General features: G+C 35.9%; 1 protein-coding gene across 1 annotated transcript; it reads right to left on the bottom strand.

Moving 5' to 3' along the window:
- Positions 1 to 20,060: 20,060 nt before the first annotated feature.
- LOC149849128 (putative glucose-6-phosphate 1-epimerase) lies at positions 20,061 to 69,718 on the bottom strand. The gene is made up of 8 exons (XM_089998572.1): positions 69,455 to 69,718; positions 54,333 to 54,407; positions 53,759 to 53,815; positions 53,514 to 53,674; positions 40,701 to 40,835; positions 21,849 to 21,951; positions 21,670 to 21,769; positions 20,061 to 20,581 (listed from the first exon to the last, which is right to left on the bottom strand). The coding sequence occupies exons 1-8, from the start codon at positions 69,545 to 69,547 to the stop codon at positions 20,370 to 20,372; spliced, it is 936 nt and encodes a 311-aa protein (XP_089854698.1). The 5' UTR covers positions 69,548 to 69,718; the 3' UTR covers positions 20,061 to 20,369.
- Between the last annotated feature and the right edge of the window lie 2,371 nt (positions 69,719 to 72,089).

Below are 72,089 nucleotides of genomic sequence, written 5' to 3'. Positions count from 1 at the left end.
TGTCAAAAATGATAGAATGCTTATACTGTAAGGGAGACGAAAAGATGATATTGATAACAATGGTGGAATAGGAGAATGAAAATAGGGCATCAAAACAAACTCCCAAACAGGGAGCAGGGCGTAATTCAAAACAAAATTATACAGAAATTAAAACACAATAAGATAGAACATCGAACAGAATATTGAAAATAACTCAAGTAACAAAATAAAACCACAAAAAAATGTTGGAATCACTTGATTCCTGTGGCTGTAGCATTTGGTGGGTCGGTACTGCGATAAGCAGACCGACAACATCAATAATGCATCAATGGTAGATCCACAATAGGCAAATAAAGGGGAAAATCTGAAGAAGGAGAAGAAAACTTACCTGATTTGCAGAGGTTCTGAAGAAAAAGGGGGGGAAGGAGATGTTGATGAAAACTTGATGATGCCTAAGCCAGGAGGGGTGAAGACGAATGTTTGGAGAGGAGGTCGCACATGGGGGCATGCGATGAGGGTTTGGTTGGAGTTCTTCTGGAGGGGAAGAGAATGGGATGGTTTACGAAAGAGGCGCCGCCCTCTTTTCTTTACGAAGGGTTTTCAAAAACCCTAAAAACAGACTTACAACAGGGCCCCTTTCATTTTCGGGATTTTACAAAAAAAAAGGGTTTTTAACAAATTTTTGCTAAAAAAATGTTTTCATAAAACTTGATTTTCAAAAAGGTGTTTTCAAAAGGTCATTTTTGTGTTCTTCTTTTCCTATTTTCTTATTTTTTTGTTTTTTTCTTGACATTTTCTGCATTTTTTGTATTTTTTGGAATAAAATTCTAAAAACTAAAGAGTTTAAAATAATTTCAAAAAATATTTACAAAGGAAAGGTTTTCTGAGCAATTTTGGAAGAAAATGGGTTTGGACCCGAATTTTGAGAAAATATTCAAGTTTTAAACCTCAAATCGGGGAATATAACACGATGGATCCAAACGGATATCGGGCAAAGTGTCTGAGCTTTTCAAAATTTATTTTGGTAATTTTGATAATTTAATTTAAAATTGGATGACAATGCTCAGATTTGGATTCTGATATCGGATCCGGATCCGAAATTGAGTCAGATATATAAAATGAATTTAATTTCAGTAAAACTTTGGGAAATGTACTGAAATTTAGGTTTAAAAGTGACTCAATTGTTCATAAAATGATATCAGAGGCAAAAAGGGAATATTTTAAAAGATTTTAAAAATTTTGGTGTGTTTACAGGACTTCAAATCCCTTAGCCAAGGTTTGTCTTTTACATTTCATATCATCCCGCATCATTGTATGTTATTGCATGACATTTCATTGCATTGCATAGCATTGCATGTTATTGCATCTCATTTTTGAAATTCAGCACTCCTGTTTTCAAAATCATCAATCCAGATTCAATTTTAAAACTTTTCTTTCAAGATCAATTTCATAAACCTGGGTTTTGCATCGATATTTTTTATTGGTTAACCCCCAGGATTTTATTTTCTTTAGAAAAACAATCTGGATTTATTTTTAAATCAATTTTTAACTAATCTCAATTCTTAGATGAGACCCATCTAGGTGGTGTCGCTTCTGGATTCCTTCATTTATCAAAGTCCTCAAAAAATCCAGAGTCCTACCTGGATCAGGACTCTGTCTTTTCATCTTTTTGAACCTTTTCAAAACTCTATTTTGATTTTAAACTAAATATAGTCATATCTCTTATCCATTCTTTTTATTTTGGCCAAAATCTCAGAGTCCTAGTTGGATCAGGACTCTTTTGCAAGAATCCCAGTCTAATCATGACTCTACCTTTTGCTTCTATTTTTACTTCTTTTCGAGAAAACCTTTCAAAATCTTTGGTTTTGGCCAAAATTCTAGAGTTACAGCTAGATTAGGACTCTTTTTTAGAGTTTCAGTCGGACTAGGACTCTATCCCGATTTCATCCTTTACTCTTGTTCTATAATTGTTTTTGAAAACCTTCTCATCTGACTTTCAAAAGAGCTAAAATCTCATAGACTTAGTTGGATTAGGACACTTTTTCAGAGTCCTAGTCGGATCAGGACTCTACGTATTACTGTCATTTCTATCTGTTTTGAGAAAACTTTTTCAAACTCTTTCATTTTAGCCAAAATTCTAGAGTTCCACTCAGATTAGGACTCTTCTTCAAAGTTTCGGTCAGATTAGGACTCTATCTTTTGTTGGCATTTTTACTAGTTTTCAACCAAATCTTTTGAAAGAAGTCAGAAACTCAAACCTTTAGTTGACTCAGGACTCTATTCAAAGAGTCTTAGTTGGATCAGAACTCTAACCCTGACTTCAATTTTGAGAGAATCTTTCAAAAAGATCTTCATTTATCTCTTCAAAAACCAAAAATGTTATACTTTTATCACAGAGTTTCAAAATTCTGAGACTCTATCCCAGAGTCCTAATCGAATCAGGACTCTATCCTGAGTTAATTTCCTTATTTCATTTTTACTTATTTTCAAAAGTTCTTTTTAAAATCTCATCATTTGCTTTCTATAAAATCAAAAATTTTCAGAGTTCTAGTCGAATTAGGACTCTTCCTCAAAGCCCTAGTCAAATCAAAACTCTGAACCGGACCTCAATTTCTACCTTATTTTCACCTATTTTCCAAAATCCTCTCATTTGTTTTCTCAGAAAATCCAAAACTTTAAAAGTTTTAGTCGAATTAGGACATTGTACTCAGAGTCCTGGTTGGATCAGAACTCTATTCTGGTTTCATTTTTTGTTGCTATTTTCACTAGTTTTCAAAATTTCTTTTATCTGTTTTTTAGAAAATACCAAAAATCTAGAGTTTCAATCCGATCAGGACTCTGTTCCGGAGACCTAATCTGATCAGGACTCCATCCTTATTATTGTTTTTATCCTCATTCTCATCTTCTCCACCTATTTTTCAAAAATTTATTTATTTTGCAGAGTTTTAGTTGATTCAGGGTTCTATTTCAGAGTTTTGGTTGAGTTAGGACTCTAACCCCGACTGCATTTTCCAACTTATTTTCACCAGTTCTGAGAAAATCCTTTAAAAACCTCTTTGTTTGGCTTTCAAAAACCTAAATCTCAAAGTTTTAGTTGGTTCAAGACTCTGGTCCAGAGTTTCAGTCCGTCTAGGACTCTATTTTCAAAATCTCTTAATTTCATCTGTTGATTTTAACTCCATTTTAAAACCATTTTCAATCTTTATTTCAACTTTTTCAAAACCCTGATGTGGGGCCCACTCAGTTGGCGCCATATCTGGAGGAGTTCTGATCCAGTCAAGACTCTGTGTCATTTCAAAACTTTCAATTTCAATTCTGCTTTTAAACCTCTTTTGAAAATCCCTCATTCTTAAGTTTTGAAATCGTTTTTGAAAAATCAAACGGGGCCCACTCTCGGTGGCGCCACATTTGAATAAATCGAGGTTAGATTAGAGGTAGTCAATGTCCTAGTTAGGTTAGGGGTTTAGAAGAGTCTAAATTTATTTTGAAAAATCCATTTTTACTTTGGTTTTTTAACTAGTGGTTTTTAAAATTTTAAATTAGAGTTTTAAAAACTCAATGTGGGCCAACACTAGGTGGCGCCACATTTGGAGTTCTTTTAGGTTAATTAGAAGTTTAATTAGGTGTTAATTAGGTTAGTTAGGGCTAGGGTCATAATAAGAAATTCTCAAAAAACCGCCCCTCCCCTTTGACCTATCTCTCTTAATTAAGAGAATCCTAAAACAATTAGAACTCCTCCTAATTAAGGCTTAAAAAAATTCTATATAAGGAGACCAAGGGTGGGGTCGACCCCTATTCCCTTCTTTGCTATTTCTTGGAGCTTCTCTCTCCTCCCATCCAGCCTTCCTTCCTCCCTTGCCGCTGCAGCCATCCAAGGTAAGATTTCACCATCGATTTCATGTTTTTATTATTTTTTTATGCTTTTGCCATGAATCCCATCATTGGCGCCCCCTTGTTTATGAGTTTTAAGCATGGTTCATCTCCAAGAACCCTAAAATGAAATCAAAAACATGATCTAATGTTGTTCTATGGTTTATTTTTCATTTTTCATCTGTTAGAATGGTTTAGAATAGTTTTTTTTTTATGTTTTTGCCCAATAAAATATGAGATTCGCCCATTAAATGGGTCAAATCTCTCTTTTCAAAAGGAAAATCAAATCCAACCATGTGTTCCCTGGATTTTTTTTATTTTTGTATTATGTTAATGGTTATTTTATTGATTCCAACATTAAACCCAATTTTGTTGTGCTATTTCCTTATTTTTTTATTATTTTTCATGTTTAAATCATGGTTTTTAGTGTTTTATTGAATATCCATGTGTTTCAATCCTGGAGCCATAAAAATCATATTGTTTCATGCATAAATCTTTGTTTAAAAAATTTGGTTTTTTTAGGGTTGGTTCAGAATTTGTCAGTGACTCCCTATAAAAAAATCAGATAGTTTTGGGTTCGGTAACTCTGTTAAAAAAATAGAAAGTTAAACCATGACTTCTGACCAGAGAAATCACTATTGAGATTCATACACAAGTTGCAGATGCGATATTTCTGTCATCCAAGATTTAATTTATAATTCGTAAATTGCAGCAGCTTAGTCTTGATATCTAGTATTTACTGTGATGTTTCCATATTTTTATGTTTCCGTTTTTTATTTTCCCTTTGTCAGAAAGTAAAATTGGTTTCTCGGAGCTTGTTATACTTTGTTAAAACCCTAGATCGACTTGTATCGATCGTATCTCCCTAACCGAAGATCCAATTGATGATCTATAAAAAAGAAAATATTTCTATGCGTGTCTTCTATGTATTGTTAAAATTTCGTAATTTTTGAATAAGATTTGCTATATTTTCCTATACCCAAAATCATAAGTACCTGTTTTAACATGTTTTATATTCGTTATAATTAATTGTATTTTTCTGGAGCAATATCTCCCTAACCGAAGATGATTTTTCTGATTTGTAAAAAAGAAAATCTCTATTTTTCTGTCTAGTATCTCTTTGTAAATTTTTATGAATTTCTATGGTGATTTGCTCCTGATTCGAGTCTAACATTGTGATAGGTACGTGCCCATGAGCAAAATCACATATTTTAAGGTTTTATGCAATTTTTGTATTAAGATGATGTCAAAAATATATTTTTTTTATTTTAGTTTAATTTTAAAGTTATTAGAAGTGCATGTGTGAATTTTTATTAATTTTAAGATTCATTTGAGGCATGGTTTGATTAAATTGCAAAAACAGGGTGCCCGCAAACACTAGCAAAATTATGATTTTTGTGATATATCTTATTTTTTTCATAAAAGTTTATGTTTTTAGGATTTGTTTATGTTTATAATCATGCTAGGACACTTCATATTCAATTTGGTTTTGATTTGAATCTTTTTAAGCCCTAAATCCAAAATTTTACCAAAATATTTTTTGAAAACCCTGATTTCAAGGCCATAGTCTTGTTTTCAGGGTATTTTTGTTAATTTTCTCCAAATTCTAAATTTCAAAGTTATTTATTTTTATTATTTCTTCAATTTTATATCATATTTTATTATATTTATCTTAGGGAAATATGGGAAAAGGCTTATATTCAGATAAATCCAGTAATTTCCAGATATTATTAGATAAATCCAGAAAAGCTGACATATTTTCACTAACAAGTTTTCTAGTTTTGCAGGGATATTCAAGGTTGTATTTCTTTTATTTTCCTTTATTTAAATTCAATTAGTGATGTAAATTAAATGTAAATTTGGAATAAGAGTTTAAATTTCTGCTTAGAATAGGGTTGCATTGCATATAGTTTAATTTTTTAATAAATGTTAATTGTGTGATGGATGATTATTCATGCATATTCGAATTCACCATGGTCTACACGAATGGCAAGTGCACTGTCTTTTACGGAGTTGGTAAACTCGACTGAGTTCATATTTATAGCTATAGTCAGAATACGAACCAAATCTAGATTTATCATCTTCTTTTAAGTCACAATCAGCCTACACTCTTAGGCTATCTTCAAAAACCATTGCATATTTCAATCTTTTATAAATGTTTTTCTCATTTTAGAATCAAATGAGATATATATTCAATCTATATCTATGGCCATAGTCAGGGATATGAGGTGAATTTACTTCATTAAAGTTCTATAAGGCACATAAACTTCATTTTTCAAATAATTTTCTCAAAAGTTCTTCAAAAAATGTTTTCTTCAAAATTGCATTCATTCATCTAGGTTTAGATTGCATCATGAAAGTATTTCACAGGGCCACATGCCCCTTCTTTTGATTTATTTCTCAATATCACCTCAGAAAAATCAATTTTCCTTAAATTTCTCCTTATTTTCCTCAAAATCGATTTTCTCAAAAAAACCCATGGTTTTTCAAAAAGATTTCCAAATGCTTTCAAAGACTTTCGAAGTATCTTCCAAACTCAATTTTCTAAGTTATATTCCCAATTCCAAAGTTCAAATTCAGAGAAATCAACTTTCTCTAAGTTATTTTGAGTTTTCTCAGAAATCAATTTCCCTTTTCTTCAGAAAAGTTTTTCAAATGCAATTCACGATTTTCAAAGGTGTCTTTCTTCCAAATATTTTTCAATTATTCCAAAGCAAACATCATGTTTTTAAATCTAAATTTTCTGAAATTCATAGCACATGTCTGATTCTTTGTGCATTTAGGAAATAGAACAGGATTTAGACAATTGAGTAAAGCAAAGCACATGATTGATCCTTGGTTAAATTACCCCTGGTAAAGGTGCCAGGAATGATTGAAACTTGTACCGACAGGCGAGTCCCATTCTTCGGAATTATCCTGCATTTTAAAACAAAGGCGAGTTATTGTCAAAATCTTTTTCAAAGGTCAGTTTGACTTGCAAAAGTAAAATTTTGCGATGATAACAGGTTTGGCGACCGTGATGAGACTGGAAGGAATAAATTTAATGTCAATCCCCAGCGGACTATTTCCTTGTGTCTGAACAGTAAGGTGTTGCACCCTGCTGAACACAGTAGATCCAGTATGTTGTGTTGAGTAGGGTGGGCAGCAGTAGCTGCACCTACTTAGGTGCAGCAGGTTGGGTTAAGCAAAACTAGCATGAATGCTTTTAGATCTGACTGGTCATTTTGGTACATCATTGACGATTATAGCAGGCCATGAGTCTACCATGCATTGTTACAGCCTAGCTGAAGTTCATGGACTCATAATATACATAAATATACTTATCTTGATGATATATCTATAGGCGATAAAAAAAATAAACATATATATATATATGAATTTGTTTATATATATGTGTGAGAACATATATATATATATATATATATATATATGAAAAACTAAAGACTTGCATGCATATGTGCATTATTTAATGCGTGAAGTGGTACACTATTTTGAAATAATTGTGCTCTTAGAAATGTGGTAAGAAAATAAGATTTTTTATGATCTTCCTGTCATTTTATGTGATTCAATGTACATGAATGTGATATCGCATAAGTTGAAATTTTTATCATTTGTGTATGAAAAAAAAAAGTATGTATCTTTACTGAGATCTGCAAAAATGCATGATATGTTGTATGCATTTATTGTTTCACATTAAATTATGTATGTTTCGCATGTGATTGTCATGACCATAGTCTCAAATATGAATGCATGTGTTTAATAAATTGTATGGTTGTGGATATATATATGGTTCATGGATGTGCAAAAGCTCGAAAATGAGAGAAACAGATTCAGTAGAACCTCTATAGTGCCACACAAGTGCTTGGGTTTTTGTTTGTGTGTCATGCCAATACTGTGTTATAATAGTGTTTTGAGTGTGCATGTGTGTTTGCCCACAAGCTGGGTATGTAGTTGAATTGGACCAATAGGATACTCTACATACGCTTAAGATAGTAATAATGAATAAGCGCACAAACATAAACATAAATTAAGGCTCTGTTGGTTTTGTATCGGGGGTTGGTTCTAGACCTCATTGGTATTTCTATACCATGAGTACAATGGATGGGCAATCATAATATACCATAAAATAATGTACTAACTACCACAATAGAGTAGCCATTGTTCTTGCCATGAAGGCATGCTTTTTGCGTACCTTGGTGTGGTACATGGGATCTTGAAGCCCTAGCTGCCTAATAAGGTAGGTATAAAGTTGATGCCCATCTGGTCTCGGTGCTACCTTGGAGAGGGTAGATGGTACAAACTCTGGTGTGCTACCTAAACTTGCTATGAGCAGCAATAGCTCGATGAATCCTCACCCAAGAGAGTTAGGAAACTTGGTCTACCACTTTTGTCCTAGGTGGGTAGGTCCCATAACTTCTACAAAATTCAGATGCATCCTAAAATTTTAGCCTTTAGATGAGATCTCTCGGTCAATACACCCCCCCTTTAGGAGTCTGTTTCAGATAGCCATTCGAGGTATTAGAATGCTCAAGCATAATAAACCCCTGAATGGTCTCATTTGTCTCAATGTAAGCGAAATTCCCATACCCGCAGGGGGTTAATTGTGGAACATATATGATAACTATTCAGCTTTCTATTTCTCAATGCAATTGATTTTACATATTAAATTATGTGATTGCACTATAGTTAGTTTATAATATGCCTTAAGATCTGTTGTGTTTTTTATATTAATGAAATCTCCATATTTAATTTCCTATAATGCATGCTCTAATAGGTTTAGTAGTACTTTCTTATAATGCAAGCTTTTATATGTTTGGTATGTTGCTTGCGTGCTTTGGGACAAGTTCTTTACTGAGACTAGGGAAGTCTGACTGGTATTTTGCCAAAAATCTATAGGTCAAGAATGACTACACAGGAGCTCTTGTGGGATGTTGCAAATGCGGGCATGATTTACATAATCTTTGGGGATCCTGGCCATTATTTATTTAATTGAATATTTTACTCTTTATTTAAATAAACTTATTGTAATAACTCTTTTAAATCTTTATGTGATGAACCTTTGATTTTTTTATCTACTTTAATTGATGTCTTGTTTGGATGCCAACACCTTTAACTCGCCCAATATATTCACTATTTTGTTTAAATTATTTTTGTTATGCTTACTATTTCAAAAGAAAAATTACTAAAAATTTTGGGTGAAATTTTTGGTGTTACAGTTACGGTATCAAAGCCAAGTTTAAAAACCATATTCAGAAGTGTGAATCTTGGTCCATTCAGGCAATCTGACAACACTCTGTATGTAGAAATTGTATTTAGTTAAAAAAAAATAGTAAAACTTGTTTCGTGATGGCTAGATGGAAAGGGAAATCCAGATGGATGTGTTGATTGAAGCTATGCAAGATCTCATTAAGACAGTGCAGCAACAGACTGCAACCATTCGAGACTTACAATTGATAGTTTGGAGAAATACCAGCCTCAAAGTTTTGATTGAGTTAGGTACCCAACAAGGACTCAATTGTTGGTGGTGTCATCACCGCATAGAAGAGCAGATCTACCCCCACAATGAGGAGGGTTGTATCCACTATGGTGAGACAGACCACACCATTCAGGATTGCCAAATAAGGAAGGCTGCATATAGAAAGTGCATTGTGGCGGCAACTCTCGTCGATAATGGCTCAAGTCGCTCGGTGAGACTTTCTCCATTTGTTATAGTGGCAAAAGAGGTATAAGAAAATCTGCCAAAGCAAAACCACACAGGTAACGTAAGAGAGTACCTTAGGACATACTCGCAACGCTCATGAAGGGTAGCAATTTTTTTACTAGTAGTTGAAATGAGTTAGAAATAAGCTTGTAATGAATAAATTCTTTTATGATAGTATTCTTGTAAGGATGAACCCGATTTGATATCATACCATTATTGTGATCAATAAAAAAATAAAATTTAAAAATTAACACTTTAATAAATAGATTTATGATAGTTAGTATTCATTACAAGAAAATGATTAATATGGTAGATGAGTCACCACGTAAATGCCAACAAGAATACTAACGTAAATATGAATGCAAACATGAACATGAATGCCAGCAATGCCAATGAGTGGCAAGAACAAAGAGGCTTTGTCATGGAGGCTCTTAATAACCTAGCACAAATATTGAATATGCACATGCAGAATCGGTCTGGACAGGTAGCAACAGTCCAGACAAACCCAAATAATGGTTGAGAAGTTCCTAAAGTTGGACTCGCCTATATACTCGGGAAAAATTGATCTTAGGGTGGTCGAGAGTTGGCTCGAAAAGATCGAGCAAGCCTTTTGTGTTCTACCAGTGCCAGAAGATTGAAAGACTGACTTTGGCACATATTGGTTAAAGCATGATGCTTGAAAGTGGTGGGACACTATCTGAGGGGTTCGATTCGCTAGAGTGGAACAGATTCCATGGAGTGACTTCAAAGTAGCATTTTTTGAGACATACTTTTCTCTATATGCATGATAAAGGAAACAACAAGAGTTTCTGAAACTCACTTAGGGCAACATGAGTCTAGTGAAACATACCACCAAGTTTTGTAGCTTGGACCCTCACTGCCTGAACCTTTTCCTTGATGATCAAGCCAGGGATATGAAATTTATCATAGGACTCAAGGACAAATTGAGATATCGGGTACTGACCCGAGGACCTTCTATGTTCAACAATGTCATTGAAGCAACTATCACTCTAAGTGAAGAGTGGGAGAAATCAAAGAAGAACAACAATAAATTTGGCAGTAAAGGTGGAGTCCGCAGGTCACCATTCTATGGCGAAAAGGGGAAACCTCCCTCTAAGAAGCAAAAACAACAAGGAGGGAACCACCTACCACAGATGCAGAACCAGTCATGTCCAAAGTGCCACCAAACCCATCCGGGATAGCTGTGTCATCATAACATGGGCAATTGCCATTACTATGGAAAGGTTAGCCATTATGCCTGAGATTGCCGAAAAAGGATGGTGGATGCTCAGGAACAGACCACTAGAGGAAGGAAACTGTCACTGCAGCAGCAACAACAACAATAATAGCCACAGACCGCCTAAAAGAAGGTATAGGGGCAAGTGTATGCCTCCACTGTTGAACAACTAAAAAAGGGTGACTTGGTGCAAGGTACAATCTCTGTCACTGGACATACGACACTTGCCTTATTTGATTGTGGAGCAACACATTCTTTTATATCTTTTGATTTTACAAAACAACTTAGGGTACACATAGAGTAACTGAATCATGCTCTATATGTATATAATCTTATAGGCTTTAATTCAATGTGTGTGACATATGTACCCAATGTAAACATTAAACTAGAGGGCCACAGTCTACCTGTTGATCTAATCATGCTCGACGTGACTGAGTATGATGTGATCTTGGGTATGGACTAGTTATATGAATACTATGCATGTGTTATGTATTATGAGGGAAATGTTATGTGGATGCCCTAGAATTGAGTCCAAACTCTCAAGACCTATTTTGAAGAGTCGCGTCATCTCCACATTGAAATCCTAGAAGTATATCAGGAAAGGATGTATTTCTTGGTCAGCGTGACAATTGTAGATCCAAAACATGTACAGATAGAAGGGGTGAAGATTTTTCAAGAATTACTAGAGGTATTTTTGGAAGATCTACTTAGACTTCCTCTAACATGGGAAGTAGAGTTTGGTATCGAATAGGTACCGTGAATTGTGCCTATTTCTAAAGCACTCTATCGGATGGCACCACCATAGCCTGAAGAGTTGAAGAAACAACTGCAGAAGATAATGGATAAGGGTTTTATATGACCTAGTGTATCACCTTAGGGTGCATTTGTTTTGTTCATAAAGAAGGTGGATGAGGCTATTTATCGACTACTGGATGTTGAACCAAGCCATAGTCAAGAACAAATATTCATTCCCATGTATCAAGGATCTGTTAGACCAATTGTGAAATGCAAAGGTGTTCTTGAAGATCGACCTCAGATCGGGTTATCATCAACTTCGAGTTAAGGATGATGATGCCCAGAAAATAGCTTTTTGAACCAGATACAGACATGACGAGTTCATAGTCATGTCATTTGGACTCACGAATGCTCTGGCCACATATGTAGATTTGATGAATTGGGTATTCTACTCATATCTCAATTTATTTGCAATTGTATTCATCAATGATATCTTGTTATACTCTCAAGATAGGGATAAACATCGAGATCATCTGCAGATCATTTTGAAGACCGTTCAGAACCACCAGCTTTGTGTGAAGTTCTTTAAGTGTGAGTTTTGGCTTCAACAAGTAATGTTTTTGCGCTATGTAATCTCTAAATATGGGGTGTCAGTAGATCCTACTAAGGTAACACTCGACAAGAACTTTTAAAAAATTTAAGATTTTTTGAGAGACTGAAATTTGAAAACCTTATAATCTTAAATTATACTATAGGTAGAGGCGGTTCTAAATTGGGAACCATCAAAGAACATAAGTGAGATAAGGAGCTTCCTGGGATTGGCATGCTATTACAGACATTTCATCTAGGACTTTTTTGTGAATAGCATTGCCCATTACCAAGCTACTGACAAAGGGCACTAAGTTTGAATGGAACGATAGGTGCCAGGAGAGTTTTCAGACCTTGATACAAAATCTCACCTTGGCTCTAGTGTTGACTTTGCCATCGAGACATGGAAATTTTGTGGTTTTGACAGATGCCTCAAGAACTGATTTTGGTTGTGTCCTGATGTAACACAGCAAAGTTATAGATTATGCATCACGATAATTAAAGACACATAAGAGGAATTACCCCACTCATGATTTAGAATTCGTTGTCATCGTATTTGTACTAAAAATATGGTAACATTACTTGTATGGAGAGCAATTAGAAGTATTCATAGATTATAAGAGTATGAAATACCTATTTTCTCAAAAAGAATTGAACATGTGACAACGATGCTGGTTGGAGTTTATACAGGATTATGAGTTCACTATTTCATACTATCGTAAGAAAGCCAACGTCGTGGCTAATGTTCTGAGACGGGACTAGACCGAAAGATGTTAGAAGAATTTATGGATTGGAAACCTTTTTTTGATGATTCTTTAGTGATTCGGATATCCAGTTTGACCATTCAGCATGAGTTCACTGCCAAGATTATCAAGGCAAAGAAAATAGACCCTCAGTACGAGAAGCTGAAGATGTTCACGCAAGCAGATGAGAGGATATCATGATGGATTTCATGATAAGATTACCCAAGACCCGGCGACAACATGATGCAATTTGGGTGATTGTCAACTGACTCACCACATCGGCACATTACTTACCTATTTGGTTCAATCAACCACTGGAAAGTGTCACAGAATTGTATATTCAGGAAGTTGTGCGATTACAAAGGTACTAGACTCAATTATATCAAACCAGGATCCTCGCTTCACATCCCATTTTTTAAAACAACTCCAAAAAGCATTGGGTATGAAGCTAAATTTTAGTACCACTTTTCTCATCCATAGACAGACAGTCAGAGAGAATGATATAGACACTCAAGGATATATTACGAGCTTTTGTTCTTGACTGAAAAGGTGATTAGGATACTCATGTAGCACTGCCTAAATTCACATACAACAACAGCTACCATGCGAGTATCAGAATGATACCCTATGAAGCTCTATATGGATAACCATGTCTATCTCTCGTTTATTGGGAGGAGGTTGATGAAAGGACAATAGAATCATCAATAGTACTATAATACGCATCAAGTGCAAATAATTAGAGATAGGTTGCGTTCAACCTAGAGTCGGCAGAAGAGTTACGCAGATCAGAGGCGTAGTGAACTCACTTTTTCATAAAAAGATTTTGTCTTCATCAAGATATCTCCTACCAAGAATGTTTTCTGGTTTGGCAAGAAAGGAAAGCTCAGTCCCAAATATGTTGAATCATTTACAATACTAGAATATATTGGTGAGACAGCATACAAAGTAGTACTACCTCCACAGTATTCGCAGATACATGACTTATTTCACGTATTCATATTGCAGAAGTACCTACATGACCTATCTTATATCATATGCTATGAAGATGTGAACATCTTAGAGGATCTTACCATGGAGGAAAGACCAGTCGAAATTCTAGACAGGAAGGAGTTGGTACTGAAGACCAAGACCATTTTTTTGGTTAAAGTGCGATGGTAACACCATGGCATCAAGGATTGCACATGGAAAACTAAAGCTGGTACGTAGGAAAAGTACCATCATTTATTTGAATAGATTTATAACAAATTTCATGGGTGAAATTCCTTTAAAAGGGGAGGATGTAAAACATGTAAATTTTTAATAAATTATTAAATTAATAAAGAAGATTTTTATTCAATTTTTAAAGTTTAAATGTTAATAAATGGCAGTTAAAGAAAATAAAATTTGAAATATTTTATATACTCGAATGGAGTTAAAGGTTCGAGAAATTCAACTTGAAATGGAACTCCATAATTTGAATTTTTACATCTAGCATTTAGATTTGGATCTCAGGTAGATCTAGAATCCATTATAGAAGTGGTTTGGATCAAGTATTGGGTTCCGGATCTTGAATATGTCTAAAATTCATTCTAGAATTGGATTTGGATTTTTAGCTGACCAAAATTGAAGGCAATACAAATAGAATTCAAAAAAAATCAAATAGAAAACCCAAGTTAGAATTTTAATTACGATGTTAAAAAATTAATATAATCTATAATACATAGAGGATAGGGTGGATCGACCCCTAGTGGGACCCACCTAGCAAAGAGGTGAAGGTTGACCCACTTCTCTCTCTCTTTGTTCCAAAGAGATAATTCAAAAAAATAGTAAAGAAAAAAATATATAAGGGAAAAAGGTAGGGAAGAGGGTGGTGCCCTCAACCCTTCCATTTGTATGTGAGGACTTCAAAGAAAGAGCCACACACACACTCTTTCTTTTCTAACTTCACTCTTCTCTCTTTTTGGAAAATCAAAGCAAGCAATCAAAAAAATTAAAGAAAAAAAAAAGGTCAAAACACTTACCTTAGTGGGGAGCATCAAATGAGCAAGAGGGGGGCGCACCCCCTCATCCTTCCATATTTGGTGTGAAGCCCACTAGGGAAGTGAGCCTCACACACCCTGCATTCTCATTCTCTTTCTATATCTCTCTCAAGCCTCTCTCTTTCTTTCTATCAATTTCACTCTCCCTCTCTCAACTCTTCTCTCTTCCCTCTTATCTCCCACACGTTTTATGTGGAGTTGGCAGTTTGGTGTTAGTGGAGGGTGCACACATGTAGGTTGTACTATTATCCATCTTTACGGTTTTTACTCAAGCTTCAACAAGGTAGGGTCCTTGGATCATTTCATGTAGATGATGGACCAGCATATAGGACTATGCTGGAGGCACCTCGTGTATGTGCATTGATCCACCGTGATTCAGTGAGATCGATGGAACCATTGGTGAGAATCAAAACCACAATGTTTATGCATGTGTTTGATTTTATTAAAGGGTCATAAAAAAGGAGAAATAGATATTTTTATAGTTTATAATTTGTCTATATTTTGTGATATCTCTGGAATTTGAATATTTATTATTATGCATGATCGATGATCTCAGATTATTAAGGTTTTCATGTTTGATCTAATCTTCTCTTTTATGGGTGGTGGTTCTTTATCAAAGACAAATTAGAAATCTGATTATTTTAGACATAAGACTACTATTGCATTTGATTCAAATATTCTGGTTGTGAATATAAAGTTTAATCAATTGCATTGATCATTCATCAAAAAGGAAAAATGTTTATTTCTTGTATTTGGAATCAAGAAAATGCAGTTTTTGTTTCAGATTCATGTATTGTATATAATTTGGGTTCAGATCTGATTTCTCACATGCACTTGCAAAAAAAATTTTATATATATATATATATATATATATGTGGTGTGTGGGTATGTAGAGAATGGACTGGAGTCTGCTCGACCACAACCCTTTCTTTGAGCTGACCTAGGTCAGGCTGCTTAGACCAAACTATACTTGGTCAGTCTGACCCAGCTTGACCTTGGGTCGAGTCAGTCATTGAGCTAATCGTAGCAAGGCACGCAGACTCTTGCTGGGCATTGTTGCTGCTCATGGCAGCATGCCATCATATGGTAGGCTTGGGTCTACACGACATCCAGCCTGTTGGTTTTTGGTTTTTGGTCGTTGCGACAGACATCATGTCTGTTGCAGGTAGGTATGATAAAAAAAACTTATGTTGACCGACTGGAGTTTGCCAACCCCCAGCTGGCTATTTCCTTGTGTCTGGACAACTGCACCCTGTTAAACACAGCAGATCTAGTATGTTGTGTTGAGCAAGGTGCAGCAGGTCGGGTTCAACAGATGCAGTCCGAAAGCATTCAAATCAGGGTGATCATTTCAGTACAGCTACAGTTCATGGACTCATGGTATATATAAATATACTTATATTGATGATATATATAGGCTATGAAAAAAATAAACATATATATATATATATATATGAAAAACCCATGCCTTGCATGCATATGTGCATTATTTAATGTGTGAAGTGGTACACTATTTTGAAATAGTTGTGCTCTTGGAAATGCGGTAAGAAAATAAGATTCTTTATGATCTTTCATGTCATTTTATGTGATTTAGTGTACATGAATGTGATATTGCATAAGTTCAAATTTTTAGCATTTATGTATAAAACATATTTATGTATCTTTATTGAGATCTATGAAAATGCATGATATATTGTATGCATTTACTGTTTTGCATTAAATTATGTATGTTTTGCATATGATTGTCATGACCATAGTCCCGAATATGAATGCATGTCATTAAATGCTTGTGTTTGATCAATTGTATAGTTGTGGAAATATGTGTGGTTTATGGATGTGCGAAAGCTCGAAAATGAGCAAAATAGGTTTAGTAGAACCTCTGCACTGCCACATGAGCGCTTAGATTTGTGTTTGTGTCATGCCAATACTGCATTACGATGGTGTTTTGAATGCATCTATGTGTTTCACCCTCGAGTTGGGTATGCGGTCAAATTGGACTAATGGCGTACTCTACGTACGCCCAAGATAGTAATAATGAACAAGCGCACAAATATAAACATAAATTAAGGCCCGACTGGTTTTGTACTGGGGGTTGGTTCTGGACCTCGTCGGTGTTCTGATACCACGAGTACACTGGATGGGCGATCATAATGTACCATAAAATAATGTATTAACTACCACACTAGAGTAGTTGCGGTCTACCACTTTTGTCCTAGTGAGTAAGTCTCACAACTTTTATAGGAGTCGGATTCATCCTGGAATTTTAACCTTTAGGAAAGATCTTTCAGTCATTACACTGCTCTTTTAGGAGTATGTTTCAGATAATCATTCAGGGTATTAAATCACTCAAGCATAATAAACCTCTTAATGGTCTCATCTATCTTGACGTAAGCAAACTGTGTACCCATAGGTGGTTAATTATGAAACAAAAATGATAATTGTTCAGCTTTACATCTCTTAATGCAATTGATTTTACATACTAAATTATGTGATTGCACTACGGTTAGTTTATGATATGCCTTGAGATATGTTGTGTTTCTGATATTAATGAATGCTCAATATTTAATTTTATATAATGCATACTCTTATAGGTTTAGTAGTAATTCTGTCATTAATGAATGTTCAATGTTTAATTCCTTATAATGCATGCTCTTACATGTTTCGTATTGTTTGCATGCTTTGGGGCAAGTTCTTTATCGAGACTAGGGAAGTCTAACTTGCTTTTTGCCAAAAATCTACAGGTCGAAAATGACTATACAGGAGCCGTTGTGGGATGTTGTGGATGTGGGCATGATTTACACAATCTTTGGGGATCCTAATTATTATTTATTTAATTGAACATTTTATCATTTTATTTGAATAAACTTATTATAATAACTCTTTTAAATCTTTATATGATGAACCTCTGATTTTTTTTATCTATTTTAATTGATGTCATGTTTGAATGCTAACACATGTAACTCGCTCAAGATGTTCACCATTTTGTTTAAATTATTTTCATTATGCTTACTATTTCAAAAAACAAAATTTACCAAAAAATTTGGGTAAAATTTTGGGGCATTACACTATTCCAAGTTGGACTCCCCATGCATGTGCCCCCTTTCCACTAGACGAAAGCAGAAGGCTCTTGTGGGGTCGATGAGGGTGCCCGCATAGTTTTAAGTCACCAGAACGGCCCCAGTATGTACAATAGGCTAAGACTCACACAACCCCTCATTTTTAGGTGCAGTTTCTCTATATAATAAATGAAAAAAAGTAGGTGAGATAACTTACCTCCTGCTTGGATGTCTTTATAAATAGCTTCACACTATTTATAATTATTTTAACTTGAAAATGGTTGTACTCTACGACAAAAATGATGTGTTTTTCAAAAAAAAACAACTTATCAAAATTTGCTCGATAACCAAAACCGCAAATGTTGGATCTTAAAATGATAATTTTAACCTTCACATGTGCGAACCTGCTGATGTTATGCAAATTTTCTCTGGGATAAACTTTACTACTAATTTTTAACCCTGAAATTTAAGGATTTCGAAGAAACACAAAAAACAATAAAGAAACTAAATAAAAATATATTTCCAACAACATCTGAATCGTTGAAAAATGATGAATTGGGGTTAGATATAGTCGCGACAGCATTCTGAAAAAAAAAAGATAAATAGGCACGGTTACACCAAGGCTGGTATTCTATGATATTTTTTGCCACATACACCAAACTTTTGAAAAATATTAAAAAGGGTAGATAAATCGACCCGTTAGCTTTCCAACGCCACTAAGATTGTGCCTTAATCTGATGAGCAGTTTGGGAGAAACATCCTCTAGTAGATAGACTTTTCAGTTATATCATACTCTCTGATCTAAAAGGTAGATTCACACGATTTTTTTGAGAACCTCATGAAGTCCACATAAAATATAGGCGAGGATGAAGAAGTCTACATAAAATATATGCAAAAAAATGACCAATACATATTATGGTGAACTTCACATATATTTTATGCGAAGATGAGGAAGTTCACATATATTATATGGGAGGATAAGAAGATCCACATATATTTTATGAGGAAGCCTTCACAAAGTCTATGTAACATATATGCAGACTTCCTTATCCTCGTATAAAATATATGCAGACTTCCTCATCCTTGCCTATATTTCATGTGAACTTCCTTATTATGAAATAAAGGAGACTTATTAATCTTCGCACAAAATATATGTGAACTTTCTCTTCCTCCCAAATATTGATCATTTTTTGCTTATATTTTATGCAAACTTCGTAATGTTTGCAAAAAAAAAATCGTGTGAATCTACCTTTTAGTCAAAGGGTATAATACAACCAAAAAGTCTATGTTTCAAAAGATGTTTCTCCCAAATCGTAATCATTTGTCAGTGGTGTTGAAAAGCTAATGCATCTATTTATATATTTATTTTATTGTTTTTACTGATTTTCGACGCAAGTAGTCAAAAAACACATAGAATAACCAGGTTAGATGCAACCCCGCTTATCAATCTTCTTTCTTCGAAATGTTGTCGCTGTCAAGATTGTATGTTAATGCCCGTTTGTCATTTTTCAACAATTCAGATATAGAAAATATATTTTTGTCTAATTTCTGTTATTTTATATATTTATTTAGAATCCGAAGAAAATTCACATATCCTCAAAAAGTTTGCACGTGCAAAGATTAGAATGATCATTTTAACACCCAACATTTCCAGTTTTGGTCATAAAGTGAAACACATCATTTTTGTGAATTTTGTAGTAGTCATCTTTAGTTCTAGTGTTTGAATCTTCAATTGTGTTTTTAAGAGTTTTTATAAATTTGATGAGAAATCACCTTAAAAAATATTTTTTTTTCACAATGATTTATTTTCTTCCACTCCACCAACATCACCACTACCACAATTTTCAACACCACCAGTTCTTCACCACCGTTAACTCCTCCACCACAAACACCAAGTCTGTGGACAAGCCAATCGGGCCCAGGCCCAGGCAGCTGTTTTTTGCTACTTAAAGATGGAAACACATAAATCCAAACGAAGAACAAAACGCAGAGTGGGTACATCCAAAAACAGCAAGATGTTTTTGTTCTCTTCCGTGCATATACGTGGCTCCATTCAACATATACACAACATGGGAATCCAAGCATGTACATGCACGAACACAATGCTTATGCAATATATGTATAGGCAATGCATGCATACGTATTTCTCAAGGAACTTCTAGATCTAATAATGGTACAGAGAAGCTGTTCCAAAGGTTTCAAACACGACAAAGTAAACTTTTCTGGAAAAACTCTGTTTATTTGACAGTTGCTGAGATTGAGATTCACCCTTTAGCGAGAGAGAAGGGGGCTACGTATAGCATTCACTTGCTGTATACAAGCAACCATCGCCAATGAAAGCTAGATCCTGTTTCTTCATTCCACACGGATCAAAAACTTGCACAGGAAATAAGATCCAGCATTAAAGAGTGATTCCACAGGTTCCGCCAGAAACTTAATCGCTCATCCATGGAGAACCTTTTGGGGATCCAGTTGCCCGCTGCAGTAGCTTGAGGGAACAGCACATAGCTCCTGCCGTCCTTTCCATTCCTCTCCAGGCTTCAGGGTGATAGGCTTCTCAACTGCTGCTGCCTCTACGCACAACATATGTTTGTACTCATCGTCTCCAAAGTCCAGCATTGCCTTTGCTTTCCGGTCCCAAGGATTCCATACAACTGCAAAAAAGAAACAAAATAAAGGAGTCAAGCGTGCAACTATCAGAAGCATAGTTTGGAATCATAGATCCCCAACATGGAATTCAATCGTGTTGAGACTTAGCATGCCTAACACCTTGCACCAACCTGGGCCTCTCAGACCAATCTAGCTGAATCAAGGAAAAGTTATGTCGATCCACTCTTGACTGATCAAAATGCCAGAGATCTTAATTGGATCATACAGTACATAAGGATCAGACAGAATACTACAGGTATCTAGCATATAAATGGCAATCATAAATATCAGTGTTACAAACATTGTGTTAAACACTTGTTTATTTCAAAAATTTGCTTTATATTTTATATAGTTTCTTACATCATATAAAATTAATATAAGCTAATTTGTTTCTGAGATTTCCTCAAAAAAATAAATTTCTTAAATTTATCATGAGATGTTCCCTCACCAAAAAGATAGCATTCTGGATCGTGAGCTTTGGATAAATGAGTAAATAGCATCATCCAGAGAATGTCAACCCTACAATCGAGCAGATATGGACAGTGTCTTACACTATCAACTCAGCAGCAAACTAGACAGACTCAAAAAGGTCACTGAAAAAGTTGCAGGGAGGTTTTGTGGGTGATTACTGGTCACAAGTGAACCTGTCATCTGTTACCACCTGTAAATGGTGGATTTCCTAGACACTAAGAAAGACTGTTATAGTCAACGGGATAGCCACCATGTCCATTCATGATCTTCAACGTTTATTGCTTTTTGTGGTTTTTCTCAAACAAGGCCATTGATTGCAAAGCAAATGAATTTAAAACACAGCAAATCCCCGGGAAGGCATGAATAGAAAACAAATATTTCACGATTCCAGAAAATCTTTCAACATAAATGTCCCAATGTTCAATCAATACCAAAAGGTAAATGCCTCGGTAATGGACTGAGAAATAGGTGGGACACAAATCAAGGTGAATGCACACAAAAAGAGGAGAATTAACAAAGACAAGCATGCTTCGAGTTTTCTGGTGAAAAAGGTCCACATAAAAATGTAACTACACTAAAAAATGTCCAAGAGACATGAGAAGTCGGACACGATAAAACTTACCAGAATCTGGAAGTCCATCCTTTCTCAGAACAAATGTCCTCTTCTTCTCATGGTCCAGAATCGCAATCTTTGTTGGTGTACTTACATAAATTCTGTCCACCTTAAATGTAAAAAATTCAAGTTTCAAGTTGAATATAATGAAGAAAAGGAAAAGGAATTTTATTTTACTCAAGACTCACCTCAGACTCAAACGTGATCGCATCTCCTTGCTCTGTGAATCGCTGCTTGTCCTGCAAGTTGTCTAAGTAGTCCAGAGTTTCTAACCCTTCTATACGTACCTCACTGGACAGAAACAAAAGGAACGAATGCAAGGAAAACATATCGGATAATTCGCACAAAACAACAAAGCCCAGTTGCTTAGAGATCAAAACTCATAATGGTGAAAGAAGATTTAGAAAAGTCACCAAATATAATGAGCACATTGAGGCAGAAGGTGTGAAATTCAACAGTTCTCAAGACATTGTATCTAATGACTTCAATGCAAAATGGACAGAATTTCAAATATGACTATAATGAAGAGTATATAGTTAATGCCTGCGAGAGTGATCTTAACTATATTATGAAAGTGGGCTTCAGAAACTCGTGATGGCTGAACCAGAGTTACCGGAAGCGCCTAGGTAAAAGGGGAAGCGCGCTTCGGAAGCGCGAAACGTCGCGCTTTCGAAGCGTGAGGGGAAGCGTCCCCCTTTTTTGGGAAGCGCGCTTCCCCCACGCTTTCCCCACGATCCCCCGCGCTTCCCCCATTTTTTCATTTTTTTCGCTTCCCCCTCGCTTCCGGTTCGCTTCCGAGACGGTTCATAATTTTCTTCTAAGTGGTCCCACACTTCCCCGCTTCCTAAATTTTTGAAAGTGCCTCGCTTCCCGCTCCTGCTTCCTCGACTAGTAACTCTGGGCTAAACTCTCATTTTGCATCGCAAAAGGTTTGGAATGCCATGGAAGCTTGAGAACACGAGCACCATTTCGGTTAGGGTCAGACTACCAGGCCTTTCAAGGGAGTTGCAGACAACTGCTTTTTTATCAAGTTTGGCTTCTTATCTCAATGGTCAGTTGCTGAATGTTGACATGGACACTAAGAATCAGTGTTATCAAAAACGCGCCTTGAGGCGCAAGAGGCACGCCTCGCCTTGAGGCGCGGCCCTCTGTGCCTCAAGGCGCAAGCCTGAGGCGCAAAAAAAAAATTTTTTAACATAATCAACAAAGTTTTTGTAGGTTAATCTCATATATTTTCCATTTATTTCAGTTATGTAATAAGTTTCTTAGTATATTACTATATTTTAACTTTTGCTGGTTAATCTCGTATATTTTTCAGTTATTTCAGTCATGTAATTAGTTTCTTAATATATTTTAACTTTTGTTGGTTAATCTCATATATTTTTCAGTTATGTAATCAGTTTTTTAGTTACTTTTATATGTTAATCTCATATTTTTTAGAATAATTTCATATATTTTAACTTTTGTAAGTTAATCTCATATATTTTTCAGTTATTTCAGTTATGTAATCAGTTTCTTAGTATATTTTAAATTTTGTTGGTTAATCTGATATATTTTCCAGTTATGTAATCAGTTTTTAGTTACTTTTATATGTTAATCTCACATTTTTTAGAATAATCTCATATATTTTAATTTTTATAGGCTAATCTTATATATTTTCCAGTTATTTCAGTTATGTAATTGGTTTCTTAGTATATTTTAACTTTTTTTGGTTAATCTCATATATTTTCCAGTTATGTAATCAGTTTTTTAGTTACTTTTATATGTTAATCTCATATTTTTTAGAATAATCTCATATATTTTAACTTTTGTTGGTTAATCTCATATATTTTCCAGTTATGTAATCGGTTTCTTAGTATATTTTATCTTTTGTTGGTTAATCTCATATATTTTTCAGTTATGTAATCATTTTTTTAGTTACTTTTATATGTTAATCTCATATTTTTTAGAATAATCTCATATATTTTAACTTTTGTAGGTTAATCTCATATATTTTCCAGTTATTTCAGTTATGTAATCAGTTTCTTAGTATATTTTAACTTTTTTTTGTTAATCTCATATATTTTCCAGTTATATAATCAGTTTTTAGTTACTTTTATATGTTAATCTCACATTTTTTAGTACTTATTTGAGATTTTCTATTTTTTATTGGTTGTTACTTCATCAATAAAGCATTTTTTATTTATTTGTATTTTTAGATATTTTTTTATAATTTTTTTAAATTTTTCAAAAAAAATTGAGGCTTACGCTTTACGCCTCAAGGCTTACGCTTTACGCCTCGCCTCGGTTTTTGGTGGAGCGCCTCGCTACGCCTCAACGCTTTTCACAACACTGCTAAGAATTAACAGTATCTTATTTTTGCTTGTATATGTGTTGAGTTCTTGACCTCTTTTATTCTAGTCCTTGTGGTTGAGATTGAGATAGATCAGTAGATTCTCAATGAGGCACTCGAGTATGAAAATTCCATTACTTTCTGTTCAGTTTGTGGGTCTATACATCACATGGCTGGAGGAAGTTTACATTGTGGAAACGATATAGAAAAATCGCTGAAACCATCTGAACCAGAGTGGAAAGAAGTGAAGCCCAAGAAGATTTGTTGTCAGAAGCAAACGCAGGCTCAATCCAGAGAAGAAGAAAATTGATTTCAAATGTTACATGATGAGATTGGCTCTCATGAAGGGTGTCATGTTGGAGACAAGCAAGCCCATATGAATAAGTACGTCAACATCCTTGAAATTATGATCTACTAAATAATGAAGAAAATGAAGTGATTCAGAATGAATTAGTGTTTGCCAATACCATGTTAGAGATGACATCCAAAGGCAAAGAACTGATGGGAGCTCAGGTGTGTATGATTACTTGACGGTCACCAGATTTCGACAATGAACTGCAAAAGAGCAGGCTGTCACAAGTAGAAGAAAAGACTCATCTGGAGATGGTAACGTCCCCATCTGCCTTATGTGGCCTGCAACCAACATTCATGCTCCAAACTGGGTCCTTAAAAGTAGGTGGCACTAGCCTAAAGGAAGGCGCTAATGAAGGGTGCAGTGTGTAAGAAGATGAATTATTGGATCATCACCTATGTCACATGGGTGCGGGTGCGGGCGCGGGTGCGGGTGTGGGTGCGGGGATTCGGCACTTCCAAAAAACCCAGGTGCGGGGGTGCGGTAGGGGCAAAAATGTCAAAATATATATATATATATATATATATATATATATATATATATATATATATATATAGGGGGTCGGGGTTCCCCTCCCTTACGAAAAAAAGATCAGCTGTCAGCTGCTCGATTTTTTTTTTAAAAAAGCTGTCTGTCAGCAGCTGACAGACAGCTGCTTTTTTAAAAAAAAATCGAGCAGTTGACAGCTGCTGCTGTCAGCCAGCTGACAGAGCTGCTTTTAAAAAAAAAATCGAGCAGCTGACAGCTGCTGTCAACAGATTTTTTTTTTTAAAAAAAAAATCGCAGCATAGGGCAAATTTTAAAAAAAAAAATCCAAAAAAAACAAATGGACCTAAATGATCCTGGGTGCGGTCAACACACCCAGGATCGGGTTGACCGCACCCGGTGCCGCAACCGTGTCGAGTCGCGTCGACGCGGGTGCGGCACCCTGCTAGCCGAATCCCTGTGACATAGATCATCACCAATCGAAGCTTCAAATAGCTCCAACCAAAAGATCATACACAAGAATCACAAGGGTTAAAAAGGGTATACAATAAAGAGAGGAAAAAATATTATTATTGAATGGGTAAATACCCTTGAGAAAATCATACTTAGTGAGGGAGCTTTGCCCCATATTTATAATACATTGAGAGAGAGTAGAAGAGGGAGTCGTTGGGCTCCCAACGGCTCTAAATAGAAACGTTGGGAGTCCAACGGCTCTCTTACTTTTTGACTAAGTCAAACATTGACTAGTCAAAAGGCTAAACCAGTATAAACATAAAAAGAGAAAAAAAATTATTTTAACTAGACTAAAAAGAAAAACAATTCCTAGTTAGCCTAGGATATTACATATAATTTAACACTCCCCTTAAACTTACGGTTGAATAACAGAAAGTTTGTCCAATAGAAAGTAAAATCGAGGAGCAGCGAGAGGTTTAGTAAAGAAATTTGTCAGTTGATAGTCTAAAGAAACATAGGAAAGATCAATGGTGTCGTGTAGAAATTTCTCTCGTACGTAGTGACAATCCATCTCGATATGCTTGGTTCGTTCGTGGAATATCCGGTTGCTGGTAATGTAAATAGAACATTTGTTGTAGCAGCATAGTCGTGATGCTCCTGTACTCTCAACACCGATGTCATGATCGCCTTAGCCAGACTACTTCCATAGTGGTTGTAGCTATAGCTCTGTATTCGACTTCGGTTGACGAGAGAGACCTTTTGTTACTTCTTACACCTCTAAGAAATCAATGATTTACCTAAAATATACAGAAACCAGTAGTTGAGTGTCGATCATTGGGATCGTCTCCCCAATCTGCATCAATATAAGCAGTTAAATCTAAGGAGGAAGAAGAAAACAATAAAAGTCTTCGAAAAATGAAAGTTTTAATATATCTAATAATATGTAAAACAGCTCCTATATGAACAGTGGTAGGAGCATGCTAAAATTGGCTTACTGTGTGAACAGCATACGCAATGTCAAGTCTTATAATGGAGAGATAAGACAACGCCCCGACAAGTTGTCTGTAAGGTATTGGATTTTCAAACGATTCTCTATCATCAATCTTCATTTGGATATTTACAACTTCGGGAGTGTTAACCTGTCTGTCATCTGAGATACACACACCTTGTTAAAATATATGTACACACACACACACACACACACATATATATATATCTGTGTGTGTGTGAAATGCCCGATAGGGGTATGTTGGTCATTTCACATAGTTTTAGAAACAACTACTTTCATTAAATAGGATATTTTTATCTATTTAATTTTTATCTTTTTTCTTTTTAAATTGCTTTTTATTTATGCATTAGGGATCCCACATGTAGTCATTGGACCCCCAACAGTCATAAATATGACTGTTGGGGGCTCCAACAACCATATGTGGGAGCCCCCAATGGCACCCACTTCTCCTTTTTTGTATAAATAGGGGGTTCCCCCCTCTTGTATTTTATGGCTTTTAAAGCCCTCACTCAATAAAGATCCATATTTTTTAAGCGTTGCCTCTTTGAAAGCTTTTTGTGTTGTCCCTCAGTGGACCATTTCGATATTCCCCATTGTGGGTTCTTGTTTGTCCACTATTGGACCATGTGAATGCATTAAGCATTCTTATTATACATTTCCGCATACTTTCTAACATGGTATCAAAGCAAGGTTGTGATCGAGTTGTTCTTTGGTGCATCGAGAAGCGTGTTATTCAAGAAATTTTAAGAAAAATGGTGAAGTATTCATTTTTCTCTCTTTTCTTTCTTAAAGTTATTCGGTATGCATTCTTTTTCCTTAAGTATCATGCATTATGAAGAAATATTTACTCCCTTGATCATTTATATGCTATCACATGGGTGCAGGTGCGAGTGCGCGTGCGGGGAAGCGGCACTTTCAAAAACCTTGGGTGCGGGGGTGCGGCAAAATATATATATATATATATATATATATATATATATATATATATATATATATATATATATATATATATATATATATATATATATATAATTTTTAAGTTTTATCAGTTAAAAAAATATGTTTTAACGAGCCATTCGCAGTTTCACAGTCTGAATTAGTTCATACTTACACATGCATGGCTTAATCTTTGAGACAAGCATATGACTACTGGCAGGATTCCGACATTAAAAATATCAGTGCAGGAAGGAGAGTTGTTTTGACTCCCCACCTGAGCCAACATATACCGAACATCCGAAAGCCCACATAGCGGCAAGGGAACCAACAACGACAGAACGCTGCAGTGTGGCCTGCCAAACCGCATGTCCAAGCCCTCTGGCAAGATGCACAAGGAACCTTGCAGTTGAGTCACTAGCACCGAGTAGGGACACATTTCTGTTGCAGCAAAGGGAAAGCAAACACAGAGACCCGAAAAAGCACAAGCTATGCGCACGGAGACCGCGATGTTCTAAGAGGGAGAGAGGCAAGACAGAGAGGAGAGGAGGAGAGCAGAGGGAGTCGGAGAGGAGAGGAGGAGAGCAGAGGGAGTCGAGGGCATACCTAGAGCGGTTGGCGGCAGCGTTGGCAGCAGCGTCGGGGTTGGCGGAGAGCAGAGGGAGTCGGAGAGGAGACGAAGGGAGGATTAGGGCAAAAATTGCCCTAATCCCCTACGCAGCCCATTTTATCGGGCAGAAAAAAAAATTAAATTCAAAAACTGGACCAAAATGACCTTGGGTGCATTGACCGCACCCAGGGTCGGGTTGACCGCATCGGGTGTCACACCCGCGTCGCATCGCATCGACGCGGGTGCAGCACCTGGTTGGCCGAATCCTTGTGACATAGTGTATATGTATGTGTTTTCTTTGTCGTTGTCTTTATTAAAAAAAATTAAATCAAAATGTATTTTGCACATTTAGTGTTTGTGTTACTCAATGCTTCATTGAACCTTTGCTTTTTCGTATATACACTTTTTTGTATGTTTTTTGAAAAATTTAAATGATAATTTTTAAAACTGGTGAACTTGTTTTTCGAAAAACTTGATATATAATTACTCAAAACTTGCTTTAATGGGTCGGTAAAAATTTATGACCATTGGTGCTTTGAATTTATATTTTATGCCTAACTTTGTTTGTAAGCATACCTTTTATATGAATGGTAAGTCTTTAAAAAAAATTATGTTTAGATTAAAATTTTTGTGAGATATGTAGTGTAAAATTATTGATCACATACTCTTCTATACTCTCATCATATTTGTTGTTTCGTATTGAAGGTATGTGTTTATCCACTAAAAAGTTTTATATGTGGATTCTTATAATATTGTGTGTTTTCCAAAAAAAATCTTGACATATATCATTTATGAAAAAATCCTTATTAAGTTTTAATTCCCTTTAACAAGGCTTACCTAATGCGTCATTTCATATGAGCAATATTTGTTTGGAAAAGTTTTTTTTTATGACGCATGTTGAATTAAAATTAGTTCTTTATTAAAAGGAATGGTCTTGTATTACTATCATATGAAACGTGGTTATTTCCTTCGCATCTTGATGCTCTTAAAGATTCTTCAATTTATTGTCTTCAAGAGTTTGCCTCATTGTAAAATTTATGGATTTTATTAATGCTTGTTGCATAATTGTTGAATTATGAGTTGGTTCTAACCTTTTAAGTCATATGTTTTTTATAAACTTATGAGTTTTTGAATTTTTCCTCAATAAATATTTGATTTTCTAGATTTGTGCCTTAGTGCAATTTTATGTTGTCGTGATGTTTTAACAAATTCATAAACTTATTATCCTTTTGAGTGTGGGTTTCTCCCACTTGAATGAAAGATTATTATTCTTTTTGTATACTCTTTTTAAGTATTTTTTTGTTGAACACTAGTGGTTCTTGTGAGTATATACTCTTTGTGAACCTTTGTGGTTCTTTTGAGATTGGTTGTGAGCATCATTTGAAGTTCCAACTGTGGACTTCATGGTTTCTCACATGAGATTTTCAAACTTCATAATCTTACCACCTTTATTAAGAATGCCTATATTGGCCTAAATTTGTTATTTGCTCATTCAAGATTATTGTCATTCGACAACTTGTATTGCATAAAATTGCATCTATTATCATTTGGTGTGCATATAGTTGCACTTTATATCTATCATAGTTAAGGCTTGATTTGACTCTTAGATTATTCCAAATCGGTTCTTACACATAACATTGTCTAATATTTCATGTGTTTATTGCATAATAAGACTTTTTGGTATAAATGACTTTATTTTAAAGAATTGATTATGTGAAGCATGATCCGTGTTGATGCAAAATTATTGTCATAAAGCATATTGTTGTGCATATGATTGATTATCTAGCATTATTGGATCTTTGATTTGATTTTTTCAAATCGGCTCTTTTTATAAAATCACCAATTTAGAAAATGATTTCCATAAGTGTTTGTTGCCTTCTTATGGCATTTATATTGTCCATCATAAACTTTATATAATGCATCAATTTTCTTAGCCTTGTTACAGAGATGTTTGTTGGGGTGAGTTATGTCTTTTTAGATGGTCAACTTGAAGTTTGACTCTAAATGACATGTGTGAATCTTTGAGTGTGTTGTATCACTCGTTTGTTCTTTGGCCATTGACTTTGTTATGGATGTTCTTAATTATGTGTACCTATGATGGATGACTAACTTTTGAAACCATAGTGTTTCTAGATGAAAAATTGATATCCTTTTAATCCCATTTCCATTATAAGCTTTTTTGCCTCAAGTATTTTTATGTCTCTTATCTAAGTGTCATCATATGTAGACAAGAAATGTTGTTCACACCTTCGTGTGTTCTTTTAGCCTATTGTTGGCTTTGTGTTCTTGCTCTAGTAGCTGATACACTTGTTTTAAGTGTCATTATATGTAGACAAAAGATGTTTAGTCACACCTTCGTGTGTGTTTTTGACCCATTGTTGGCTTTGTACTCTTGTTATGGTTGTTGAACATACTTGATTTTGAGTGTCATTATATATAGACGAGATGTTTGTTCACACCTTTGTATGTAACTTTTAGCCCATTGTTGACTGTTGTACTCTTGTTCTAGTCGTTGATACACTCACTTCAAGTATCATTATATGTAGACAAGAGGTGTTTATACACACCTTCGTGTGTGTCTTTGGCCCTTTAGTGGCATTATATTTATGTTCTTCTAGTCCTTTATACACTTGATTTGTGGGTGTTGGAGGTCTAATGAGTTGATTGCTTATAATGGATGAACTATTGTTGAGATTTGCAAAATTTCATATTTATGAGAATTTATAATTTGGTTTTGATTTACATTTTATTTCTGTAATGATTTTGTCGATAAAAGTTCATATCTTTGATAATATATATGCATATTTGGAAATCACTTGATTTTACTTTTTTGGCCTTTATCCTAAAATGGATTTGTGAATTTTACACATTAAGTGTTTGTAGTGTTTGGCCTTCTAGTGGGCTTTTGTGTTTTCAAATATTTCATCAGGTTGTTTATTCAAATAACATTCATTCTTGACTCATGGATGAATGTTTTGGTTTATTCAATCAAGTGTTATACTTGATTAGAATGTGTTCTTGCAAGTTCATACATGACATTTGTTAGCGTTGGTTTCTTTTCATTTTAAGGTGTTTGAGAAATTATTAACTCATCTTTTATTGATAAAATTAATTATCTCTTCTGTATTGATTTATGTACTTTCTTTGTATGCCCTTGAGCACATCCCTTTGTGAGGAATTAGTTCTTATATGAACATTGTTTCTTTGAAGACATTTATAATGCCTGAAACCTTTCTTAAAGTTCTTTAGTGTTGATTCAATAAGAAGAGATATCTTTGTGCCTATTGAACTCCTTTGTGAATATTTCTTGTGCCTTTGTGCACATATTTTTCCTTAAGAATATAGTGAGTTTATCAAAGTGTTTGAGTTTAAATCTTCTTAATGATATTTTTACATAGTGTTCGATTGAAATGCGTAGAATATCTTTTTTATTATTGTCTTGATAAATCATATGTTCATTTTGATCAATGTTATGGTCTCTTGATTCATCTTATTTGAAATACCCTACTTGATTGAAATACAAAGATATTTTTTACTTCGAGCTTTTTGGTTTGTTATACAAAATCTTAAAGATGAGATGGAAGAAGTACCTATGATAGGTCATGGAAGGTGTTTGGGGATGATCATCATTAAAGACAGTTGAAGGCCGACATTTGCAAAATTCTTTCATGTGCTATAAAGATGATGACTTTCATTGAAGACTCTTGAAGAGTTGGGATCCTTTCTTTATATCTTCAAACTTTCCGTCCTCCCCCCCGTAAAGTTTTTGAGGGGGTGTTAAAATATATATACTCACATATATATATATATATATATATATGTGTGTGTGTGTGTGTGAAGTACCCGATAGGGGTATTTTGGTCATTTCACATAGTTGTTTTAGAAACAACTATTTTCATTAAATAGGATATTTTTATCTTTTTTTCTTTTTAAATTACTTTTTATTTAAGTATTGGGGTTCCCACATGTAGTCGTTGGACCCCCAACGGTCATAAATATGATTGTTGGGGGCTCCAACGACCATATGTGGGAGCCCCCAATGACTCCCACTTCTCCTTTTTTGTATAAATAGGGGGTCCCCCCCTCTTGTATTTTATGGCTTTTGAAGCCCTCACTCAATAAAGATCTATATTTTTTAAGTGTTTCGTTTTAAAGGCTTTTTGTGTTGTCCCTTAGTGAACCATTTTGATATTTCTCATTGTGGGTTCTTGTTTGTCCACTATTGGACCGTGTGAATGCATTAAGCATTCTTATTATACATTTTCGCATACTTTCTAACAAGACCTGTCAACAATATCTAGAGCAACTTTAGATTGAGTTAGCAGATAGCTACTAGAGGAATAGGCAACTTCTATACCAAGAAAGAATTTTAAAAGACCCAAATCACTCATTTCAAAGTGTGCTTTGAGAAACTTTTTAAAGTTGTCAACTCCCTGTTTTACTTCCAGTGATGATCATGTCGTCTACATAGAGGAGAAGAACAATAATACCTGCATCAGAATTCTTAACAAACAAAGTTGTGTCAGTAAAATAAGATTGAAAACCAAAATCAAACATAACCTGACTAAATTTATCATACCAAGCTTTTGAAGCTTGCTTAAGTTCATACAAAGCCTTATTTAAACGAAAAGTTTTTCCTTTAGAAATATTGATGTCAAGTGGTGATTCCATGTTCACTTCTTCGGCTAGGCTTCCATTGAGAAATGCATTTTTGACATCAATTTGATATATATGACATTTCTTTGCATAGGCAAGAGCCATTAGGATCCTAACAATAGTCATTTCAATAATTGGAGCAAAAGTTTCTTTATAGTCTATTCCATATTTTTGAGAATAGTCTTTGACAACTAATCGAGCTTTAAACCTCTCAAGTTTTAACTTTATACACCCATCGACAGCATATAGGCTTTTTGCCTGGTAGAATATCTTAAATAGTTCAGGTATTCGTCTTTTTTAAAGCTTTTAATTCTGATGTCATTGCTTCGACCCATTCAAGTTGTTCCTTTGCTTCAGCATAGTTAGAAGGCTCTACGTAGGAATGTATTAAGGCAATGTAGGTTTGATACTTTGGTAAAAAAGACTCCTAGGAAACAATTTTTTTGGAAACTTTTGACACTCTAGATGACTTTCTAGGTGATATTTGTTTTTGTTCTTTAGTATATTTTTCAAGAGCACATGGTTTTTCTAAATTTCTTCGCCTAGAATATTGAATACAATCTTGATTATCACTAAATGATTTTGTACTTATCATGTCATTTTGATCATCTTAACTTTCATCAATATCACTTTCATTAATCTTTGGAACTGAGTCCAACAAAAAAAAAATACTCTTCTATTTCCTTAGAGTTCTCAATTTCAAAAAAAACTTTCCTTTTCTAAGAAGGATACATTCCATGATACATACAACTTTTTAGTTTTAAGGTCAAAATATCTATAACTTTTTTGGTGATTTACATATCCTAAGAAAGCACAAGGAATAGCAAGAGGAGAGAGTTTGTCATTTTTGTCAAAAAAAAACAAACAAAATATTTGCACCCAAAAACCCTTAACCTAGAATAATCTGAAATTTGCTTGATATATTGTTTAGTGAAAAGAATGACATCCTGTTAATAAGATAAACGGCAGTTACAGTGGCTTCGGCCCAAAAAGTCTTTGGTACTTGATGTGTAATGAGTAAGGTTCTTGTTGTTTCTATAATAATCTTATGTTTTCTTTCTGCTAAACCATTTTGTTGAGGAGTATAGGAGCATGATCTTTGATGTGTAATACAGTATAGGTTCAAATAATCTTTAAATTCTTTTGATAAAAACTCTTCCCCTGAATCGGTGCGAAAGATTGAAATATCATTCTTAACTTGATTTTTTACTAAATTATGAAATATTTGAAAATGTGAGAAAACTTTGGATTTATGTTTAAGAAAATAAATTCAAGTATGACTTGTAAAGTCATATACGAAAATTACATAATACATAAAATCACCTTCTGATATAACGGGTGTGAGTCTACATACATCCGAACGTACTAACTCAAGTGGTCGAGAAGAGACAAAGGTTCTTTCTTGAAAAAGTTATCTTTTTATTTTTTCAAGAATACATTTTTCACATGTAAAGGTTTCAAAATTACAAAAAAAAAATCATCTTTGAAAAAAACTGGATCTTGGATATACTAGGATGGCCAAGTCTCTTGTGCCATAGATCCAAATTCATTTTTTGAACATTACAACATAATGTACTCTTGGGTATTTCCAAAAAATCCATGTAGTATAAGCCTCCTTCTCTATGGCCTTCCCCAATCAGCTTCCCTGAGTGGTGATCTTGCACTCAGCAACCACGAGAACAGAAGGAAACATTACACCCATGGTCAGATAATTGAGAGACAGATAAAAGATTTAGGTTAAGTTTAAGAATATATCTAATTTGTTGAATATAAAATCTTTTTGAGCTTTGAGAAATATTTTCAAAATTTTCTATTCATTTGAATTCAAGAGATATTCCATCAGCGGTAAAAACATTTGGCCCATTTGAGTTATGACATTCGGATAACATATCAATGGTTGGTGTCATATGAAAAGAAGTACTTGAGTCATGAAGCCAAAGAGATTTACCTGGATCGAAAATACCGACAGAAGATATTGTAGCTTCAGTGGATGAAGATGCTCATTTGAGTAGTGGTTGAAGTGCCTCCACTAATTGTGTTAAGGACATGCTTCCAATGGATAGCTCACTTGATTCCTGTGGAGATCCGACAGAAGCAAGCTTCTTTTCATAGAATTTCTTTAATTTTGGACAATAAGTTTTCACATGTCCCGATTCTCGGCAATAGTAACAAATGACGTTCCTTTTTTCAAATTCATTTTCTTGTTTCTCATCATTTGTCCTCCCATAGTGTGGGGGTTTGTATGTACGAACATGATTTTTCGGTCTAGATACAGCTAGAACCGAGTCATCATCACACTTAGAGATTCTCTTCTTAAGCCTATTCTCTTTCATGCTTAATTCTTCTATTGTGTCTTCTATGGAAGGAACCTTTCCTCGATGAAGAACAGATTTGGTTTATTCAAATTCCGGTCTTGACCCACTAATAAATTGAAAGAAGTGCTCTGCATTTATTTGATTTTGTAGAGTTCTATGTCTTGTGGACAATGCCACTTTGGTTCAAGGAAAGCCAACTCTTTCCATAATTCAGACAAGCTATTATAGTACTCTCTAATGCTCTTCTCTCCTTAAACCATATTTCGAACTTTGTCTTGTAAGTTGCACACATGTGCAATGTCTTTAAGAGAATACATTCTCTTAAGATATTCCCAAGCATTGTTTGCATGTTCTAACTTTGCAAGACTTGAACATTTTTTTATGTCGACACTACTTATGAGCCAAGACATAATCTTGGCATGTCTCATCCTCCATTCCTTCCACTTTTTTTCATAAGTGGTAATGGTTTTATTTTTCCCAACTTTCGTAAGAGGTATTTCTTTCTCGCCTACCTTTATAAGGATTAGCTTAGGTTTCAAATTGGTCATCCTCACAACCCCTTTTCCTATATAAGGTGCTTCATAATTGAAGCCCATGTAACATAATTAGAGTCATTGAGCTTAATGGGTTTAATGGACACATTATCATTGTCATCCATTTTACAAAGCTTAAGAAGGGAAAAAAAAGAAAAAGAAAGAAAGAAGAAGAATAGAGAAGAAGAAAGGAAGAGATAAAAGAGAGGATAATGAGTACACCACCGATAATGAGTACAAGTGCTCCTCCATGCTTTTTACACGATCACGATTTCACATACACTTGAAAACAACTTTGCTTCTTCTTCAAACTTTGAATGGCACGTTTCCCGATGCACCAAAATAAACCATGTAAGAAGATGAATTCTTTGATCATCATCAAACGAAGCTTCAAATCGCTTCAACCAAAATGCCGAAAAATATCATTCACAAGAATCACAAGGGTTCATACAAAATACCCGAAAAAGGGTATACAATAAAGAGAGAAAAAATATATTATTGAATGGGTAAACACCCTTGAGAAAATCATACTTAGTGAGAGGGCTTTGCCCCATATTTATAATACATTGAGAGAGAGTAGAAGAGGGAGTCGTTGGGAGTCCAATGACTCTCTTGCTTTTTTACTAAGTTAAACATTGACTAGTCAAAAAGGCTAAAACAGTACAAAAATAAAAAGAGAAAAAATCCTATTCTAACTAGAAAAAAAGAAAAACAATTCCTAGTTAGCCTAGGATATTACATATGATTTAACACAAGAATGATTTTCAAAATCTCATGGAAAATATACCAAGAATGAGACCAATGAAAATTGTAAGTTGCTTTTCACTAGTATGCGGCCTAGTGTTTTATGTAAAAGGTCTTTGGAAAAATCCCAAGTGGTTAAAATGGTCCAGGCCCTAGAGTACTGGATCCAAGAGATTAGAGATGAAAACCAACATTGAAATCATGGAAGAATCCAAATCCTTATCTCTTGTTAAGTGTCAATCCACTGAGGCAGATTAACATTAATGAAAATCACATGACCACCGTGGAGTTGACCAGCTTGAATGGTTCTTTTTCAGAACAGCCTACTCTTCTCATTAAATCCCATGAAGACTACTCCATGGAACACCAGAGGATTAGATAGATCTTTGAGAAGTCCGTCAGATCTCAAGGTTCCAGACTTTATATCTGCCCTATTTAAATTTGACCGAATTAGATGTTGCCTCATTGATAAGGAATATGTCTATACAGCCAGCACTTTGGCTGGCACGGGAGTCACTGAGTGGAATCTGGAAAGACAAGCCTCCTGGCTAGTTTCCAGACTCAACCTAATTGTATTCTACCATTTGGCTTTTTTTGTTTATTTATTAGATGCTACCTCATTGACAAAAAATGTTACCATATAGCCTGCACTTTGGCTAGTGTGGCAATCACTGACAGTGATAGAATCTGGAAAGACAAGCCTGCAGCTTGGGTTCCAGACACTACCTAATTGTATTGTGTTATTTGATTTTTTTGTTTGTGTAATCTAGGAGGGGTCAGCCTAATCCCAGCTTGCTAATCCGGGGGTAAAAAAAAAAACATCTCCATTTAACATACAAAGACTTAGAAGCCCTGGGCCGGTAAGAACCAGACCAGGTAACTTCCAAAATCTGATTGGTCAAGCCTAGACGGCCCAGGTTGGGTCCGCCTGATCTGTTAGTCAAGAATTCGATGGGCCATGTAGTCATGAAGGAGCCCCAGATTGGCTGGAGCATGAACCAACTTCAAAGTGAAACATGCCCAAACTATATATGTTTAAGATTAATACCAATAAAATGATGAATCTCCATTTAAGAAACAAGGACTTCAAGGCCCTGGGCACATTAAATACCAGCTTGATCGGGATAGCCCATTGGCCCAATGGGCCAACAGGTTGAGTTATTGCTGCCTTAAGGCATGGACCACTAAGAACCGAGCCTAAGCCTAGAAGTTGATATTTTTAACCAGATCGGTTCACTCCTAAAACCTGATGGATCAAGGCTAAACAGAGCTGTGTCAGGTTAGGCCAGCCCATTACACACCCCCATGCATAGCAAGCTATGTCACACGGACTCGGCTAGGGAGGCGCCGCACCCGAGTCGACGCGCCCCGACACGGGTGCAGACACGGGTGCGGCTTAGGACACGGCCCAGACTCGGTCAACGAGGAGTCGGACTCGATCAACGAATCGAGGCCGAGTCCGTCCTCGTTTTGGACTTGGTCAATGTTGACCGAGTCTATATTCGTCTATTTTAGGGTGAAAAAACTAAAAGAAACTATTTTTTATATATTTTTCTAAATATATATATATATAGACTGCTGTGCACAGTGCACAATGCACAGTCACAGTGACTGTGCTGTGCACTGTGCACAGTCACTGTTGTGCTGTGCTGTGCACAGTCACTGCTGTGCTGTGCACTGTGCACAGTCATAGTGACTGTGCTGTGCACTGTGCACAGTCATAGTGACTGTGCTGTGCACAGTCACATCTGTGCTGTGCACAGTCACAGTGACTGACTGTGTTGTGCACAGACTGTGCTGTATGCACAGTCATGGATTTTTTTTTAAATAAATAAATATATATATAGCCAAGTCCCCGTGTCTAAAATTTTTAAAATTGCGCCGCACCCGTGTCGCACCCGCACCCATGTGACATAGATAGCAAGCAATGAAATGCTCCTCCTACAACCATAACTAAGTCAGCATTGTGTCGCATACCTGACCCAACCCAATCCATATAATTGATATGAATGTGAAAATAAATAGCTGATTAATATTCAGGTTAGATTTGGGTCGACCCAAATATTACTTGGATTGGGTTTGAGCACTATTATATTGGGGCTAAAGATTACGTGACAAAGAAGCAACAAGAACATAGAGTGCATGTTGTGGAAATGCATATGTTAAGATGGATGTTTAGGGTCACAAAAAAAAGATAAAATTATAAATAAATATCAGATTGCACCTAAGGGTCCTACCAATAAAAGATAAACTAAGAGAATGTCAATTAAAATGGATTGGACATGTTGCACAGAGACCCATTATGACACCAGTAAGAAAGGTTGTAATGATACAAGTTGAAGGAATTAGGAAAAGATGACCATTGAATACTTGGAAGGAGGCAGCCAGAGAAGATGTGAAGGATTGTCAAGTGACCAAAGTTGTAGCTCTAGATAGAAAGGAATGAAAAAATAGGACCCACAAAACCGTGGGATAAGGCACGATGATGATGATTAAGCCTATCTCATCTCAACCTGCCAGAGTATTTTATATGTAAAAATACATGTTTTAAGGACTCTTTTTAATTATACTATTTGAGTTTGGAACTCCATTTTCTTGACTACACATAATCTGGCCAGATTCAGGTAACACCAAAATGGGTAGGATATCTCATAGAGTTGACAGCTCTACCTACTATGTCACATGGGTATGGGTATGGGTACGGGTACGGGTACGGGTGCGGGTGCGGGTGCGGGTACGGGTACGGGTACGGGTACGGGTACAGGTACGGGTGCAGGTACGGAGGGTAAGACATGGAAATTTCAAAAAATGAGGGTATAGGGACACAGCTATGTATATATCATAGTCACCTATATTGTTCAAGGTATTATCGCGCGGCAATATTTCTCAGAGAGATTTTCAAAAGTTGAAAAATCTCGAGAAAATTTTGGGAGTTTAAAAAATTGAAAACAAATATAAATAACAACAAAAAAGCTAAGAAAATAATAAGTTTTGCATTATTTTTCTTCCAAAAATATAACGAAACATTTTTTAAAGGTTTTAAAATATAAAAGAAACAAAAAATAGGAAATGAAAACTTAAAATAAAATTAAAAAAAGTGTTTTGCCAAAAATATCACGATATTTTGTCTTCTGGTGATATTTTGAAAATATAGCGAGATATTTCCTTTAATATCAGGTACCTTAACATATCGGTATTTCTCGCGATATTTTCAAAATATTGCGAGACAGTGGTATATATATGTGTGTGTGTAGAGAGAGTTTGGGTCTGGATCTATAATAAAGTCCATATCAAAAATTTAAAAAAAAAAGTTCGTAAGGGAGGTGATCGTAATTTTTTGAAAAAAAAAACGGGCAGGGAAAGGTCCATATTAAAAATTAAAGAAAAAGTTTGTAAAGGTGGAGGTGACTAATTTTTAAAAATAAGGGGGAGGGAGAATGAGATTCTTCAAGAAGAAGAGGAGGAAGAGGAAGAAGCCTCTCTCTCTCTCTCTCTCTCTCTCTCTCTCTCTCTCTCTCTCTCTCTCTCTCTCTCTCTCTCTCTCTCTCTCTCTCTCTCTCTCTCTCGTCTTCTTCCTTCTCCTCTTTTTCCTCTTCCTCTTTCGTCCTCTTCTTCCTTATTTTCCTCCTCTTCCTCTTTCTCTTTCATCTTCTTCCTTCTCCTATTTCTTTTTTTCTTTTTCTTTTTCTTTTTCTTCTTCCTCATCCTCTTTTTCTTCCTCCCTGCCTTTCACCAAGGTCAAACAAAAAAAAATTGGGTTGAGTCGAGGTTGGACCCGCCCCAATCTGGACCAGCACGTACCTGTGCTGCATCCGGTACCAGTACCCGTGTCGGGCTGTGTCGACACGGGCACGGCTGCCTGGTTGCCGTGTCTATGTGACATAGCCTACCTATAGTATCCTCAGGTTTTTCCTTGCCAAGATATAGCTGAAACAGATATATATTGGGTATGTGATACAGATCTAGTTTACCCAAGTTGAAGAACAAAGGACAAATCTCAATTATGTATGACTTGTACTCTAGTAGAACCATACAAAAGCATGGAACTTGACGTCAATATTTAAGGTGCAGAAACCAGTAGACACGAAGACATGCAATAACAGAAGAAATGAAAATTAAATAACAAAACAAGAACACAAGATTGACCATTTTACACAATATGTGCATGCACATGCAAATCAAAGTGACAGAAGTCCAGGCTGGACTCTTTTTCAGGCCTGAACATGAGGAACCATGCCTTTACCTGGAGCTCAAATGTTTTTTATACAGGCCCATACCATATTCTACACAGCATCTTTAAAAAAAAGGGAGGGATGGGGTGGGAGAGAGCAAAACCACACCCAGTCCTGGCCAACCCAATAATGGAGGCATGGGAGTTGGGCCTGACCCTGTTTGGTTGGGCCAGGCTCTCCATGGGTACACCTCCATTACGACTCAACCCCAGCATGTACACCTGCAACCAGGCATAGGAAATGGTAGCCATAGTGATGCAGCACATAAGGTTCATGATAATAACAGCAAACTTCTCATACATATAGGAGTTATCTCAGAGAACCAATAGGGAGGATAAACCTTATCCTTAGAACAATTGAGGTCCATCATGAGTTCAGCACGTACCTGATATCAGAAACAGAGAAATATGTATGATAAGCAAATGTAAATTGAAATGGCTTGACATCTGTATTTCTAATGCGCGAAGTCAACGTCAGATCACCCCCAGGTCCCAAAGCAACCCTTAGACGAAACTCAAAGCTGCAAATGACAGCAAAATACCATATTGAATCAGCTAAATCAACAAAATTTATTTGTGATGCATTTTAGCAGCCACTGTAATGAAAAAAGGAAAACAATACAACAGAGAGACTCTTAACGGCTTACAAGAACACAATAGCAAAAGCACAAGGATCATTTATGGGTCAATACAAGAATGCATGCACATAAGCCACTTAGAGGCCAAGAAACAAGTAAAAATATATAGAAATTTATTAGGGATCAAATGCTTGAGAAAACATAATTTTAAGAGAGAAACCTCTTTATATAGAGGTTAGAGGGCTCAATAGCACCCCAACGGCTAGAAATAGAGACTTTGGAGGGCTCCCAACGACTTTATGCCAAAGGTACTAAATGGCCTTGACTAAAACCAAAATTACAAAAGAAAATAAAAAAAAATAAAGTTTTTCCCCTAATGGGCACAGCCTATTACACAGTGAGAAAAGACAAAAATGCCCCTAATAGGTATTGTCTATTACAAACATATATATATATATATACACATATTAGTATGTGTATATATATATGTACATACTCATAAATAAGTATATATAAATATATATACTTATATTCCTAATACCCCTTCAAACTTACGGTATAAGAAGTGCTTTCATGAAGAAATCAGCCAACTAAAATTCTGATACTACATACGGCAGATCGATCATTTTCTGAAGGTACTTTTCACGAACATAATGGCAACCCATCTCAATATGCTTGGTCATTTCATGAAATGTGTGATTGCCAACTATGTAGATGGCATTTTTATTATCACAACACTAAAGGTGACTGCATTGGCACCCCCATGTCTTCTAACGATCGTCTCAACCACACAATTTCAGATGTCGTGGTAGCCATGACACGATACTCGGCCTCAGCTGATGATAGAGATAGTTTTTGTTGTTTATTGTATTTTCAAGTCGCCGACCCCAATTGTTTTGGGATGAAGGCGTAGTTGTTGTTGTATTGTATTTTCAAGACACCAACGAATCACTTAGAAAAACACAAAAACCTGTAATTGAGCGTTTATCATTGTTATCTCTTCCCCAGTCAGAATCAATATAGGCAATTATATCAAGTGATGAGGAAGAGAATAAAAAAAAATCTTTGAAAACAGAATTTTGTAAATATCTAATAATATATATAACGACATTCATATGCAAAGTGGTAGAGCAATGCTGAAATTAACTAGTTGTATGCATTGCATGTGAAATGCCAGGTCCGATGATGGTCAAGTAAGGGCCACAATCATTTGTCGGTAAGGAGTGGGGTCATCAAAGGGTGTGTCATCATCTATGTCACATGGGTGCGGGTGCGGGTGCGGCACTTTCAAAAACCTTGGGTGCGGGGGTGCGGCAGGGGCAAAAATGTAAATATATATATATATATAGAAGGGGGTCCGGTTGCCCACTTTATCATGGATTACTTTATGCCAGTCCATATGTCCCCGTCTTCACTTACTGGAATGGTTCGGTTTCCTCAACAGGAATATGCCTCTCCAACGACGTCCTCGCTTGGGTTAGGCACACCGGTTCCCGTTTTTCAAATTTCAACACAAAGTTTCATGGGGTCATCGTCGTCATTTTGAAATGTCAAAGTTGTTTTTAGAAAACCTGGAAAAAGGTTCATTGTTTCGTTGGGCCTTTCTATTTGTAAAACTTAACTATCTTTGGTCCTTTCGAGAGTTATAGGCCTGCACACCAAAATACCTAAAATGCCCTCAGTTCCACACCCACACTTCTTAAAATCTGTCGACCCACTGGATCTTCATGGGTCCACCTTTGAGTCTTTGACCAACTTGTCGGAGTAGTGGCCCTTAACTAAATGGCTTTTGTCCCACTTAACCCTCCAACAGAACCTAGTGGAGTCGACCCAAGTTCAATGAGAACGATTGAAACACAAAACTATAGGCCTCGAAGTATGTCCCTTTTTAATATGTTTTCAAGGAACTCAAGTAACATGTGTCACATCAAGGACTTGGTCCGTTAGAATGCATGTGGCCAATTTCTGAAGGGAACCCAAAACCATCTCCAGTCGGACAGGTCCAACTTCTGAGAAAGGACACGCATGTCATTGTAGCCAGGTATGGGGGGGTCTTTGACAATTGACAACCCAAAGAATATCTTTTGTACACAAAATCCCTGACCTGATAGCCTAGGTCATAATAAAGGAGTAGACCCACTGCCGCTTCTGTTGTCTCCCGAATAAAAAAAGACTTACCACGCAAGCCACGTATTTCTACCCACAGTGTCACACGTCTTCTCTTTCTAAAAAACCCTCTCCTTGCATGTTCAAACCAAAGTTGCACCCCAGAGGATGCTCCCTCTGTAATGAAATATGCGGAAAAGCAAAGAGTGCACTAGGCACTTACAACATCCACTAATGAACAAACAACAAGGGATAATACCCAAACCCACAAGAGACAACACAACATAAAAATATAAATGTCTCTTATTGAAAGAGAGAGAGCTCTCAAGAGTAAGAAATACAAGAGGGGTTCACCCCTATTTATACACAAAAGAAGGAGAGAGAGAGGGCCAAGAGGCCTTAAAAGGAGAGCCACCTAGGGGGCTCCCCATGTAGTCGTTGGGAGCCCCCAACGGTCACAAATGTGACCGTTGGGGGCCCCATCGACTACATGTGGGGCCCCTCTTGTGTGAGCAAAAAACAAAAAAATAAAAAATAGAATTTACAAAAAATAAAGAGAAAAATAAAATAAGAAAAACAAGTACCCCTATCGGGTACTTGTGAAATGACAAAAATACCCCTATCGGGTATTACATATATATATGTATAAATATATATATATATATATATGTGAATTACATATATTTTAACACCCTCCCTCAAGCTTTACGGGGATATAACCGAAAGCTTGTTAAGCAGAAACAAAAACCGAGGAGCCGCAAGAGCCTTAGTGAAGAAGTCCGCCAACTGGTACTCTAATGTGACGTAAGGTAGTGCTATAGTTCCTCTTAGGTATTCATCCCGAACGTAATGACAGTCCATCTCAATATGCTTAGTACGCTCATGGAAGGTGTGATTGCTTGCAATATAGATTGCGCTTTTGTTGTCGCAACACATCTTCGAAGGAGTAGAGATGACAATGCCCATATCACTGAGGAGGCTTCTTAGCCACACAAGTTCCATGGTTGTAGTGGCCATAGCACGATATTCTGCTTCCGTCGAGGACAATGATACTTTGTGTTGCTTCTTGCATCTCCACGAAATCATAGAGTCACCTAAGAAAACACAAAATCCGGTAGTTGAGACTCGGTCATTGGGATTTCCTCCCCAATCTGCATCAGTATAAGCAATTAAATCAAGTGACGAGGCAGAGGAAAGAAAAACTCCCTTAGTTATGGTATTTTTGATATATCTGACAATCCTTAAGACTGCACTCATGTGCACGGTTGTAGGTGCATGTTGAAACTGACTGACAGAGTGGACGGCATGAGCAATGTCTGGCCGTGTGATGGATAAGTAGGTTAGAGACCCAACAAGTTGCCGGTAGGGAGTAGGATCCTCGAGAGGTGTTCCATCTTCCAACCTTAATTTTGCATTGATGACTTATGGGGTTTCTGTCTTCTTACCATCGGAGATACCCGATTTGGAACAGATGTCAGCAGCAAGTTTCATCTGAGAGAGAATGTACCCTCGAGGAGAGTACGCCACTTCAATTCCTAAAAAATATCTTAAGAAACCAAGGTCAGACATATCAAAATTTTCTTTTAAAACCTTTTTAATATCATTAATGCCTTGCTCATCACTTTCAGTGATGATCATATCATCAACATAAAGTAGTAAAATAACTACTGAAGACCCTGCACTTTTCACAAACAAAGTAGTGTCAGTATAACATGAACGAAAATTTAAACTTGTCATTACATTACTAAATCTACCATGCCAAGCCTTTGGGGCTTGTTTTAAACCATATAATGCATTTTTAAGTTTAAGAATTTTATTTTTACCAATACATACTCCTGGTGGAGGATCCATGTAAACTTCTTCATTTAATTCGTCATTTAGAAATGCATTCTTAACATCGAGTTGATATATAGGCCATTTCTTCACTGACGCAATAGCAATAAGAGTCCTAACACTAGTCATTCTAGCAACAGGTGCGAAGGTTTCTTCATAATCTATACCATATTCCTGAGCATATCCTTTAGCTACTAACCGTGCTTTATAACGTTCTAATGAACCATCACTCTTGGTTTTAATTTTGAAGACCCATCTACATCTTATTGATTTCTTTCCAATGGGTAACGAAGTTATTTCCCAAGTTTTTGCTTTTTCAAGGGCACTAAGCTCTAAGTTCATGGCTTCAACCCATTGGAGAATATTTTTGGCCTCATTATAGTGTGAAGGTTCATGAAATGAATGCAATGCAATTAGACATGCTCTATATCTAGGAGTTAGGGACTCATAGGAAACAAACCTATTAGGAGGATTGGAGATCCGACTGGATCTCCTTAAAGAGGTTTCTTCTATGTTGGATCCTTGAGAGTATTTTTCTAAGGCGCTTATCTGAGTTTGTTGACCAAGCCTAACATATGTTTGGATTGGTCTATTATTCTCATCTATAGCATTATCAAGAGGAATTTCCTCTAGGTCATTCAAAGACTCATTAGAGATTTCCTCTTCTTGAGGAGTCTCATCTTCTTGAGATAGAAGATCAAATAAAAAAGTATATTCACTTTCGTCAATATCTTTAGTTTTCACAAAACCATTTTCATTTTCCAAAAAAGTTACATCTTTGGATACATAGAGTTTGTTATTTTTCAAGTCAAAACATCTAAAACCCTTTTGATTTTCTCCATAACCCAAGAAAACGTATTCAATAGCTTTAGGAGATAATTTGTCCCGTTTATGGGTAAGGACAAAACATTTACATCCAAAGACTCTTAATCTATTGAAGTCGGGTATTCTTTCAAATAGTTTTTCGTATGGAGATGTATTTTGTAAGGATGAAGATATCATTCTATTTATTAAGTAAGTTGAGGTTAAGGCCGCTTCGGCCCAAAAATTCTTTGGAATTTCTTTGGAAATAAGAATTGTCCTAGTGGTTTCCATGATATGTCTATGCTTTCTTTCGGCCAAGCCGTTTTGTTGGGGGGTCCTAGGACACGATCTTTGATGGCAAATTCCATTTACTTCTAAATAGTTTTGAAATTCATTTGATAAATATTCTCCACCCGAATCGGATCTAAGAGTAGAGATATTACTTGAAAATTGATTTTTAACTATCATATGAAATTTTTTGAAAAAATCAAAGACTTCGGATTTTAAATTGAGAAAGTAGATCCATACATACCTAGTGTAGTCATCGATGAAAGTGACATAATAGGAGTACCCTCCTTTAGACATGACGGGGAAGGACCCCAAACATCCGAATGCACTAACTCAAAAGGTCTTTTGGATACAAAAGTTCGGTTTGGAAAAGGAGTAGATTTCATTTTGCCAAAAATACAATTCTTGCAAACAAAATGTTTCTCATTACAAAATTTCTTTCCAAATGGAAAGGAGTACATTTTTTAGAAACTTGGGTGTCCAAGTCTTTGATGCCAAATATCAATATTTTTATCTTGGACATGGTTACAAAAAGAGTTAGTGGGGAGTTTCAAGTTGCTCATGTAATAGAGATCTCCCCTTCTATGGCCTTGCCCAATTAGCTTCCCGGACCGGAGATCCTGTATAGAGCAATCCTTAGTTGAGAAGGAGATTTTACATCCATGATCACATATTTGAGCAACAGAGAGGAGGTTTAAATTAAGTTGAAGTACAACTCTTACGTTTGGCACAAAGAAGTCTTTTGAAAAGTTTAAGGTTCCAAAACTTTTTACTTGTAAAGATGTACCATCGGCAGTTGAAACATAGGAGTTTTTATAATTATTACATAAATCGGAAAGCTCATTTTCAAGGGGGGTCATATGAAAGGAAGCTCCAGAGTCAAGGATCCAAGACGACATACCTGGAGGAGAGGAGGAAGCTACAGCGGCACCGGAAGTTGATGGAATCTTGAGTAGAGTTTGTAGTGCCTCCGATAGTTGAGCAAGAGAAAAAGAGTCCGTTCCTTTGATTGCTTCTTCTTTCTTTTGAGTAGCTTCTTCAACGGAAGCAACTTTATTTTTTGGTGCTTCATTCAACTTAGGGCAATTAGGTCTTATATGACCCGGTTCTTGACAATGATGGCAAATGGCTTTTTTATAGTTGCCATTATAGTTATTTTGCCTTCCAAAATTTGGAGGTTTGTAGGTTTTCATATGGTTGTCGGGTTTTGATACGGCCAAGACATCATTTCCTCCTTTAATCATACCAAGACGGGTTTCTTCTTGGCATATTTCGACTATGGCATCTTCTAAGGGAAGAGGCTTAGATCTATGTAGGAGGGAGGATCTAACTTGTTCATATTCGGGCCTAAGCCCATGTAAAAATTGAAAAAAGTGTTCTTTTTCCATTTGTTCTCTCCTTAATTCCACATCTATACTAGAAACCCATTTTGTTTCTAGTAAGGATAGCTCATCCCATAGAGGGCCAAGAGTGCTAAAGTAGTCCCTAACACTCATTTCTACTTGCTTGATAGTCCAGATTTTTTCTTGAAGAAAGAATTGACGAGCAAGATCTTTTTGTGTAAACATACCTTTCATGAAGAACCATGCTTCATTTGCCATCCGAAATTTGGCAATGTTGGCGCAAATCTTGAGCTCCACATTGTTCATGAACCAAGCAAGAATCTTGGCATGCTTACTTTCCCAATCTTCTATTTTAGATTGGTGATCTTCAATGGCCTTCATGCAGGCATCTCCTTCAAGAGCTTTTTCTTGATCACCTTCCATTTTAGTTAGTTGGAGTTGTGGTTCCGGAATGGTGCCCATAACGTATCCCCAAAGCTTTTTCCCTTTGAGGTTGTTCTCCATGGCGGCGGCCCACATCATGTAGTTGGATCCATTGAGCTTGAATGAGAGATCAATCTTTTGTTCTCCTTCCATGATAATCACTTACAAGAGGATAAAGGGAAGAGAGATATAACAAGAAAAAAATATAGCTACACAACTAGCTATATTGAGAAGAAGAGCATACACAAGGCTCTGATACCATGTAATGAAATATGCGGAAAAGCAAAGAGTGCACTAGACACTTACAGCATCCACTAATGAACAAACAACAAGGGATAATACCCAAACCCACAAGAGACAACACAACATAAAAATATAAATGTCTCTTATTGAAAGAGAGAGAGCTCTCAAGAGTAAGAAATACAAGAGGGGTTCACCCCTATTTATACACAAAAGAAGGAGAGGGAGAGGGCCAAGAGGCCTTAAAAGGAGAGCCACCTAGGGGGCTCCCCATGTAGTCGTTGGGAGCCCCCAACGGTCACAAATGTGACCGTTGGGGGCCCCATCGACTACATGTGGGGCCCCTTTTGTGTGAGCAAAAAACAAAAAAATAAAAAATAGAATTTACAAAAAATAAAGAGAAAAATAAAATAAGAAAAACAAGTACCCCTATCGGGTACTTGTGAAATGACAAAAATACCCCTATCGGGTATTACATATATATATATATATATATATATGAATTACATATATTTTAACACCCTCCCCTTCGCCCCTTCCTCGCACAGAGACACACAAAGTGCCACAACATGGAGATGAGGCCAAAAGCCAAGATAGTGTGCACGTTGGGTCCATCATCAAGGTCTGTGGAGATGCTGGAGAAGCTGCTCAGGGAAGGCATGAACGTCGCCAGGTTCAACTTCTCTCACGATACCCATGCTTACCATCAAGAGACGCTTGACAACCTACGGACCGCCATGCACAACACTGCCATACTCTGTGCGGTCATGCTTGATACCAAGGTATTTATCTCTCTCTCTCTTCTTGATCGTGCCTAGCGGGGGGTTATAGAGGGGCAGCGCCCCCCCCCCCCTCCCAAGATTTTTTTTTAAATTCCGCATCCCATTTTATAGGACAATTTTTAAAAAAAAAAAACCAAAAAATTGACCGAAATGACCCTAGGTGCAGTCAACGTACCCAGGGTCGGGTTGACCGCACCCGCGTCGAGTCGCGTCGACACGGGTGCGGCACCCTGCTAGCCGAATCCCTGTGACTTAGGTCATCATCTATCTTCATTTTTGCATTGATGACTTCAGGAGTGTACCTTTTTTTCATCTATAATTCTACACTTGTCGATGATGTTGGTAGCAAACTTAGATTGAGTTATAAAATAACCACGTGTAGAGTAAGCAACCTTAATCTCTAAAAAATATCTAAGAAATCTTAGATCAGTCATTTCAAAACATTTTTAATAAAACTAACTATATGTGTGTCCCCTCCTGTGATGGTCATGTCATCAACACAAAGAAGGAAAATAACAATTTTTGCATCAGATTTCTTAACAAATGTGACAGTGTCAGTATAGCAGGAAGTAAAACCATGTGTAACCATAATTGAATGGAATTTATCATGCCAAGTTTTAGGAGTCTATTTTAAATGAAGAACCTTTCCTGCTAGAATTCATATCTAAGTAGAAGATCCATATATACTTTTTCTTTTAACTCACCATTTAAAAAATCATTTTTGACATCCATATGAAAGATATGTCAATTTCTAATGGCAACTATAGCTATGAGGGTTCTAACAGAAGTCATCCTAGCTACTGGAGCAAAGGTCTTATCATAGTTGACAATAACCTTTTGGCTACTAACCTAGCCTTATATCGCTCAAGAGCGCTATCACTCTTAGTTTTGACCTTGTATACCCATCTGCACCCTATGAACTTTTTCCCTTTAGGTAAGTCTTTTATTGTTCAGGTATTGGATTTGACTAACGCTTCAAGATCAATGTTCATAGCATCTATCCATTCAGAACAATCTTTGGCTTGTTTATACGTATTAGGTTCAACGTAGGACAATTTTTTTGCTAGGCATGCTCTATATTGAGGGAATGACACAAATCTATCTAGGGGTCTAGATTCCCTAATGGAACTAGGTTCTTGAGACTCAAGGTTGGACTATTTTTCTAAAGCCCTAGGGCCCACTATCACTGACTCTTCTTCTATATTGTATACTAGGTGGTTCATGTCTATCTATTACATGGGTCTCATTACCAGGAGTATTTAACTGAGGTTCTTCATCCACAATATCAATGCATAAAGAATCTTTCTTAAAGCAAATTCAAATAGAAAAGAGTAATTACTAGTTTTCTTAGGTACATTTTGATAAAAAAACTTATTTTCAAAAAGGTCACATGTCCAGAGAGATAGAGTTCATCATTTTTTAGATCATAACATCTAAAGTCGTTTTATGTATCTCGATATCCAAAAAAACATACAGAATAACGCTCTAGGAGATCATTTATGATTTTAGGTTGCAAGAACAAAGCATTTGCAACAAAAAGTTCTCAATCTAGAATAATCAGGGGGAAATTTTGTAAAGTTTTTCAACAGGTGGGATGTTTTGAAGTTTTACAAATGGCATTTTGTTTATAAGATAGACAGCGGTAAGTGCAGCTTCAGCCAAACATTTTAGGTATATTTTTTAAATCGGAAGAGTTCTGGAAGTTTCTATAATATGCCTATGTTTTCTTTCAGCCAAACTATTTTGTTGAGGGGTGTCAGCACAAGATCTTTAATGTATAATATCGCTTAGTTCCAAATATTTTTTGAAATCATTTGACATAAATTCTTCCCTTGAATCAGAGCAAAAAATAACAATATTAGTTTTAAATAAATTTTAGACTAAATTGTGAAAAAAAATTAAAAATTCAAATACTTCATTTTTTTTGCTTAAAAAAATAAATCCAGGTATAACGACAATAATCATCAATGAAAATCACATAGTAACCATAACCACCCTTATGTACAATTGGAGTCGGACCCCATACATCCAAATGTATTAATTCAAGTGGTTTAGAAGCAAAGAAAATTCTTTCTTTAAAGGGAATGAACTTCATTTTACCAAGAATGCAATCAGTGTAATCAAAATTTTCTCAAACGTGGAACATTGGATAATTTAGATATGCTAGGATGACCTAGCCTTTGATGCTACAAAAAAATATTCAAATCTTGTGCAGTGCAACAAAAAGTATTTTGAAGAATGATCAACCGATCTATGTAGTAAAGATCTCCTTCTCTATGGCCTTCCCCAATATGCAACCCGGACCGGAATTCCTACACCAAACATTGATTCGATGAAAAATGAAATTTTACAACCATGATCAACTATTTAAGAAATGAAAAGAAGATTTAAATTGAGTTTTGAAACAATCTAATTTTGTGTATAAAAAATTTTGAAGAATTTTTCAAAATACCAACCCTTTTTTATATCAAGAGAAAAACCATCTACACTAAAGATATTAGATCTACTTAAATTATTTCTACATTCGAACAGTCAAAAATGTTGGGGGTCACGTGGAAAGAAGCACCAGAGTCCAAAAGACAAAAAATCTTTTTTGAGAGATAAAAAGAGATTGTGGCACCTGAGATGGAGGATGAACCCTTGAGAAGGGGTTGTAAGGCATCCACTAGTTGGGACAATGACAAGTTTTAATGGATTTTGAATCCCTATTGGTTTCAGTCCCCTTGTGATGCTTCTACACTCACCACTCTTCGCTCATCCTTTCCTTTGAATTTAGGGCAATAAGGCTTGATGTGCCCCGATTCTCCACAATTGCAACAAGCAATCTTTTTTCTTGCTTCATCACTATGTTGCCTCCCGAAATTGGACTTAATAAAATTAGGGGCCTTGTAGGTGTCGGTGTTGGCTTTAAGTCTTCATACGGCTAAGACATTTTCTTTCGGTTCCTTAGGCTTTGACATGGTCTTCAACCTAGTTTTCTTCATTATACTTCGGCCAATACTTCATCAAAAGGTGGAAGCTCATCTTTCTCACGATGAGTAATAATGACCCTCAGATTTTCGAATTCGGGTATGAGTCCTTACATAAATTGAAAAAAATTCTCTTCTAAGATTTGTTTCTTCCATAGTCGAGCACAGGGTCACTGGAAGCGCTATAGGGAATAGGGAAGCGTGTTTCCAAAGCGTGAAATGTGGCACTTCTAAAACGTGCTGGAAAGCGCCAAAAAATTTTGGGAAGTTCGCTTTCGCTTCCTTTTTTAGTTTTTTGGGGTTTCCATTTTTATTTTTCTTTCTTTTTTCGCTTCCCCTCACTTCCTAGGTTGCTTCCAAGACGCTTACTGGTTCGCTTCTAAGTTGTCCCGCACTTCCCGCTTCCTAAAATTTTGTAAGTGCCTTGATTTTCGCTTCCGCTTCCCGAATTGCTTCTCGCTCCCGCTTCCCCGAATGGAAACTCTGGTCGAGCATCATTAAGTGTATCCCAAATAGGCCCAAATTTAGTTATCCCAAAGTCTTTTTAAAGCTCCATAATACTCTCACACACTTTTGTCACCTTGTGTACATTTATGGATTTTGTTTCGTATTTCCCACTTATGAGTGGCATCTTTTTTAGTGTAGATTTGCTTGATAAAAGTCCAAGCTTAATCCACTCAAACTCCAATATTTTTCACATGGTTCTTCGCACATGCTCCCCATGAAAAGAGATAGGACTTTAGCATGGCCAACTTCCCAGGCTTTATAGATATTTTTGTATTTTAAGAGAGCCATATCTCTCTCTTTTCCTTTAAGAGTCTCCTCTTTATTTGCACCATCATCTCCCACAACCACTTTAGTAAGAAGGTTGAGGTTCCGGAGCAAAACCATCAACCAAGTGCCAAAGCTCTTTCCCTACTAGGATTCTTTTTACCGCGGTGACCCACATGTTGTAGTTGGTCCCATCAAATTTGATGAAAACAACGGTTACAACTTCCATGTCGGCCATGAAAGTAAAGAGAAATATAGAGAGAAAGAGAGGAGGGAGAGGAAGAAAAGATTGAAGAAAGTTGATAGCATGCTTCCAGAAGCAAAGAACCGACACTATGATCTTTAGTGTCCACCACGCAATCTCCAAATACAAATTATAACAAGAGAGCACTAATGCTCTGATACCATGTAATGAAAAAAGAAAAACAATACAAGAGAGTGCCTCTTAAGGGCTTACAAGAACACAATAGCAAAAGCACAAGGACCAATTATTGGTCAATACAAGAATGCACGCACATAAGCCACTTAGGGGCCAAGAACACAAGTAAAAAATATAGAAATTTATTAGGGATCAAATGCTTGAGAAAGCATTAGTTTACAAAGGAGAGAAACCTCTTTATATAGAGGTTAGAGGGCTCAATGAGTCATTGGGAGCACCCAATGGCTAGAAATAGAGTTGTAGGGGAGCACCCAATGGCTAGAAATAGTCGCTGGGGAGCTCCCAACGACTCTATGCCAAAGGTCCTAAATGCCCTTGACTAAAACCAAGATTACAAAAGAAAGAAAATAAAAAATAAAATAAAGAAAAAGACAGTTGTACCCTTAATGGGCACAACCTATTACATAGTGGGAAAAGACAAAAATAGCCCTAATGGGTATTTCCTATTACAAACATATATATATGGACATACACATGTAAATAAGTATATATAAATATATATACTTATATTCTTAACAGACACTACCTTGAGGTTATGCAAGCAAACACAAACGTGATATCTGTCAAGATAGATTACAATGTTACGAACAAAAGGCAACATTTCCATTTCCTAAGCCTTGTACCAGTGGGGCCATATCTTCAGATCATCCTCGGATGGCTTAAGGATTAAGTCAATAAAAGCCTTATTGGATATATTTGTTGGAAATAGATGAGGGTCAGTATCGATGCTCCAAAACCTATTCCTTGCAAACCCATGCCGCTCAAGAGATCCGTGACTTCCAAACTGCATAAAGGGAAACTGTTATTTGTGCAAAAGGGACAAGAGATAATGAAAGAAGGAAACATCAAGAGCAAGATCACCACATACTTGTGGAAAGGAAATTGGTATTCCACCACGTATGGCCTTTGGCGACTTGAAAATCGCCTGAATTTAAACAAGAAAATGACAAATTAGATACCTAGGAACAAGACAATAGCTTGTCAATCAGATAAGTACAATATGGCAATAAAAATATAAGGGCTTCTGTCCTAAGATTATAAAGCAATATATGAGCAAGTCTAATAAAGGTTAATAAGTAGCCATAGCTTATCAATTAAAAAATAAAGAGCATAAAAAACTACGACATACAGGGTAGGCCAATATGTACTTCAAAATGATAATAATAGCAAATATGAACAACTAAAAAGAACATTATTTAGATTTATACATCTTTCTGTACATAAATTAGACAACCTACGAACTGCCATTGGCTTATTGGACAATCAGAGAGAGTTTGTATGTTTTCTTTCACATAACTGTCCACCAAAAACTCTTTCTTAGCCACTTAACTAAGTGACGACAATAGTCATTTGATGGCTTTGCAGTCCAAATATTATTTGAAAAAAACAGTACATTTATATCATTTACCAATAAGGACATTAATATAACCCAAACTTAATACCTTACTGCTCACAAATAGTAACTCATCTCCATGGTCATTTTTCCAAGAAGTAACTTGACCCCCATACAGATAAACCTGCGAAAAGAACAAGAAGATGAAGAAACGATAATGAAATCCAAAAACAGCTTGGAACTCAACCAATGTCAGCATTTATATCACCAGATAAACCAACAAGAGACAAAGTGGAGGGCAAAGGTTAAAAAACATTAAAAGGAACTATTGTCTAAAACTATGTTAAATTGAGAGGGAAAATGGCCTTAAGGTCTGGCCGATACAACACAATCTATTACGAACTCAGAAATTTACAAAGGAATTTAGGAAACTTCACCGCAACATTGTGAAGTTCCACACTAATGGCAGAATGATAAACTTCAACCTTCCATCAAAGTTGAATGAATCTAAGATCTAATCAAGCATTGGATGCATCAGAAAGCCAAAAGTTGCCAAGATCACTGTGTAATAAAACAAGAAGTGCACAATCACAATGCCAACCAAGGGCTACACAAGTGCACTGTCACAATATGGCCTCTAATGGACAGAATACAATCTCACAAAGAGAATAAACCTCACAAAAACACAATATAGAAATAAGAGATTTTTTATATTCACAACTCATATGCTAAAAAGCATAAATGAACTCTTTACAGTGGGCTTTATTTGTAGAGCAACACACACACAACAAAGAATGCTGAAAAAGGAAAATATGACCATTGGGATCAGTCCAACGACTAGTTGCAAAACAAAAACAAAAAGACTAAAAACTAAATAAAGAGAATAATACAGCCCCTATTGGACTGTATATATACAGAGACCAAAATACCCTTGATATACGTATATTTATATAATATACATATATATATATATATGCTTTTTTTTATTAATTTACTTTTTCTGGCTATTTAAGTGAGCTTGCAGCTATGACTTATAGTTTGTAGTATTTGGGAAATTGGTGTGGTTTGCTGTAAATTTGACTTTGAAATTTGAAATGATTTTCATTCCAAGTTTACCATTTTTTAGGTGTGTCTTTGTTTTCACAAAAGATCAGTGTTTTTGCAGTACCCTAGAATGGATTGATTTAGCATGAACCCATAAGTGAGAGCATTTACAATTCCCAGATTGTGATTTGCTGCTGCTTCCAATTTTATTCAGTTATATTTGATTGAGTGTGTATCCACCTGTTAAACTTGGTGTGCTCGGCAGAAGTTTGGTATCTCAAGCTGTTCTGTAACTTTAGTATGGCTCTGTATGTTTTTTTTTTCTCTTTTTTGAAGCAACATATAACTTTGTGTAATGTTTTAATCAAATAATTTAGTCCAAACATTGTTTTAAGAATGGTTTTCTACAGTTTATAAAATTTAAATTGATTCCTAGATGGCTATACAAGTTACAAGATAGGAAAAGAAGGCCAGTCTCTACAAGTTACAAGCTTATCTCTGACTTTAGTATGGCTCTGTATGTTGACTGATTTTATGTTGTATACATGTTTGTTATTAATTTTAATAGTTTGTTTACAAATTTGTATGTTTTTTTCATTTGTTTTTTTATTTGGGGTACCGCTTAGGCTCCACCTAGGCTTTTTAGGGGGCTCACTGCCTAGGCTCCACCCAGCGCCTATGGCAACCTATGACAACTAAGGTTGTCGCAGCATAACTTTGAAGATTCTGAAATATCAACACCCATGTCTGAGAGTAAATATTTCATCCATACGTCATCGGTTGTTGTTGTAGTCATTGCTCTATATTCAGCTTTTGTGGAGAAGGACAATTTTTGTTGTTTTTTGCATCTCCAAGAAATGAGAGAATCACCTAAAAACACACAAAAACCTATGGTTGAGCGTCGGTTATTGGGATCTTCTCCCCAGTTAGAATTAGTATAAGTAATAAGACTTAAAGAGGATAAAAATAACCCTTTAGATATAGTTTTCTTCATGTATCGAACTATTCTTAATACAACACTCATATGAACAAACGTGACTGCATGTTGCAATTGACTTGTAGTATGAAGTGCATATGCAATATCCGGTCTAGTAATAGATAAGTATATTAGTGACCCGATAAGTTGCCAATAAGGAGTTTGATCATCTAGTAAAACTCCATCTTCAGCTCTCATTTTAGCATTTATTACTTTAAGAGTGTCAGTATATTTTGTTTTTGTGATTCTCAATCGCGTAACAGTATCAACTACAAATTTTATTTGAGACAAAATGTATTGAAGTATCATCTTGGTAAGTATGTTACTTCAATACCTAGAAAATAATTCAAAAAACTAAGGTCAATCATATCAAAAGATTTTTTAAGCATAATTTTAATTTCTTTAATTTCCTTCTGATCATTCTCAGTGATGATCATGTCATCAACATACAATAGTAAAATAATAAGCGAAATACCTATAGATCTTACAAAAAGTGCACTCTCAGTAAAACAATATTTAAATTCAAATTTTATCATAGTTCCACTAAACCGATCATACCATGCTTTAGGGGTTTGTTTAAAGCCCATATAATGTTTTTTAAACACGAAGAACCATTCCATTTTCAATAGTCAGACCAGGAGGAGGATCCATGTAAACTTTTTTATTTAAATTTTTATTTAAGAAAATATTCTTGACATCTAACTGATATATAGGTCATTTTTTAATGGATGCTACTGCAACTAAAGGTGGTCATACGGGCAACGGGGACAAAGATTTTCTAATAGTCTATACCATATTCCTGAGAGTACCCCTTTGCAATTAATCTTGCTTTATACCTTTCTAAACATCCATCTTTCTTTGTTTTAACCTTAAATACCCATTTACATCCTATCGTCTTCTTTTCCTTAGGAAGGTATTGGACTTCCCAAGTATGGGCTTTATATAGAGCATCTAATTCTATTTTCAATGCTTCTACACATTCTCTTATATCTTTGGCTTCTCTATAGTTGGATGTTTCAAGATATGAGTGGATTGCTAGAAGACATGCTCTATGATTTGGTGAAAAGGATTCATAGGAGACAAACCTATTTGGCGGTCTAGTTATTCGTTTAGTTCTTCTAATACTAGATTTTTCTACATTTGGTGGTTGACTATACTTCTCAAAAGTATATGGATGTTCCTCATTATCACGTCGAGAGTATTGTATAATGTTACGAGTTGGTTCTCTTTCTTCACTTGGTTCATTATTTGACTCAGCATTGTCATTATCTTCAACGTCATTTTCAATGACGGATTTGGCAATAAATCAAACAAGAAGGCATACTCAGATTCTTCCTTAGTTTTCTCAAGATCAAATCCCTTTTCTTTTTCTAGAAATTAACATTTCTAGATACACTAGATACATAAAGTTTATCATTTTTAGAATCATGGCATCGATAGCCTTTTTTTATTTTCATCATACCCAAGAAAAACACATTCAATAGCTTTAGGAGAGAGTTTGTTGTATTTTTCAAGTACAAAACACTTACATCAAAAAACTCTTAATCTTTTCAATTGGAGATTTGTTTTCTAAATTTTGAGAAGGCATTTTATTTATTAAATAAACTACAATGAGGGCAGCTTCGGCCTAAAACTTCTTTGAAACTTCTTTTGAAATAAGTAAAGTTCTAGTAGTTTCAATAATATTTTTCTTTCGAAAATTCCATTTTGTTGAGGAGTCCTTGGACAAGATCTTTGATGTATAATACCATTGGTTTTTAAATATGATTGGAAATCATTTGAAACAAACTCTCCCCCTGAATTCGAGCGAAAAATTTTAATATTTGTGTTGAATTAATTTTTAACAAAATTATAAAAAAAATTTAAAACACGAAAAAACTTCGGATTTGAGTCTAAGGAAGTAGATACAAGTGTGCCTAATAAAATCATCCATGAATGTAACATAATATGAATAACCATCTTTTGACATAACGGGTGCAGAAACCCATACATCTGAATGCAACAACAACAACAACAACAACTACGCCTTCATCCCAAAACAATTGGGGTCAGCGCTATGAACCAAAAAAGAAATTCATTTTGGGTCTTCCACATGAATCCTTTTCCTCCAATCATTTCTATCCAACGCCATGTCCTCGGTGAGGTTCAAAGCATTCATATCCTTTCCTATCATCTCCATCCAAGTCTTCCTAGGCCTACCCCGACCTCTTTTAACTAATATATTTTCCCATTTCTCCAACCTTCTAACTGGAGCATCATTAGGCCTTCGCCGAATATGTCCAAACCACCGTAAACGATTCTCTCGCATCTTATTTTCAATGGGTGCAACACCTACCTTCTTACGTATCTCTTCGTTCCGAATCTTATCTTTTATTGTATTTCCACACATCCATCTAAGCATCCGCATCTCAGCTACACTCATTTTTTGAATATGATGTCTCTTGGCAGCCCAACATTCCGTACCATATAGTAAAGCAGGTCTAATAGTCGTCCTATAAAACTTTCCCTTCAACCGCAATGGCATTCTACGATCGCACAGCACTCCAGTAGCATTTTTCCATTTCATCCACCCAACCTTTATCCTATGATTTACATCTCCATCAATTTCTCCATACTTTTGAATGATGGATCCCAAATATTTGAAATAGTCATTCACCGGTATATCTTGCTCACCAAGCTTCACTACACTCCCATCACTACTTCGTTGCTTACTAAACCGACATTCCATATATTCAGTCTTACTCTTACTCAACTTAAAACCTCTAGCTTCCAATGTCTGTCTCCATAATTCTAACTTAGCATTAACCCCAGCTCTAGACTCATCAATCAAAACAATATCATCAGCAAACAACATACACCACGGTACATTTTCTTGAATTGATCTCGTAAGCTCATCCATCACTATCGCAAATAGGAAAGGGCTTAAAGCAGATCCTTGATGTAACCCAACCGTTATCGGAAAATTGGTTGTCACCCCTCCACAAGTGCGGACATTGGTTACTACTCCTTCATACATATCTTTAATTATACTAATGTACTTGAGAGAAACACCTTTCTTCATCATTGTCCACCAGAGAACGTCCCTAGGTACTCTATCGTATGCCTTCTCTAAATCAATAAAAACCATATGCAAATCTTTGTTCCTCTCTCTATATCTTTCAATAAGTTGTCTAAGAAGATGTATAGCTTCCATAGTTGATCTTCCAGGCATAAAACCAAATTGATTCTCCGATATCATGACAACCTTCCTCAACCTAGAATCAATCACCCTCTCCCAAAGTTTCATAGTATGACTCATGAGTTTTATACCACGATAGTTTGTGCAATCTTGTATATCACCCTTATTCTTATATAAAGGCACCAAAGTACTCTTCCTCCACTCATTAGGCATCTTATTTGTTCGTCAAATCAAGTTAAAAAGATTTGTCAACCATTCTAAACCTTTCTCTCCCAAGCATTTCCAAGCCTCGATAGGTATACCATCGGGGCCAACTGCCCTTCTTGATTTCATTTTCTTCAAAGCCTCTGCAATGCACTAATTCAAAATTTTCATTAGTTAAGGAAGTTCTAAATCCAAAATGTATCATTTGCATTTTTTCAAGTATACAATCTATACATATGATTTTTTTCCTTACAATTTTTTTTCAAAAACGGAAAAAGAGATAGTTTGGATACACTTGGATGTCCTAGTCTTTTATGCCAAATATCCAAGTTAATTTTTTTGGATATGGTTACAAAAGGAATCTTTAAGTAAACATAAAAGAGTCTATGTAGTAAAGGTCTCCTCTTCTATGGCCTTGCTCAATCAACTTCCCTGACTAGAGATCCTGCACCCAACAAGCCTTAGAAGAGAAGACTACTTTACACTCATAATCGAAAATTTTAGAAACCGAAAAAATATTTGAATCAAGTTTTGGAATAACCCTAATATTTAGAACAAAAAAAATTTGAATCATTACTAAGATTCCCTATATTTTTAACTTTTAAAGAAGTATCATCGGCGGTTGACACACATAAAAAATATGATTTAATGCAATCGAATAGTAGGGACTTATTATGAGCCATATGAAAAGACACTCCCAAATCCAAAATCCAAGAGGACTTACCTGAAGGAGAAGAGGAAGAGATGGTAACACCAGATGGAGAGGGAGTGGCTTATAGTATTTGAAAAATGGCCTCCGCAATTTGAGCAATTGATAAGTCATTGAAGTTGCTCCCTTTCTTTGATTCTTGAGGCTCTTCACTTACCGTAGCCACTTTTTTTAGTTTGGGACAATCCGATTTTATGTATCCCAGTTCTTTGGGATGGTGACAAATAATCTTATATCCTCCTTTGTATCCTCCCCCATTATGTCCTCCATTATATCCTCCTCTATTAATTTTTTCTCAAAGTGGGGAGGTTTATAAGTTTTTACAAAACTTACGGGTATTGATACGGCAAGCACCTCATCACTAGACTTTTGTATTCCAAGTCTAGTTTCATATTGACATATTTGGGCAAGAGCATCTTATAGAATGAGCGAAGGTCCTACGAAGTAAAGAAGACCGAACTTGCCCAAATTTCGGTTGAAGACCATATAAGAAAGAGAAAAGATTTTCGCTTTTAACTTGTTTTCTCATTTCAATAACTGGACCTTCCCATTTTGGTTTCAACATAGTCAACTCATCCCAAATAGAAGATAAGCAACCATAAAAATCTCTTATGGTCTTATCTCCTTGTTTGGTAGTATGTACCTTGTCTTGGAGATAATATAGTCTCGTCATATCTTTTTGGATGAATGTGCTCCTTAAGAAGATCCATGCATCACAAGCCTTTTTGAACTTGATGATGTTAGTTGTACTCTTGAACTTCATGATATTCATAAATTCTGAGTATTTGAGCATTATTGGCCTCCCAATCCTCCATTTTTTTCTTGATATTCTTCCAAAGTCTTCTCCTTCTCTTCTCGTTAGCTTTAGTTGAGGTTCATTAGTAGTTCCACTAACAAAACTCCAAAGCTTTTTCTCTTTGATATGGTTTTCCATTGCGGTAGCCCACAACAAGTAGTTATTTTTGTTGAGCTTGTAGGATATGACAGAGGCGGATTCTCTTTCACCCATGTTGAAGAATAAAACTTGTGGTTGGAGAACAAAGTTTGAAAATGACCACCACCACAAAACGAGCACACTTAAGACAATTTTCAATACTACAAGAGTCCAACGCTCTAATACCATGTAATAAAACAAGATGTGCACAATCACAATGCCAACCAAGGACTACACAAGTGCACAATCACAATATGGCCTCTAATGGACCGAATACAATCTCACAAAGAGAATAAACTGTTAAAAAATAATACATATATGTATATACTTGAATATATATATACATACTCTTCGTAATACAAGAGTATGTATATATATAAGTATATATGTATATAAATACATATTTAAAGTATATACGTATATTCTTGTAATTTTTATCTTTTATTTCTGTATTTTTCACTTTACTCATTTTTCTTTTTTGTACTCTTTTTGTACACAGTTACAGTGTACAACAGTCAGCCACCGACTGTTGTACACATACCATACATAAGAGACGTTGGGTTGATTCCCAACATCTCTAAATAGAGTTGTTGGGAATAGCCCAATAGCTCCTTCATTATATAAATGCTCTATAAATATGGGTCAATAAACCCATTATAACTCATTGATAAAAGAGGGTTTTTTCCCCTCAATTTTATATGAAATACATGTGTATTTGACGCACTTTTCTTTACATTTGTGTCGTGGAGCACTTAGTGATATTTTGTTCTAGCCTATGTTATGAATGTTTGTTTTATCAAGTTATTTGTAAACTTGATTATTTGTGAGGCTCTTTTCATGGTATCAGATCTTGGTATATGATCAATTGTGCATTGGTGGGCTGCCTTGAAAAGCGTGCTTATTCTCGTTCGTGGTGGTGATTCTTTTTGCTCTTCTAATTCACCATAAGTGAATTTTTCTCACACAATACAAGCAACTCCAATTTTATTCCTCCATTCAAACTTGAAGGAAACAACTATAACATTTGGGCACGACACTTGGAGACATTCATCAAGGGTCAAGGTTTGTGGGGATTCGTAAAAGGTATTATTCTTGAACCTACTCCTAAAATTACATTAGGTGAAAATGAGATTGAGACTAGTCTTGATGAAAGAAACAAAGTCATGGAAGAATACTACAAGAAATTGGATGAATGAAAAATGAAAAACGCAAAAATTCTTTCATGGATGCTTAGTGGAGTTGAGACAAAAATTGCCTCAAACCTATTATGCTACAAAAAGGCAAATGAAGCATGGGAATATCTTAGAGGTATGTTTACCGAAAAAGATATGGCTCACAAGTATTGTCTCCAAGAAAATGTTAGAAATATCAAACAAGGAGATAAAAATGTAAGATATTACTTTATGGAGGTATCTTTCATATGGACCCAACTTGCCCAATTTGAACCCAAATAGGAAGGTAAGTGTATAGAAATGCGAAGAGTTCAAGTTGAAGAAGATAGACTCTTCGCTTTTCTCTATGGTTTGAGACCCGAGTTTGAACAAACAAGGGCCTCCTTGCTATCATCTTCATCACCTTCTCGTATTCATGAGATTCTCACTAAGCTTGGTGGAGAAGAAACTAGGATAAATATAAGTAAAAATGTTAGCATGCTTGCTACATCTAGCAATGGCCAAGAAAAGGATTGTGCACTTGCCGCATCAAAACCAAGACATTATATCAAACCCTATAGACCTCCTCATTTTAGTAAAAATGAGGAGAATCAAAAATCATTTGCCATAACTTTAATGAATCTAATCATATTATGCCTCAATGTCCTAGATACAAATATAGGCCTCAAGAAAAATGTGTTGTTGTACCATCAAAACAAGATGAGGATACTCTCAATCTCAAAGACCTCACCAAATCATTATATCAACTGACGGATACATTGCAACCATTACTCAAAGGATCCACCTCATCCTCTCCTACTCCTAGTATGTGCTCTTGGCTTCTTGATTCAAGAGCTGATTTTCATATGACCCCACATAAGTCTATATTATCTGAATGTCAACCTAATTCAAATGCATCATTTGTTTCCACTGCCGATGGCACTACCTTGGAAATAGAGGGTGTTGAAACTTTTAAAAATGATTTGTCAAAAAATAACAAATTTTACATCCCAAAAATAAGACTTATACCAAAACTTCATCTTAACCTACTTTCAGTTTCTCAAATCTCAGATCATGGATATGATGTCATTTTCTCATCAAGTAAATGTTGGGTGCATGATCGTTAGTCCGAAAAATTGATTGGAGAAGGTTCTAGGCAAGGAGATCTCTATTATATGGATTTTCTTTGTATTCCAAAGGAATATTTTGTTAACACTGCCCAAACAAAAGATATACGGACTTGGCATCATAGACTTGGGCATCCAAATATAAGAGAATTAAATTTTGTACATGTTACCAAGAATCTTTGTAAAGATAATTTTGAATGTAAAGAATATTACTTGGTAAAATGACAGCCTTGCCTTATGGTCAAAGAACTTTTTACTCTTCAATGCCTTTTGAATTAGTTCATTCGGATGTGTGGGGTCCTGCACTTGTTGCCTCTAAAGGAGGATTCTCCTATTACGTTGTATTTATCGATGACTTCACTGGATATTGTTGGATTTACTTCCTTAAGTTTAAATCGGATGTATTTGCAATCTTCAAAACATTTCATAACATGATTAAAAATCAATTTGAAAGTAAGCTTAAGATTTTCAGAACTGGTTCTGGAGGAGAATATTTGTCAAATGAGTTTAAAAAAGTTTTAGAAAACGAAGGAATTTTACATTAAAAAACGTGTCCTAGAACCCCACAACAAAATGAAATTTCAGAAATAAAACACAAACATATTATGGAAACTACAAGGACCCTTCTTATTGCTAAAAATATTCCTAAAAATCTTTGGGTTGAAGTTGTATTAACCGCAGTATATCTCATAAACAGGACGTCTTCAAAAACTTTGTCAAATGAAATTCCCTTTGAAAAATTATTCAAATATCAACTTGACTATCAAAAACTGAGAATCTTTGGTTGTAAATGTTATGTTTTAAATGATAAAGTAGATAAACTATCTTCTAAGGCTATCCCATGTGCGTTCATTGGTTACTCAAAAACACAAAAAAGATTTAAATGCTATGATATCAAAAATGATAAACTCCTTGTCTCAAGAAATGTTAATTTTGTTGAAAATGAAAGTGGATTTGAAGGAAACACGTCACAAGACATAAACTATGATTATTCTTTCTTGTTTAAATTGTTGTCTAATGATGAAAATAGTTATGTAGAACCTCCTATTGAAGATAGAACAATAGTTGAACCAATAGTATATACTAGAAGAAATCAAAATGCAACCAATGAAAATGTTAATCAAACTAACCATGAAGCATTAGAAATTCCTTCAGAACAAACCATCATTTGTAGATCTGAACGAACCTCAAGAATTCCAAATAAATTTGTGTCTTATGACTCATTCTCTCCAAAACATAGAGTGTGTCTTATAGCTATTCATTCATATTTTGAACCATCATGTTACAATAAAGCAAAAAATTTACCTGAATGGATAAAAGCTATGCATATAGAATTAGACGCTCTTAAATAAGCTAACACTTGGGAAATTCTAAATTTACCCATTGGAAAGAAGACCATAAGATGTAGATGGGTCTTTAAAATAAAAACCAAAAGTGATGGATCATTGGAAAGGCATAAAGCCAAAAGATATTCTCAAGAATACAAAGTAGACTACAAAGAAAAATTTGCTCTTGTTGCCAGGATGACCATTGTTCGAATGCTTGTAGCTATTTCAGCTATTAAAAATTGGAATATATTTCAAATAGATGTTAAAAATGCCTTTTTGAATGGGAATCTTAATGAGAAAGTATACATGGATATTCCACCTGGATTGACAATTCCTTCAGGTAAAGTGCTTAAATTAAAAAAGGCATTGTATGGCCTCAAACAAGCACCTAAAGCTTGATTTAATACTTTTAACAATGTTATTAAAAGATATGGTTTTAAACCATGCTATACTGATACAGCTTTATTTATCAAGAATTCTTCCGCAGGTATTATAATTTTAGTTTTATATGTTGATAATATGTTGATTGCAGGTAGTGACAAAGAAGGAATCAAGAAAGTAAAACGGTTTTTGAAAAATTCTTTTGAAATGACAGATCTTGGGTTTCTAACATACTTTCTTGGTATAGAAGTATCCTACTCTAACAGAGGGTACATATTGTCACAAACAAAGTTTGCTTCAGATATTATTGACAGATCAGGACTATCTGATGATAAAGTTGTTGACACCCCAGAGACTCTTGGAATGAAGATATGAGCCGATGATGGAGTTCCTTTGGACAATCCAACTCCCTTCAGACAACTCGTGGGATCTCTTATGTATTTAAGTATTACAAGACCAGACATAGCTCATGTTGTACATATAGCCAGTCAATTTCAACACACTCCAACATCAACTCATATGAGTGCAGTTATGAGAATTATCAAATACATTAGAGGCACAATAAATAAGGGAGTTTTTCTATGTTCTTCTTCCTTATATCTTATTGCATACTCTGATGCTGATTGGGGAGGGAATCAAAATAATAGGCACTCAACAACTGGTTTTTATGTGTTTCTAGGTGAATCCTTAATTTCATTGAGGTGCAAGAAACAACAAAAGGTGTCACTATCATCTACAGAAGCTGAATATAGAGCAATGGCGACTACTACTATGGAAATCGTGTGGCTCAAACAACTAATTTCAGATATGGGAATTCATCTTCAGAATCTTACAAGATTATGCTGTGACAACAAGAGCTCTATGTACATTGCTCGAAATCATACGTTTCATGAAAGAACTAAGCATATAGAGATGGATTGCCATTTTGTTCATGAAGAATATTTAAAGAAGACTATTGATCTTCCTTATGTGACATCAGAATATCAACTTGCGGATTTCTTCACCAAGATTCAACTTTTTACTTGACAAACTTTCGGTGATTTCACCATAAGTTTGAGGGAGACTGTTAGAAAATAATATATGTATATACTTGAATATATATATATATATATATATACATACTCTTCGTAATACAAGAGTATGTATATGTATAAGTATATGTATATAAATACATATTTAAAGTATATACGTATATTCTTGTAATTTTTATCTTTTATTTCTGTATTTTTCACTTTACTTAATTTTCTTTTTTGTACTCTTTCTGTACACAATCAGACTGTTGTACACAGAGTGTACATAACAGACGTTGGGTTGATTCCCAACAGCTCTAAATAGAGTTGTTGGGAATAGCCCAACAGCTCCTTCATTATACAAATGCTCTATAAATATGGGTTAATAAACCCATTGTAACTCATTGATAAAAGAGGGTTTTTTCCCCTCAATTTTATATGAAATACAAGTGCATTTGACGCACTTTTCTTTACATTTGTGCCATGGAGCACTTGAGTGATATTTTGTTCTAGCCTATGTTATGAATGTTTGTTTTATCAAGTTATTTGTAAACTTGATTATTTGTGAGGCGCTTTTCATAAACCTCACAAGAACACAATATAGAAATAAGAGCTTTTTTTATATTCACAACTCATGCTAAAAAGCATAAATGAACTCTTTACAATGGGCTCTATTTATAGAGCAACACACACAACAAAGAAGGCTGAAAAAGAGAGGCAGTCCAATAGTCGTTGGACTGCCTCGAAATATGACGGTTGGGAGCCGTCCAATGACTAGTTGGACTGCTTCCCAACAGTCAAATAAAGTTTTAATAAAAAACAAAAAGACTAAAAAGTAAATAAAGAGAATAATACAGCCCCTATTGGACTGTATATATACAAAGACCAAAATACCACTGATATACATATATTTATACAATATACGTATATCAGTTTCATATATATATTTATACAATATATGTATATCAGTTTCATATATATATATATATATATATATATATATATATATATATATATATATTAACACACTGTTCTTGACCATGATTTCAGTGCTTGAAATAGAAACTAAACCAAATGCCCTTATCTTAAACTGGTCATAGAAGGAATCTCTAAAGCATAGAGTTGAGGCCTAAAATGGCTCTAGATAGCCTGTAATGATATACAAGAGATTATATCAAGGAACCATGGGCAAGGAGGTACAATTAACCTGAAAACTTGCTGTCCCTCCGTCTTCATTATGGCCGTTAAACCTATATGCTGAACTATACAAAATTATACTGGAACTTAAGTGCTTGAGAGAAAACTGACCTAAAATACAGTTCTTATGAATCCAGATCCACACAACTTAGGCATCTACTTGCATGCCATCTCAAGGGGTCATCAATTGGCTAGTTTACAAAAAGAGAGATGACAAACAAAACAATTTAGAAACTTAACATAACATAAACTGCAACCCCTTCAGAAACAAGAAGCAGATAAAATTAGTGAAGTTGGAAAGTATAGTGTGAACAACAAAAAAAAAAAGAAATCAAAGTTAAGAAATGAAAAGGTGCATAACAAATCATCCATTAAGAATATAAACAACGAAAAATTTTGTTATCAGAATGAAGTAACGAAAAGATGCATAACAAATCATCCATTAAACGTATAAACAATGAAAAAAAAATGTTATCAAAGGTAAATAATGAAAAGATGCATAACAAATCATCCATTAAAAATATAAACAACGAAAAAGATTTATTCTATGTGCATCTAGCAAAAGGAACCATAGTTCATACTACCAACAAGGATCTTAAGCAATTGTGACACTACTTGCAAGTAAATAAAAAAAGTTTTATTAGAAAGAAAAGAATGCCTAAAAGAACAATGATGCTATTTTGTGCAGTAGTGAAAATATATCAGTCACTATCTACTTAGAAACGCACACTCCCTCTAGCATGTGTCATTGCATCTACGTTACACCAAACTGAATTCAACTCAAGAACAAAGGCGTCAAATGCAAATCTAATACCTCTTGTTATGATACGAGAATGCAAGAAAATTTAAGATCCTAATTTTTTTGAGAGAATTAAAATGAAATTGAGAGAATTAAAAAAATGACAATTGAATTTTTTTTTAGAGGATTAACAAAAATTTGAGAAAATTTTAAAAAAAAAATTGAGAGAAAAAAATTCAAGATCCTAATGCATCATAGGGAATGCATGTCAGAGAAGAAGAGAAAGAAAATAAAAGCAAATAGTACAAATTCCCTAGCAATTCTCCCATACATAGATGAATTGTCAGTCAAGCAGAACTGAACCGAAAAAAACTCAAATTCATGTTCAATTTACATATTTGAACCTATGATCACCAGTTGCTTTGGTTTCTGATCAAAGCTCTCGGATGGAATGCATATCAGAAAAAGGAGAAGACAACAAAAGAAAGCACTACAAGATTACCTAACAGTCTCCCTTTCTTCGACGAATTGGCAATCCAAAGACAGGAGAACTAAAACCACCTTGAATTCGCGTAAGATTTAGGGTTTCAAACGATCGACTCTAACACTGATCGTCACCAGACGCTGAGGACACTGATCAAAGCTCTCGATATGATGCAAGAATGTAAGATAAATAAAAGATCCTATGGCATCGCATGATGCATATCAGAAAAGGAGAAGAAGAAAAAACAAAAGGCGACGAATTTCCTTATTCGTGTAATGCGGAATGCATATCAGAAAGGAAGAAAAAAAGAAAAATCTCTCTCTCTCTCTCTCTCTCTCTCTCTCTCTCTCTCTCTCTCTCTCTCTCTCTCTCTCTCTCTCTCTCTCTCTCTCTCTCTCACACACACACACACACACACACATTTTACCAGTCTCTTTTTCTCATGCAACGCAAACAAGGCAAAAGAAATTCATTTTGAAAAAGTTATCCTATCAAAACTTCTCGTAGGCAAAAGTTTCCTACCCTATGAGATTTTTTCTTGCTTCCAAACGTGCCCTGATAGCAGCCTCACGTGCATCAGTGAATTAGCAATCAAACACAACCCAACCGAGACAATTTCGAACTAGTGTTCAATTGAGAGTTTCAAAAGATCGAATCTGACGCCGATATAGACCAGAGGGAAGATACGAGCGAAGTTTCGGATTCCGATCGATGGAATCCGACGATATCTAACGGAAACGATCCGTAGGGTTTCGAAGGACCGCATTACCTCAGCCGAACTGCCGCGAAGTTCCCTCAAGACGACCTTGTCGAGGCCATTGACGCCCCTGCAGATCTCCACGAGGGGCTTCTGCTCCGACATGGCTCACTGAGAACAGCCAGACGACGGATTCATCTCACGTTCAGCTCTAAAACCCTAACCCAAATCCCCCGGAGCTGTCTCGAATCTCATAGAAGAAGAGGAAAAGGGAAGGAGAATCTCAAGAGAAGAAGAGGAGGAGGAAGAGACGAAAGATCGCGCGATTCTGAAGACGAAATGTGGCGCAAGCGTGGCGAGGTTAAATAATGGGCCTGACAGTAGGTCGGGTCTGACCCGATTTCGACCCGAATTAGATCCAATAAAAAACGGGTTCGGGCGTAATCAAAATGGGTCCGATTCATAGTTACCGGAAGCTTCTTGCTGCATGGGAAGCTCGCTTCAGAAGCTAAAAACTTCTTGCTTCTCCGAAAGAAGGGTAAGATCTGGAAAAGCAGCTTCTGACAACATAAGAAACTCTATTGCCTTTAGTAGAACCCCGCTTCTTCTTCATTTTCTAAATCAACTCCCGCTTTCTTAACGTTACTTTGTATGTGTTTCCTTTTCATTTTTCATTGCATAATCCATATTCATCTTGTTTCCACCTTCATACTACTTTTTAACACTCACGGGGCTTTGCTTGTCTGGCGGAAGCAGTTAATGAACGTAGTCACCTTGTGTTGGGACATTGCAAGTTCGAACCCCATGGTATGGTTATATAATTGATAGGGGTCCAGCTTTCTGTCAAAAAAAAATATGATCTTATTCACTATTTAGGTTGACTTAGAAAGTCCTAGTATGTTATCTGGGGTATGGTTTGTACAATAACATTCTTGGAGTGCAATCAAGTTCGGATTAAGAAATTAAGATCACTATCACCACAAGAAAAATGTCAATTAGCGACGGATTTTTTTCGTCGCAACTTTGCGATGGATGTAGCGATGAAAACTTATATGTCGCTAAGATTTGTAATATTGACGGATGTAGCGACGGAAAACTTTTTATCGTTACATCTGTCGCTACGTAGCGGTGGCTTAGCGACGGCCCATTTTTGTCGTAACACACGTGACGATTAGTGACGGATTGGGCGACGGATGGTTTTTCGTCGCGACTTAACGGCGATGTTAGCGACGGAAATATTTTGTTGCTAAGGGGTCATATAAATTTACGATGGAGTTGCGACAAAATCAAGCTGTCGCCAAATCCATCGCTAATTTTCACGTAAATCCCTAATCATAGCCCCTTTTCATCTTTCATGTTTTTCTCTTCCGCCCGGCCGACGCAACCCTTCGCCGCCCGACGCCATCCTCCGCCTCCTGACACACTCTTCTGCCCGCCGGCCGTCGCTCCCTGGTTCGCCGCACGGCCCATCGCCCCCCGCCCGCCGCAGGTAAATCCCAGTTTTTTTTACCTGCGGCAGGGGCGCCTGCCCTGCGTTTTGTTTTTTCCGGCAGGGGGTCGACCCCCTTGCCTAGTTTGTTTTTTCCGACAGGGGGGTCGACCCCCTGCCGCGTTTTGTTTTCTCTGGCAGGGGGTCGACCCCCTGCCTCGTTTGTTTTTTCTAGCAGGAGGGGCGACCCCCTGCCGCGTTTTGTTTTTTTGGCAGGGGGTCGACCCCTCCCCCTGCCTCGTTGTTTAATTATTCGGGCAGGGGGTCGACCTCCCTGCCTCATTGTTTTATTCGGGCAGGGAGTCGCCCCTCTGCAGAGGGTCGCCCTCGTGCCACTCGTTTTTTTTTTTTTTTTGGTAGGGGGTCGACCCCCCTGCCTCGTTGCCACTTTTTTTTTTTGGCAGGGGGGCGACCCCTGCATGTTTTTTTTTTCCGGCAGGGGGTCGCCCCCGTGCCTCGTTTTTTTATTCGGGCAAGGGGTCGCCCCCTGCCTCTTTTTTTTCGGCAGGGGGGCGACCCCTGTCTCGTTTGTTTTTTTCGGCAGGGGTCGCTCCCATGCCTTGTTTTTTTATTCGGGCAGGGGGTCGCCACCCTGTCATTTTTTTATTTGGGTAGGGGGTCGCCCCCCTGTCGTTTTTTTATTCGGGCAGGGGATCGCCTTTTGCTTTTCCAGCAAGGGGGCGACCTTTCCTCAGTTTTTTTTTTACAGGGAGTGACTTCATTTTAACACAGTGTCTCTTGCAGATTTCTCAACGGAACCCGCTTGTGCCCCGCCACCCGTATTAAGTAAGTGACAAAAATAATGCAAATCAGGTAAATACCCGTGGTGAGTAAGTGATGCAAGCGCATCACATGTTATTTAATTTATTGGATGCAACACTTTACTGTTCACACACTCACTTAGTTGTTGATATCTAGGACTGTTTTGTTGGAGTTTGGAGATCATGTTGAGCATGATTTTAATGTATGAGAATAGAAGTGTTCTTATTTTTGAATTACGGATTTCATGCTAGACATGGTAGTAGTTTGCGAGATATTGAAGTGTGTTTGTTGCATATACATGTTTGACAATTTTTTGATACGAATGATTTTCATGTATTGCAATATTTGATGTGATTGTATCTATGCTTTCATGTAGTTACTTTCAATTTAATTATGACTTCCATGTGAAATTGTATAATGAAAGTATGCTTTAAATTAATGTATCGTGTTATGACT

The sequence above is a fragment of the Nuphar pumila genome, chromosome 1 (genome assembly GCF_984573655.1).
Source record: "Nuphar pumila chromosome 1, dmNupPumi1.hap1.1, whole genome shotgun sequence".
Lineage (NCBI taxonomy): Eukaryota > Viridiplantae > Streptophyta > Magnoliopsida > Nymphaeales > Nymphaeaceae > Nuphar > Nuphar pumila.
Note: the sequence above shows the minus strand (reverse complement) of the source record. Positions and strands in the feature narration are given on the sequence as shown.

What these genes read in the sequence shown, in the direction of transcription:
- LOC149849128 (XM_089998572.1), bottom strand. Translation starts at nt 69,547, where the DNA reads ATGTCGGAGCAGAAGCCCCTCGTGGAGATCTGCAGGGGCGTCAATGGC. An exon ending in CTGAAGATATGGCCCCACTG is followed by an intron (nt 40,836 to 53,513) that starts GTACAAGGCTTA and finishes TGTCATTTGCAG; the next exon opens with CTTTGAGTTTCGTCTAAGGG. An exon ending in GGATGGACTTCCAGATTCTG is followed by an intron (nt 20,582 to 21,669) that starts GTAAGTTTTATC and finishes TCTTTTTTGCAG; the next exon opens with TTGTATGGAATCCTTGGGAC.